Genomic DNA, 72,089 nt, shown 5'->3' with positions numbered 1-72,089 from the left:
GCTGAGGAAGCATGCTGCAACTAAGGAGCAAGCTGAGGAGCAGACGTGCCTTGGATACTATAATGATAGCCTGGTGTTTTATTCTACTGTTTACTAGTAATAAAAATAAGTGGTGTCTAAATAAGAGTATGTTGTACACTAAATTTTTTCCTTTTCAACTGAGCATGTATGCCTGCTGTTTCTACCATTAAGAACATGCCTTTAGCACTGTTACACAATTGAAACCCAGAGTTTTTAAGGTTTAAATCTGGTGGTCCCTAAGTCTGGGATGATCTTAGCAACATTTTGAAATATAAATACAATTAAAAATGAAAATCAGTGGAGGGCAATTTGTGTCTGAACTAAAATAATAATATAGAGCTGAAAAGGGAGTCTAGAGATAGGTAAACAGAGTCTCTACCGCTTTTAGGACCATGTTTGTGCAGAGCCATATTTTGTTCAGCGGTGCATGTCTTTAATTGGAGGGAGCTGCATTGCCTCAGGTTGGATTGGAGCTGTGAGGTATTTTGTGCCCCCAAATACCCCATTCATCCTGAGGAGAACTTGTATGTGTCAGTGTCCTTGATCCCTTCCCACTCATGCCAGCAGGTTCCTGTGCCTGGAGGCCAAGGCTTAACTCTGCCTGCCCTTGTGCAGAAAGCAGGAGGGATATGACTACTCTGACACTCCAATCCCTTTGAAAACCTGCACCAGGATCACAGCAATTCAGTATTTTGTTTATTTATCGCAGGATGATGACTTCTACTTCACACACTCTGTGTCTATAACGGTTGTAAATTATCAGTTTTGTCCTTTAAAAATAATATTTTACATCTGCTAAGTCACTACATGAGACAGCAAGCATAATATTGGATGTATATCTGAAATAAAAAATAAGTAAAGAACTACAGACATGTAAATTTGACATAAAGACAATTGCTATGGTCCAAGTATTGAAGAGTGAACGTATCACTGGACTTCATCTCATACTGCTGATGGTATTTGTTAAAAGTTGCTGCTGTTCATGGGGGAAGTTGAGATGATAGCTGCAGCTGATTCTCAAAACACAGATATCTTTGCTGGGTTCAGATATTGCTAAAGGTTAATGAGTTTTTATGTCACATGTGGCCAGAAATGACATGAAGTTTGCAAGCAGACAGTAATACAGTGTGACAAACCGCTCATGTTCTCCAGCTACCTCAGCACTCCTAAAGAACAGCAGACTACACAGAAGATTACTCTCAAAATTATAGAGTACATTAGTTTTGAGGATGGGAAAGTGAAGTTAAAAAAAAAAAAAAAAATCCATTCTCGAAACATAATGAATTTAAGAACAGGATTATTTCCTACTTCCATCTCTTATCAGTTGCTCTGTTCAGCACCCATTTTCAGATTTCCAGAGTGAGTTGATGTGCCTTTTACCACATAACATTTCGGAAACTGTTTATGCTACATAAGAAAGAAAACTGTATCTGCTTTGTATGGGCAAACGACAATTTTCAAATGGAAAATACCATTTAGTCAAGAGAGAAATATTTGCAACCTCGGAAACATTTGGATTTTTCTATTATTTTCAAATTCCAAAGACAAGAAGAGTTAGGTTTGACAAAGAAAATTACTGTGGTGCCCCTGATCTGTTGTCCCTACTTTGTCATAAGTGAGATTGAGATTTTTGTTTGCTGTAGCAGGTCATCTTTGAATTACAGCTCACATAGCATGAGATTCCTGTAGAGCATGAGGAACAGAAAAAAACAGAAAAAAAACAACCAACCAACCAACCAAAACAACAAAAACCCCAGAAAACATTAGCTTATGGATTGCCTTCTGGTGCTTTTTCAGCTTTGTAGCCTAAGGCACAGCAGAAGTCACTAGTTCTAATTGTGATGGTGAAGTCTCATTTTAAGATTACTCAGGCATTCATGGTCATGACACCACAGCTCCACGCTCACCAGACCAGCCATGCCATACTAGAGCTGCAGGGCTACCCACCTCTCCAAAAATCTTGGAGGGTAGGAGTAAATTTATCGGTCTGAGCTTGAGCAAGAGCCCAGGAAGGGGTTTTGGCATTTTCTCATGGATTGATGTAAAGCACCGGGTACAATGCCAGGAGAGTTTTAGATGCAGAAAAGCTGCAACAAGCTGCAGTGAAGGACCTGGACGGTGTCAGTTCTGGGGGTTGCGTGTTGGCTGCAGGAGGTAGGAGAACACCCGCAGCACGGGCTGCTCTCCGCTTCAGTGCCCACGAAGGCACGGCGTGGCGGCTGTGACGCCTTCATGGGCAGCGAAGGAAGCCTGCAGCCCAGTTCAGGAGTTTGGGTGTTTTGAGAGGCAGCGCTACAGAAAGGTTTTTATGTGCAGATATTTTGGGCAGATTGTCTTCAAATGGTCTCACAGGGTATTTGTGGCTTTTACTTAAACTCTCTAAGCACTGGCAGCTGCGTTGTCTGTATGTATTCAGTGACTGAAAAGACTGTATTGGCAACTGAACACTCTAATTGGTCCTCACAATCTGGATTTTTTTTCAGATATTAGCAAAAACACTACTCATGTCTACCTTCTATCATGCCAGCATTTTCTTACTTTTTGTGATTGTCTGTTTTCCTAAAACTCAAAACCAGATCGTATTATTAAAGAACTCTTTTGTATACAGTATGCAATTTAGGTCAAATTTGTTTCCTATTTGTATGTATTGAATCTCCCACTACTGCACGCTACAGGAATCACAGTTCTATGAAATTGATATGCAAAAAAGTATTTCAGCTGAGTAAATCTGAAAGAATAGTTTTATCTAGAATATTTAATACAGAAAGATGTTTAAGTGATCTTAGTTAAACTGCTGATAGACAAACATACAAGTGGGAAGAGCAAGTACAGTAAAGCAATTAAAAACCAGAATGCCACAGTGGTTCACCTTAGCTGCATTTTCCTAAGGGTGTTCCTGAAGTGAGGAGCATGTGAGGACAGCATGAGAAGATAACAATGGGGTTACAGCATTGATGGATAAGGAAAGAGTGACTGACATCATCTACCTGGATTTGTGCAAAGCATTTGACACCATCCCACATGACATCCTTGTCTCTAAATTGGGGAGACATGGATTTGATGGATGGTCCATTCTATGATAATAAGGAAGAGTGAGGGTGACGCTATGTTGTTCAATATCCACCATATTTTTGAGAGTAGGAACCATGTGAAGGTGGTTGGCACCTTTGTAGGTTCACACAGTCAGGAGCAGAGACTGACTAGAATGCTGCTTCCATGAGTCTCACAGGTAAGAGAGAAAGTGGCCACTCAGGTGGAAAAATATGTATTTTATGTTCTAATTTCTGAATTCTCAATTTGAAAGAGTCTGTGTCTCTCCAGGCTGCTTTAAACTCCAATATCTTGTCCTGAAAATCATTTTGGCTTGCCCTTGGCTTTGGGTCAGCTGCAGTTCACTCACACTCCAATAGCTAGTCTAGTACCACAGCAGTCAGCCTCTTTAAATGATTCTGCAGATCCATTTCCTTGCATTGCTCAAATAAATGCCTCAGTAGCACAATGAACAAATTGTCTTTTCATTGTTTCCTTTCTAACCTATATATAGGCTATTTACCTGGCTTTTTTTGTCACATGCGTCTACATCACTTCCCTGTAAAGCTTTTAACTGGAAAAGATTTAGTGGACTGTACTATTTGGAAAAAATTTGGATATGGAGTCCCATCCTGGAGAAATAGTCCAGATTTCAAAAAACATACTATTCTGAACTGGAAAATATACTTCAAAGCTGCTATTTTCTGAGAAAAAGTGTTACTTTTACAAAAAAAAAAAAAAAAAAAAAAAAAAGTATTACTCTGTGGGAATATAATTCACAGAAATATTTATAGCAAGCTCCAGTCCATGGACTTTCTTACTTATACCTTTAAAATGAAGAAGCTGTTTTTAAGTCAGCAGTGTGTATGAAACTGCCTGTCCAGTGATGAAAGTGTACACTGCCACCAATACTTTTTATTGTTAAAAATATTGTAATTAGTTCAATAATTTTGTGATTATGATAAAATATTTTTAAAAATCTGTATTCCTTCTTCTAAGAAAAGTAGGAGTTGATCACCTCTATAGTTAACAATGGTGCAATCATTTCTCCCTTTAACAAAACCATATATTCTGACAAGGAAATATTGTCTTCAGTTTTAGGAACGGTTTGTTGCTTTCAAAGTTTTCATATCAGTTAAGAGATTTCATTTTCAAAGATTCTCACTCTGGAGGACTGCCCCTTTGAGGATTTCCTCACAGAAAGAGGTGCCTGCTTTGAAGCTTTTAATTTTTATAAAAAACAGTCATATTTTTGGGGTGTCCTCTTTGAAGACATTTTTCTGTAACTCTTAAAAGGTTTCCATTTTTAATATCTTTCACCACTGTGGACAGCACCCATTTGAAAATATTTTTCCTCTATGATATTCTTTTTGATAATTTATACAGTCTTGTAGAGTTCCATAACATAATCCCTATTTAAAAAGCCAAGGAACATAAATGCTGTTCCTACAGAAGGTGCAAAAGGATTTAGAAGAAATTCTGTAGGATGAGATGTTATAAGAGCACAGTTTTGGAAAAATTTTACAAAAATAATTCCATTTTCTAACATCAAAGAGTAAAGTGGAAAGGTGAGCTCATCTGTCACTTACATGACCTTTTAAAAATTACTGAGACACTTTTTACTCCTTTTAAATTATTTGAGTTCAGAGTTCAAGTTCTGGTATTCCTGAAATCAATAGCAGAAGTCCCATTTCAGTCCAGCTGTGCAAAGGACATTCTTTAAAATTGCTGTGAGTTTTCTTTCTTTGTTTGAGAACATATTGCTTTAATTTACTATGTTGTTGGGGGTTTGGAGTCTCTTCCTCGCTGGTGTTGAGCTTTTTAAAAATGTATGTTTTCTCCATTTTTTTTTTTGTTACCTTTTTAGGAATCATAATTACTGTATCTGTAAAACTAGGCAACTTCAGACCTTGTACAAGACTGGGCTCACTGTGTATGTTACATAACGTCTCCTGTCCAATGTTGCTCTGTGAATTAGAGAGTGAGTCAAAATAAATCTAACTGGCCCCTTATGCTTACATCTAAACCTAGTTTTGGGATATTTTCTCAGGCTGTGGCTTAAACCTCTGGCCTGAGCTTGCTCCTGTCTGCAGGGTGCAGCGCAGGAAGGGGCTCTCAGACTGCAGATGAGCAGCTGGAGGCAGGAGTGTTGGGGTCTTGGGGCTCTCCTCTGATAAAAAAGACTGTGAATCTGTCTAGACGGCTTCAATGCAAAGTCAAACCAGATGAGTTTAGATCACCTGCAGCAGTGGATTTGCTCGATTTTGCACTGGGACAGAAGAAAAGTCCCCCTGCCAAAGCAGGCACATCGGATGAGGAGGCTGATCATTGCCACCTCAGCTGCCAGCCACCACCTACCTGCAGAGGCATTATGCCAGACCGGGCACTAATTTGCAGAAAGCAACAGTTGGCCAGGCAGTCACTGGGCAAAATGCTTGTGCTCAGTTAAGTTAGCCATACCCTTATATGAGAGTACCATTGGCCAAAATTCAGGCATCTTCAACTCAAAAATGAAAATCATCATGAAGTCCCTGCATTTATACTTTGTCAGATCCTCAAATGGAAAACTTTTGTTACCTGCGATACTGACTGGCAAAAGCTATTGTAGTAACGCGGGAGTCTCTGAGAATTAAAGCCAGTCTTTTCTGATTGTGGGTATTTTATGTAACTCACACATAATGGTTTTAAAAGTATTGTGCTTAGAGATTTTTTAAGGGTTTGTATGACTGTCCGGTAGGTAGGACAGCTATGTTGTCTGCAATGTAAAGATCTAGGCTGATAAAAGCACACATCATTAAGGGAACTGTCCGCATCAGTACTGGTCAGTCACACAACAATCAGGTGAAAACTGGGTTCTCACAACTGATTACTTTCTAGTATACTTGGAGAGCAATCATAGCTTTAGTGTTGGAATATTTCACCTGTGTCTTGTGGAGTGCCAGGCCAGCACTTAGATAACAGAAGGATCTATAAATTTTTTTTAGGTCAAGAAGCGGACAACTTCCCAACCTTTGTCTGAGAACCTCAACAGACATCTTTGCATTCAGAAAAAAAATGATTCGTTTCACTCCTTTTCCATGACAGAATACAGTACTCTCTTTCCAGAGCGGCAGCCCTGGCTGTACATGACCCACAACATGATATCCACTCCACTACCAATCAGCTGAGGCAAAAAACAAGAAAACCCTATAGTATGAAAGATGTTTGCCATCACCACTGGCATATAATCTTTGTAATAAAAAGTAAAACTGATCTCCAGCCCTGAAGAAAGTAAATGTACGTGTATTTAATCACAGTGGTAGAAAAAGGTGAATTTGCTCTAGAAAATAAATTTCCAGGTGGATATAGTACAAGCAAGAGAGGGAAAGTGGGCAGGCAAATAATAATCTAGTTGTCAAGAATGGACCTTTGGACCCATACAGATGCTGAAGTACAGTATGAGCTATGTCACATGTTTTGCTATTTGAGATGGTAGAGAGCGGAAACAGTCCCAGCCTGCCTGATAAGCTGTCTTTCTAGCAAGGATGCTAGAAATAAAATGCTGGAGAGCAGCCTGTGGGATTCAGACCAGCAAGACAAGTTCTGACCTGAACTTGAAAAGAGACATTTATTTAGGGCACTGTGCTTGTAAGAGCTACTCGATAGCTTCAAAACTTAGCTCAATAAAACAAAGTAAATCAACACAGACTGCTGAGAAGAAATGTTGATTAAGGATATTGTTTACAGGAGCACAAAAAGATGAATAGCTACTAATAAATGTTGGGACTTTGCTCAAAGGCATCTGGGGAATTTATGAAGTTGATAAGAACTGGCTTAAGATAGAATAATGTGGTTTAATATAACAAAGACTGGTAAACCGAATGATCAACCTTTCCCATAATATCCAGAGGATTTGTTGTACTAAGCAACACCATTCAATGACACTACTGTTAATAATATGAGGAAACTAGAGAGACAGGGATATTTAGTTTGGTGATAGGGACAAATGAGGAGTTGTTACTGTATAAGTGCACCTAATAGCAAAAAGTATATTAGTTGAGTTTTAGCACAGTCTGATTGAAACAACGTGATATAATCTCAAAAAGAACTTGTTGAAATTTTCTACCCAAAGCTCTTTAAGGAACTAAGCTGGTACAGGATTAACAAGTACGTTTTTTGATATATTAATAACATATTAATTATTAGTTATTAATACTGGATTATTAAAATATATTAAATAAAAGGCAAGAAAAAAATGATCTGTTTTTTACAGTGGAGGGAGGTCACTGGTAGTGTACCACAGGGACCTGCGCTGTTCAGCATATTCTTAAACGATCTGGAAAAAAGAGTGATTATCGAGGCAACCAAGTTTGCTGATGAAGCTGAATTATTCATGGTAATAAAAACAAAAGCTGACCATGAAGAATTGTGGAAAGCTCTCATGATACTGTGTGACTGAATGATAAAATGGCAAGTTAAATTCCATGCTGAAAAATTGAAGTAATATGCAAGGGAGAAAACAAACCAAGCTATACATGCAAAAACCTGGAATCGAAATGAATGATTTCCACACAGTAAAGAGTGCTTGAGTTGTGGGGGTTTCTGTGAAAACATCAACTCATGGCTTAGCAACATTCAAACATGCAAATGGGATTGGTATTATCAGAACAGAAAAAAACAAAACAAAACAAAACAAAACAAAAAAACCCCAAACCAAAACAAAACCCAAAACCAACAAAAACCCCAAACAAATAAACAACCAAAAAACCAAAAAACAAAAACCAAACCAGAAAGAAATCAGAAAGCATTTATTATGCACCTGTATAAAGCCCTTGGATTTGTAACTTCAATAATGAGGACCATTATGGTCTCCTAGAATAGGATTAGGAAACATGCAGAAAAAGGCAAAACAAATTATTGAAAATATGGAATGACTTCTAATAGAGGAGACATTAAATTTGCTAGGGCTCTTGCAACAGAACTGAAGGTGTATATGATGAAGGTATATGCATTCATGAACGGCATGGTTAGGTGAACATGGAAAATTATCCATCTATTTTTTTCTTTTAAGAGAAGAACTGATGAACATTGAAGGAAATTGTCAGGTGGTGGGCTTGAAACAAACAGTCTCTTTCACACAGTGATTTCTTAAATTTCATAACTTGTGGCCCTAGAATGCTGCAGATGTCAAAAAGTGCTCAGGCAAACTCTTGGACAAATTATTCTCTGAGAGCGTGGATGATATTTTTTTTCCCTAGCAACTCCAGGGACTAAGTTTGGGACAATGTACTGCAGAAAATATCTTTGTGTGCTTCCTAATTCCTACAATATTTCACTAAGCATACACCACTAACTACTCATACTGCTGCTGGATGACACAGACTGTTATTTATTAGCTATTCTTGAAGTAAAAAGGAAACAACCAATGAGAGTGAGATATCTAAATATAGCAATGATCAAAGGAAATTATTTTGGAAAACAAAATATTATTGCAGCAATAAGATTACTAAGATTTAAAAAGGACAGAACTTTTGTGCGGAGCCGCAGAGGAACGACACACCGAGATGGGTTCAATGTGGGTGATAGAGCATCAACTAACTTTATTGGTCCATGGTACATACATTTATACAGACAACGCTAATTATTATGCCTACTAGTCACTAGCTGATTGGCTTAAGCTCTAAAGGTCGTATTCACACAGTCCACCTACTTGCAGTTAGCTAACAGCACAAGCTTCTCATAACACTGTTTCTCATGCCACTATTTCTAATTCCTCTTAACTTGTTTTCGATACACAACAGTACCATAACACAAAGTTTCTCAGACCACCGTTACCATAACACAATGTTTCTCAGACCACCGTTACCATAACACTAGGTTTCTCAGACCACTAGTCCTAATTCCTCTTAACCTGTTTTCGACACACCACAGTACACAAGGCCGAAGCGTCCTTGACATTCTTCATGTATCAGCAGCTGCGAGCAGCTGCAGGCAAACCCTAGCGAGGCCCAGCATCAGCCCGGCCCAGCATCGGCCCCTAGAACAGGCTCTGATCGTACAATTGCTTGGTGGGCTCACGTCCTTTGTCTCTGAGCCATTCTCCAACACTTTTGTACAGGTAATAATATCTACACTTAATTTTTTGAATTTTAAGGTTAGAATAAAATGGATAAAGGATATAAGCCCTCATGTTTCATAATATAACAGCTGAATGTGGAGGGTCTTGCTAGAGGTGTTTTACCAAACGGTTGCCTATTACTGGACATTTCAGCCGCCTTCTGAAACATCAGATGCAGCACTTCAGCAGAAAGTTGACAGGTCCTGACAAGGGGGTGTTTTTGGCAACAATTTTTTTCTGAGCTTCTAAAACATGAGAAAGACAAAGCAAAGACATACTCTAGAAACAGTGAAAACAGATGACAAATTCATTGTTTATACTATGACAAAATCCAAAATATGGTAGACATTTTACAAGGCATCCAAAAGCATACTAAAAATAATCTAATAGTATAAAAAGGCAAATCTACATGAAGAGGAAAGTGGAATATCACACTGAACAAACAAATGAACAAGAGGATGTATGGCATTTTATTAGTAACACACTGACTGTTGGTATCTTTTTTCCCTTCTAAAATCAAATGCTCTAAGTCAAATCCTGATTAATTATTGCATTTATTGGTGGTCCAGGGGAGCAGAGTTTTTCTCTATAAAGTTACATCCATTATTTCACCAAGATTTGCAAACTCTGTTCCAGTGTCTTTTTGCTAAAAACACTCAGCACGCGCTCCTCAGTCTCCCTTATATAGAAGAACATCTAACTCAGAGGATAAACTGAATGAGTAGTAGCTCACTTAATCAGATGGATTCTGGTAGGTGTCATGAAAGGAGAAAACATGAATATTACAAAAGAGATAAGAAACACAGGTTCAAAGACGGCATTACTATAGAGGTAATCAAGACAGGCAGTGAGACAGATGGAAAGTGAGCTGGAAAGACAGATTTTCTACCAATTGCTAAGTAGAAGGATCAGTACTTCTACCAATACAAAAGTGAACAAGATGTATTTAGAAGTGTGGGGGGAAAGACAAAAAATCCCCAATACAGTGTGGCAACAAACAGGAGTTAAGGCAGTGGCAAATGAGAGAAACCAACTATAATCCCAACTTTCAATGGTGCAAAGCCTACTAAATGTGTCAGAACGTACAAAAATGATACATATATGGAGTAAATATATAAAAATGCACTGGATTTATAGGCATGGTTATAAGCAGTTCTAAACCTCTGAAGTCCTCAATGTTACTTCCAATCATAGTACTTCTTTAACACATGCAATCAGTAAAGAATGCTACAATCTGATACTTTTTTAAAAAACATGTTAAAAGCAAAAAAGAATAGCATTTGGCATGATGAACTTTATATACAATCTAAGCAAATTAAATGTTTAAGAGGGATTTTTTAAGAATGAGAATAATAAATCATTTAGTCTAGTGGTCAGTGATGGGTACTGAAGACAGTTGCTGAAAGCGAAAGTAGTTGCAGTCATCCAAACTGTAGTGTTGTTTAGGAGAAGCAATATAGTTATTTTCCACCTAGTAAATTGATTGCTGCAGAGAACCAGTGTGACTTTTCCAGAACAGACCAACAAAAAGTCACAGAGTAGAATGAGAAGTTGCATATACTCCTTAGTTACTGGGTTACTCATGGGGTCAGTTAGAGGAAAGACAAGGGTAGTAAAGCATAGTAAATTTTTTCTAGTTATGGAGATATGCATAGGTTTTTGGCTCTTACATTCTTTATCAGGCTTCATTGCAACGGTTTCAGTGACAGACTCCAAGTGACTAACCTGAAAAGACTGAAGTGCAATCAAGTAATGGGTTATCTCCTCAAAACTTTTCTTAAACCAGTACTGCCACATCAAAATATAGAAAGTACAGAAGATGTCTTGAATACATTTTAATATCCTTCTGGGCTTGGGATCTTTCAGGAACATTTGGATCACATTTTCAAATTTTCCTTCATAGATACAGAATCTCTAGTTTAACATTTAGTTCGAATGCAATCCAGGATTGTCCCATGAACAGCTCTTTCTCAAAGCTCTACCTTGTAACATTGTAAGATTCGTGATGAAACATGGAGACCTGTCAGAAAATAATGGGGGAAAATATCATATTTCCTAACAGCCATGTAGAGCAAATAATGCTCTCAATATGGTAGTTTACAGAGAATCATGGCTACGCCAATTCCTGTGAAGAAACAACCTAACTCACTGCAATAGCTAATTTGTACATTCATCTTAATTATTTTTAAAAATAGTATTAGTGGTCAGCTACACTGTCAACAGGTTCTTTATAAACGACTGTGTAACTGAAGGCACCGAACGATGAGGCAAGGGCTCCCTGTCAGGGCTGGGCCCTCTGAGGGGATAGAGTGCGTGGCGGCGCCCGGGCCCGGCGCGGCCTCTCCGAACGTACTCCATGACCAGCAGGGACAGGCTCCCGGCGCCGGGAAGCCCCACCGCGCAACAAGTGCGGCGGGGTGGCGCAGGCGGCCGGTGGACTGAGGAGCCCCCGGAGCGGGCCCGCCCCCAGCGGCCTCAGGCCCTCTCCCCGGGCAGGACCGTGAGCCGACTTCTCCCCCTCGCACGCATACACACACCCTCGGGAAGCGGCGTGGAACCCCCCCCGCTTCCACCACACGGCGAGTCTCGCCGGGTGTGAGGAACTCACAGCCGCGCCCCCGCGCCCTGCTCGCTCCCCGCCACGGGCGGGGCACGCCCGCGCCGCCTCACGGGCCGCCTCAGCCCCGGCACCTGAGGGCAGAAGCTTCAGCGGCGCCGACGGCGCATGCCCAGGCGGCTGGCGCATGCTCTGTAGCAGGGAGAGGAGAGGAGCGGAATCCGGCACTCGGCAACATTCGGCGGTTTTCGTGCAGGCCAGGCCGCCATTTTCTCACAGTCTTCTCATACGCGTTGTCTGCGCGGCTGTCTGTCCCGCTTGTCCGCGCTTTGTCCTGCACGGCGATGGACGGGTGAGTAATGACCAGGGCCGTGGGAGCGAAGACACTGCCGCGGTTCTGCTGCCGGTCGGTGGCGGGACCTGTCCCGCTGTCGGGGACTCGCTCCGCGCCGCGGCTGGCTGTCGACGGGCGGGCATCTCCGGGGGTGTGGGGAGCGGCCGCTGCCCCGGCGGCGCTGGGGACAGGCGGGCTTCCCGCCGCGGGACAGCTGAAGCCTGAGGCCCATTGCGGGGTGGGGGGGCAGAGGGGGCTCAGCCTCTCCCTAACGCGGGCCCCTCGGTGCGGTCTGCTGTTTAAACTGCCGAGGGCTGTGGGCCGCCCGCTGCTTGGTGTTGTGCCCGAGACGCCGGAGCTCGCTGTGAAGAGGGGCTGTGATCCGTCCCCTCCACAGCCTCTTGTCCTCGCCTTCTCCTCCGCCTTTGCCTTTTCTACCCCCCGCCTCCCACCCGTGGGGTGAGGAGGGGGCGCTCTGCCGGGCTCGGGTTTGTTTTGGAGCTGGCTGGAGGGGAGGAGCAATACCAGCTGGAGCCAGATGTCGAGCTCTTTTGTTTTCAGAAACTGCCTAATAAGCTCTCTGGCTTCCCCCTCTCCCCAGGTAGAAAGATGCCTTTGTGTATGCTGGAGACTGGCTGTAAAAGCCAAAGAAGGGCAGGTTTTAAAGGAGTCAACCATACGGGACGGCGAGGGCCCTCGGTCCTGGCCGGGAGCTGGGGTGGGCAGTCACTATACACAAGGCCTTCTTTCTGTTGGACCTGGAAAATGAGGCTGGTGGTTGTAGCCTCTGTCAGTTTAAATACAACATCTTCCAACTTCCAAATTTCCTATTAAGTTGCTTACTCTGCTTCAAACAGAGAAGCAGTCTCTTTGGTATGCTTTAAGCATATAACCTCTCCACTGTAAGAGTTTTAAAGGCTTTTTATGGTTAGTTTTGTTTATAACGTTGAGAGTTACAAACCCTGTCTGAGAAGTCTTGTCAATAATGAGTATTACGTTGTGGAATGCTTTCACATATTCATGTTTTGCCTTTTTTTTTTTTTTTTTTTTTTTTTGGTGTGGATTTACGTTTCTTTTAGGATTGTGTTGCACACTGAATCATGATGCCACAACCTCTAAGAAAAAGATGTGCCTTAACATACCTGTAGCAGAGTTTTGTATAGTTGTACCTGATTAAATGTTGTTAAATTTCATATAGGTGTACCTGCCAATGTGTTCTTTCAAGCTAATATCAAAAAGTGTGTTCATTGCTTTTTGCCCTAAGAAGATCTGTAGGGTAGGCTATATTGCTTAACTAGCTATCTAGTTTAATAGGGGTGTGGGAGAAAAGTTCAGTACTTGCTTTTAAATTTTTTTATTTTCACACTATGATCTCATGTCCAGAAGCCCAAGTTTCCTAAATAAATTTCCTGGCAGTGGTGCTTTGGAGTAATGTTTACTTGAAACTTTGGACTCTTTTGGAGAAGCCTATAAACTGGGGAAGCTCAGTGACTTTCTTAGGTTTCTTTTGTACTTCTCAGTCCTGCTGTGTTCTTTGAACATATTTTCCTGTTTGGGGATGTTGTTGGCTATTTTGATTCCTTATTATTTTGACATTGCAATACGTTGAAAAGTTGGTTTTATGAGGATAAATCGGTTGACTTGTGTTCTTGTTTTTTCTTTTTTTTACAGCATTGTCACTGATGTTGCAGTTGGTGTGAAGGTAGGATGTACACATAGCAAATAAGGGGGCAAATTGTTGATATAAAATTAACTACTTTGAGCAGTAATTGCAAGTTTTAAGATTTTAACTAGTCATTGTCAGCTGATATTTAGTCAGTAGTATATGCTTTATTAAGCAAAAATCCCTAGAGGGAAATTGGAGGCTCTACACAAAAGACTTTTTTAGGCACTGAACCATAAACAGTAGTTCTAGATTAATGTAGTTGTGTCAGCTTATTATTTTAAAACTTAATTTTGTAGATTTTTTTTCAAAACAACACTTTCTCATTGTTGCTTGATGACTGTAAAAGACATGTTTTCTTCTTCTGCCCTCCATCCCTCCTTTTTTTCAAAACAGTGCCACTGAAGTTAAAAAATAAGTGACTGTCTGTAATGGGACACAAAAGTATTGGAGGTAGAATTTGTTATGTAGACAGAAGTGGATGTTTGCTTTGCTTTTTATTTTTCAAGTTCAGTTATGAATTTATCAAATTTGTTATAACAAGGAAAGAACTTCCACATGGTTGTTAATTTACTATTTTTTTTCATTTTTGTATTCAAATCTGGTTCAGGAATTACATCAGTACTTTGTAGAAGCAGGCTGAGTAATAATGAGAATACTAAGCTATATGGGACAGAGGAACTTTGTTATGTTAATGCATGCAAGCAATTCTATTTCAGTGATAGAAGTGTAGAAGCTTTGTGGTGCATACAGTTAAGTCTCCACATTTGTCCAGGGACTTTGTAGATATACCATGTAATTTCCTTTTCACCTGAAGCTGATCTATGTTAACTGAATAGTAAGACAGGTTTTGTGTAGTAAAGCTCTTTGGCTCCGATTCAGTATTGGTCCAGCTGGATTGGGACTAGTTCTTATGTAATACAGCTAGTCTGTAGATACAGCAGCTATTTTGTCAGATGTACCTCTATTACGTTTCTGAGCAAACTTGATTCTAGGAGGAGCTGTAAGAAGTCAGTTTATAGATTCTGGAGCCATCTGGCTCCATGTGTTCATGCATTATTGGAGGCAAGCTTAAAATCACTCTCTGAATCAAGAGGAAAGCGTAGTTATTAAAGTATTTCTGAGGAAGCTAATCCCCATCAGAATTACTAACTGGCACGATTGTTTCTCTGTTGCCTGGGAGGACAAAGTGTTAACTGATTAAAACTTTAGAAATGTATTTAATAATTTTGAGGAATACCTAAGGAAGTTAAAGTCTTTCAGAAGTAACTGTCCCATGTGAATAGCTTTGGGGCAAAACAATTTATAAATAGCCCTCAATTGTGTCTAATGAAGAAGCAATTTCAGGTAGACCATGTAGTGCTGGAACCTTAAATCCTGACATTCTCGCTTCAGGAGAAGTAAATGGATTCAGTATCCCTTTTATTCTTAACTATGAGTGACTTAGAATCTTATGATAATTTGAGAGTTCAAGAAACATGTTTTAAGGTTGTAATGTGATTTTGGAACCATATTTTCAGGTACTAGCCAGACAATGAAATATAGACACTTTAGATGACATAACTGCTTCTTTCTGTTGATTGTAGAAGTTATATTATGAATATAAGAAAGAAGGCAAGACAGATGTATCAGAGGTAGTGATTAAAATAAACACAAAGCTACTGAAATTTCAAAAAGGTGTGCTCTTTGCCATGTAAAAATGGACTTCTTATCTGGATTTTAAAAGGAAGCAATCCATTTGTGCATGGAAGTAGTAGAAAGAAATAAAAAGGATGATGATTTTTGAAGAAAGCTGTTCAATATGGGAGGAGTAACCTGGATTGTATTCTGGAGCTTCTGTAATTATCTCAGGATACTAATAAGAATGGAAACTGAAATTTCTTGCTAATTGTGCAGTTTGGGGAGCAGTCTAATGCTAGCTTCAGTCATGTTTTGTGGAAGGCTATGTGAAACATTTGTGTATTATGCTCTCTGATGGCTTTTCATTGCTTTTGATGAACTGATGTTTTAAAGTTGAGGAGCGCTTTCCCTATATATGGTATATAAATAACTGGGAACATTCATCTGGCCTTTCCTTGGCTGTTATCTTTGGGGTGATTTGCGAATGAGTAGGGAGCAAGTTTTGAGTCCAGGGAGTTGCATCAGCAGTTTTAATGCTCTTTTGACACTGCTTTTTATTGTGATAGGATAGCCAATGGAAGTGGGCAGCGATTTACCTGTGTGCAATCAGTTTATCCAGGATATTTGTTTGACCTGATGCTTTCTTGAGATTTTGCACCTACTGTATATATGCTGATCTGTTATACAGCATGTTTGTGATATATTAAATTATACCTGGAGAAAGGGATTGTGACATTTGACCGTTCTGTTTGGAAAACTTGCCTTATTTTATCATCAGTCATGTCAATACAAATTTGAAAATTATATTAACTGTTGTCTGGCTGGTTTCTCTCTTAAACAGAAAAGTGAACTTATTAGTTATGTTTTTAAATCCATTCGTAAAATAGTAGGAATTAACTACTGTAGTCTGGGAATTGTCTTTGAATTAAAAAAGGGCTTTTGTGCTTTGGGGACTGCATGCGGGCAAGGCAAGTACAAAGTAAGAGGAATACTTGCTTATGACATTTTATTGATAGTTTTATATTCTGAGTTATCTGCTAATGAGGCTGCTAAATTTGAAGGTGTTACCATTCACTTGTGCTGTACGCTTTGATTTGATTGAAAACATTTTTCTTCATCAAACTTTCAAATGTTCAATTTTGATTTTGTGTTGAGTTTCCAGAAATTAACACCAAAAGCTGAGGAAAACATAAAACTCAAAATGGAGGTGGAAAAAATGACAAATACTATTTGAAAACTTGGTTTACATAGAGTATATGTGGGGATTTGCACAACTCAAAGTATAAAGTGGGAGCACGCTTCCCAGATAAAATCTGCCAGAGCAGTGGTGTGCTTTAACTTCTGAAAGCGTTAGAACATGTCAAAACCCAGTCACCTTGTAAGTACCTATGAAATAATTCTTATTTGATTTGGTATGCAATGCCTCATTTTGCTTACTTAGAATTCCTGGAGGCAGGGAAATATCACTGCACGAAGTTCAGCCCTTATGTTACAATTTACAAAATAATACAAAAAGAATGAGCTTTAGCACTGTCTCTGATGTTACTTTGTGAACTCCCGTTGTATATAAGCAGTTTGTGTAAAGTATTTTTGACTAGAACAGAGATGAGAATTCCAGTAATAGTAGTATATTACATAATTCACTGATTTTTTTGTTTAAATTTTCAGTTTCTTGAAGAAATTCTCTACATTCTAAACATGAGGTTTCTTCATACACAGTTTTAAAAAATGTCATATTATATAAAATGTTTGGTTTTTTGTTTTAAAAAGGTAAACAGTTGCTCTGGTTATTACATGAGTTCCGTAGTCACTAAAAATGAAAAGGCCTGCTAGTTAGCTTCTAGTCTCAAACTTACTGCTCACTGGCTGTGTGGGTTTGAGTATTGAAATCTAGTAACTGTAGTTTGAATTGCTGTCTTATGTTCTCTGTACAGTTATGCTTTAATCTGGTAAGTAAACTTACTCGAGACTTGGAGCGATAGGGCCTTTTTCAACTGTTGAATGTATGAAGTATATAATGTATCTTTCTCCGGAGTAATCAAAAAACTCTTCACAGGGGTATAAAAAGTGATGTAAAGAATATACATCACTGAAGTGCAGGGAATAATTTAGGTGAACTTTTGGTGCATATTGAAGATGCTAGTTCTCTCACTGTAGTTCAGTGTGTGCCGCTAGTCTAATGCATCAGCTTTCTCCTGAATATGCGTAGCTGTGCAGTAAATGGAGCCTGAACAATTGAGTGACTCATCTTTCGTATATGCATTGCACATTTCAGAATGGCTGAGGTGTACTTCTACGTGATGGGAGAAAAGAAGCAGTCTTTCCTTCATGGATGCAGTATTTGGTGCATAGCATTTGGGAATTTGTGACACTGTTGACATTGCTTTGGGCTACACTGGCCACAACCTGAGCTTCTGCTGACAGATGTGGACAGCCCCAGTTATACCTAGGAGGGAAAACTCATATATTCCTGTAAACATAGTTTTGTAATGTTTAAAGATGTGGGAATGGCCTTTTTGCTGTGAAGTCAGGGCATCAACCTTTACAGTATGGTTAAGAAAAGAGGGAATTCTTGGGGGATGTGTGCATAGTTGATGATGTTAGGGTTGGGTAGAAGATGAAAGAAGCACCGTCCTAGTACTTTCTAGTAGTTTTCCAAACAGTTATGTGTCACAAAGTCCCCCTTTTTTCTGGGTTCTCAAATTTAACATGGGGGAATATAATATTATGATGGAAGGGCAGTGTCTAAAACCAGAAGAGTTATGAACCCATGGAGAAAAGGATGAGAGCGCAAAGTAGTGGAGTCTATAAGTACTTTTGAAGCATTGTCCACTTTTTTTTTTTTAACTCAAGTTCTGCGGGGTAATCTCTTCTCTTACAAAAATACAGAACATTGACCCTTTTTTGCTACTAATATCTAAGTTTCTTTGTGGTGGAAAAAAATACTGTGCATATATCGTGACTTTGTATTTGAACTGTATACTGTATAATGCAAATGTGTAGAAAAAAGTTAGTTAAATGCAAGCAAGTTGTCAGAAGATAAGTTTAGTCTGACCTTAAGAAATGAGAAAACATATTTAAATAGCTTTTCCCTTTTGGTTTCTTCTTTCTTTGAAATCTCCTTTGCCTTGACTGTTGTCATTCTAGATACTTAAATAAAAGGGAGGGACTGGTAAGATGAGAAACTGTTTGACTCATACAGACAAATGCCATTTGATGATCTGTTTTATTGTATTTTAAAATATTAGAATGATAGTTTTGAGCTGTCTTTGTGTGTCTGATATAATTACTAGTAGATTGCTAGTAGATTAGACAAGGCCAGTAGATTACTAAGACCAGTGATACGAGAAGAATGGGTTGTTTGTTAATGGGAGGAATTTTTGATTTTGCATTACCTAGGATAATGTTGTAGAATCAACTTTTGTGTTCAGTGCTCAGTTGTAGCAACAGTAGAAAGCAAAAAATGTGTGAAACAGTCTATCAGCGAAGTAAGAATGAAGTATGGCCATGTTCAGAAGTTTAGAAATGGCATCTTGATTTGTCTTTTCAGCAGTGATATGGGGAACATGCCCTTGGTGACAAAAAATAACTTTGTACAGTGAAAGACATCTGCTCTCATTTTAACAGTAACTTCTGTAAATTGACCCTGTTTGAAATGACTTCCATATTTATTCCCAGAACAGTCTACTCCAATTCTTTTTCCTTTCTACCTTTGGGGTTTTTTTTTTGTTTGTTTGTTTGGGTTTTTTGCCTGTTTGTTTTTTTGTTTGTTTTTGGTTTTTTTCCCTGTAATGCTCATTCTGCTACCATAATATATATATGGAAAAATAAGGAGAGCTGAAAATGGAGGGAAAGGAGAAATGTTGAAAATTAGTTGTGCTCTTTAGCAAGTATGCATCAATGTAAGGAAGGCTTAGTTTACCCATTTGACACGTTTTGATGTCTGTCACTAATTGGAAATCACCTATTTTTCATTTGTAACAGAACACCTATATTTGCATCTTAATTGAGGAGGTTGTAGGAAGAAAAATGTGATCACCTGCACCATCTGAAATATATGAGCCAAAACAATCATGAACATACCTTTGCCATTTCTTAGAGCTTTGGGCCATGTTTTGACAAGCAAATCAAGCTGCATTACAGTTTTCTCTGTCACTGTAGTGCTTGTGCAACAAATGTTTGGGTAGCCACTTCACAAACCTCTCTTGGGAACTTAACCAGGATCAAGCTAAGCTGGCACAACAGTAAGTTACATCTTTTTAGTCAGATTTGTACCAAAGTGTGTGGTTGTGTAAATGCTTGTAGCAATACGTAATTGGGGAGGACAGAATAGGAAGGAGTTGCTGGGGCCAGGGAGAAGGTAGGATTGTTTCTTTTGGTGGTAGGTGGTTCAGATGAGATTCTGGTTTCACAGGCTGTTCATGGGACTGTGATGTTTGATTTATGGGTTTGGGTGTTTTTTATAGCTGGAAGTGCATACAGCTGATTTTAGCTTTTCATAAATCAGTTTTTCTGTGAATGTGTAACATGAATATTGAGTTACAGAAAAAATAGCACTAGCGCTTTTAGTTTATTATTGTGAAGTAGCAGAGAATCAAGTAGAAAATAACCTTTGTGGATCTTATTTTGACCAAAACTGTATGTCTAGGTGCCATGTTTCTCTAACCAGAAAGCTGAGAACACATCCAGGTGGTAACTCTAACAAGTTGTCCTCACCTATTTTAATTCACTACCAGTTATGTACAGCTGCTTCGGAGTAACACTTTCTTTCCTGGTAGAAGTGGAATAGAAAGTGTGAAATGCTGGAATAAATTATTTTGTTTGTGTACTTCCTCCTGGATGTTTGAAGCATTGCCCGATATTGGACTAAACTCTTGCCTGCAGTCTTTCATTACAACTGAAAGTTTGAAGGTTTCCGAATGAGGCTGGGTAGCATGGTTTAAGTGGAGATTTGATTCATTACTTTTCAGCTTTCTGGTTTAATAGTCCCTTTTGATCTTCAGATGCTTTGAGAAATTTGACTCTTTTTCCACATTGTATTTTGAGAACCTGGAGGCTTTTCAGAGGAACTGAGACTTGTCTCCTTTCAGTCTTAAAGGCTTTTCAAATTCCTTTGGTCTCTTTCCCTGAATTTCTACAAACTTTTGTGTGTTTTCATGAATTAAGTACATGGCATATACTATGTGTATCATTGCAAGAAAAAAAAATTAAAAGTTTAATTTTCTCCTAGATCCTTCCTTACTGAAAAAATGAGAGTGTAAAAATGGTGAAAATAGTTGTTAGGATATATAAACAATGTGCGGTTGGCTGAGGACAGCATGAAAAAGAATTGAAGTGGGGGATAAAAAGAATAGAGAGAATAAATATGGAAAGGTGGTCATATTGTAGCCAGTTAACTTCTTACTGAATTAAAAGCAGGTGATATTATCAGTGAGTTATTAAACACCCATGAAGTTTATGCCATTATTTGATAAAATGTCATGCTAGTATAGTTAAATAGTGTAGTCCTAAAAAAAAAAAAAAAAACCAAAACAAAACAAAAAAACAAACAAAAAACCCAAAAAAGGAAAAAAAACACAAAACCCCCCACAAAATAAAGCGTAACAAAAAAACTCAAAAAAACCCAAACAAGCAAACAAAAAAAAACCCAAAACAAAACAAGTAGGACTACTCCTTGTATGTAAGGTTCTGATGAAATGATAACAAGCTTATAGCTTAAACTCTGTGCTTTGTAAAGTACCTGTGAACCTGCATGGAATTTTTTTTTTTTGATTGTATATTTGGACTTGGCTTGTCATGTCTTGAATGAGTCTTCTGCGATCCTATATGTATGAGAGATGTAACAGTCTATTTATTAGGTAATTTGGATTATGTGTTTTGACAGTAGTGCATTTAGTCAGAGCATAAGGCAGATCAAGTATTTCTTCTTCGCTAAAGAGTACGTGAGGGTATATTTATACAATGCTTCATTAAAAAGGTATCCTGTTAAAAATGAAGCATTCATTAAATTCTAATACACCACATGTAAACTGAACAAAGTTTATAAATGTTGTGTTTGAGTGTCTGAGGTGTGTTGCCCTGTTGTTTCCAACATCCAGTCCCCAAAGTTAATTCAAACATTGAATATTTAAGCAGGGTGTTTATAAGTGTGTATCTGTTAGAGGGAAATGTTTAATGTATGTAATTCTCATATGCTTTTATTCCACTCTCATGTCATCAGGTTTCTGGCTTTCTCTTAAATTGTTCCCAGATGTTGATAGAAATTAAGTGTTTTACAATGATGTTAGATTTCTTTAAATCATGAGATCTATCTCCTGGCATGTCATACCCCTTGGGAAATTCATGCCTGTAGGCTGAGAATGACTAGTAAATGTGCAGTGCAGCTAAAGTTCTTTTTTCTTTCATCTGGAGGAGGAGGAGGGGAAGAGGAGGCGGGGGGCAGAAGCATCCTATTCTTGAGAGAGGTTTGTAATATCAGAATATTTGAATACCACAAATAAAAGAATTTGTCAGAAAATAGATTTTTCAGTATCTTTGATTCTATATTTTTTTTTACTGGGAATTTAAAAAATTATTTTAGGTGATGCTGTTGACTTCAGCAAAATGCAGTTTTGTCACTTGTTTACTGTTGCTAATAGTGTTGGTTTAGTGCCCTTGTAGTATTGTAGTGCATCTACACAATGCTTCTAATAAGCCTTCAGTAATACACTCAGTTTATGTTAGGTTCAGCCATAACTTCTGATCAGAGTCCCCATAGCCCTGTACTACTGGGAAAAGAGTTGCTAATGCTTCTCTTCCATAAACAGTTGTGAAAAAGTACTTTGATACTTAAAAGACTACACTTCTGGTAACTGTCAAGCCAAAGTTGTTACTCTTTGTTTGGTTTTGTTTGGTTTGTTTGGTTTTGGGGTCTTTTTGTGTTGCATTTTTTTTTTTTTTTTTTTTTTTTTTTTTTTTTTTTTTTTACCTTGGGTATAATAAAATGTGGCAAATGTTTGGCATATTTAAAGCCCTATTTGGAATGTGAGGAAATTAGTTGGCAAGGACTTCTCAACAGTGTATTTCTGATTAGCCTGGAAGGATAGTATGACTGTAATGACTTCCTGAAATTACATAGCTACTTAATATAACTTGTGATAGCATTAAGCTTTATAGTAGTCTGTTATGGGGGAGAAAAAAAAAAAAATCTGAAGTCCTGCTATGTAAATCCACTTTGTATAGTGAGGGATTTTGAGTTAACTATGACTGTTAAAGAATGGAACTAGGAGATCAAATTACTAAGCTAGGGGCTTTTTATTTCTCTTTGTACAATTGATTTTGTAAATGGTAGAAGACACAAAGTACATAAAATAACTGTACTGAGTTACAGAAATTAACTGAAATACTGAAGTGGTATTGTCAATTTACAATGTATAAAATAGTTTGTGTATATATAATCTTAAAGTTTCTTTTGAGTATGCATTCAAAGTCTGAGTTGGTTTCTTTTTCTGAAAGTGATACTACATGTCAGTTTTATGTAATTCCATTGGTTGAAGCCATACATTAATATGATGTTTTCACACCATGGATGGAAATGCTCTCATGTGTGCAAGGGTATGATAGTGTGGACTTCATTGAAAGGACAGTATTGATTCTGCAAAAAATTAAGGTTTGCTCACTGCAGAAATTAGTTTGGCAATTCCCTTGTTTATTTTGTGTAATAGTATTTTGGCAGATGTGGGTTTAATGAAGAAATATTCTAGATAACTTTGATCTGAATAGTTAGTGTTTTAGCTTTTACCGAGAATTAGTAGAGATTAATGTTCTTGGCACTGGTAGGAATAGAAGTATGGCAGTGAAAACTTGTGCTGTTGAGGACTAGCTGTTAGAAGATGACCTATTAATAGTATAATAGGAGTTTGTACTTACTATTTTGTCCTTTATCATCTCCTTCCCTTATGCTAAAATGGATATTTAATTAGTCTCTACCATGTTGCTATTATAGGAACTTGCCTTTGCAGTCTATGACAAAATAAAACAATTGTGGTGTTTTTTGTTAATTTGTTATTTTAACTTAGTTTTGGACATTCTGTGTTCTATGTGTTTGTGGTCTTCAGTCTTGCTATACAATCTCAAACTTGCATTTATTCTTTATAGCATAGCAGTTTGCGCAGATGAGGAAAAGAGTTAAGTGAACATTGATTTTGGATCTTTAATTTTTTGTTGAAACTGATTTGCAATGTTCTTCAAAGATCTGGGTTTAGTTTCCTTATCTCTGAAACACTTGACAGAACTTACCTAAATTAGTTTAGAGGGTTTTTTGCTTTGCATGATTTGACTAGCAGAACTGGTGTGCTTAGAAATAAGACTAGTGAATGTTCAAGATGCTTGGGAAATGGATTATGATTCTGAAATTCGTGTGTGGGATAGTGGAGTGATGAAGACCCTTCCCTTCGGAGCAAGATGCCAGTCCTTTTTGGCTTAGCATCCTCTAAAAAAAGATGTACATAAGAACAAAGCCAAGCACCCCAAACCAGAAATTGAATAAAGTCTTATATCTGATGAGTAAATGCAAGTAGAATAAGTATTTATGCCTGTGCTGTAATTCAGGAGGTGCTTGTGTAAGAATCTTAGTGCCAGTCTAAGAATACGCATTGGCTTACTTGAAATGCTTATATTAAATTGCTTTACTAGCCAACAGTCATCTTAAGATAACTCTTTTTGAAGTAAATGACAATTACTAGGCTGTTACTGCTTTTGATTTTGTAATTTAACTGCTCTGTGTCCAGGTATATTGTGTCTTTTGCTGCATAGCTGGTTTTAAAATTACATACTGAATGAAGTACAGAGGTGTCTAGGCTGCTTAAGAACCGATAAGGAAAAATAGCCATGTATATCTAATAAGATGATTGCTCATACAGTAAGAGATATCTTTGGCTTTTACCAAAAACTTTGCAAATATGTTTGGGATTAAGTTAGCAGAGGTTTGCTGTACATTTGTGATTTCATGATGAACTGGAAGAACGTTCCACATACAAACCTGTACATCTGTGAATCAGACTTGTGAACACTGAGACTAAAACAAATGTAGAATTCATGATACATGCCAGTATAGGGAATTCGTATTTCATTGTTCTTCTGAAGCAAAACTGTTAAAACTTTTTCAAGTGTTATGACAAAATCGACAAAATCTTGTGATTGACTGTGAATGTATTCATGAAATGCAAAATGATATGTTTCAAAATGAAGAGAAAACTTTTAACTGTTCATGAAACACAAATACAGTAACTGAATATCCCCTCTATTGAGTAATTTGTGCTCCTTTTGGATTTTTCTGCTGTGGATTAAGAAATTAACAGCTTTTTGAAAGCCTGATTTACTAGGAACCAGTTTATGTAATCACTGTTGCATTCTGATAGTCAGCAGTTGCTGATGTAAGTAACTTTTTGAATCTGAAGACAGCTCAAATCTGAGATATTTCAGAATTGTAAAGTTCCTGCAGGTTTTCAGAAGAGCATTCATTTGGTACTGGGGATGCTTCAGATGTTTACGTAGTAACTGCCGTACCATTGCAAATTAATGCCTGGCATATTAAGGACAAAAAAAAAAGCTTTTGAATTATCTTAATATGCCTAACTATTCAGTCTCTGCTGCTGCTTCTGCCTATTCAGTTGAGCTGTCCAGGCTACAGGCAAGGTCTTCCAAGCAAAGCTAGGCAGGTAGCTGTGAGCAGAAGTAACTGCAGTTATCACTGAGTGAGCTAATAGTGCTAGTAATCTTGAAGTCTGCAATATTCTACCCATGCAAATATTATGTTAGAAAAAATAGAACATGAAAGAGAAAGAAGGAATGTTTGTTTCAAATTATTATGAGTGTCTGGGTTAGTCTATTGTATTTACAGTAGAAAGAAATGTAGTTTGGCTAATGGAGAGTTTACATAACTCCTTTAACTGCTTTCACAGTTTTGTGCAGGTAAATTTTTCCTTAGTTATATCTGATCATAGATCTGTCCTTACATTGAGAAGAATAAGACACGGTCCTACCTAATCTCGCTATTAAGCATTACTCAATTTTAAGGAAATCTGTCGTTGATTTGATAGGCACAGATTTGTTGATTGCTATGTACCCTTAAGAACTTACAGTATTCAATAAACTGTGTAAAGATTCTTCAGAGCTGATGTTGAAAACTAAGTAAACTTTTTAATGGCTCTCTACGTTGCATACACATGCATAGTATTTTTAGGAGCTTCTGGATTTCAGGTGTGGATTAAACAAACTTTAACATACTGTTCTGTGTGTGGACACACATACAATGCACTGTGATAAAATGGTAAAGGTTTGATTTTATGCATCTTGCAATCATGTTGCCTAGAAGGGTGTTATCCTCAGGTTAATTTAGTATACAGTATTGGGGTGCCTTGTAAAACATTCACTAACTAGTCTAAAGATTCTACCGTAGTGTCCACAACAGAATTAAAAACATTTATTGTCTAAAGATAGGTAGTAACTGTTTTCTTTCTTCATTTTCATTTAAGCAATGACCTGGGTTAGTGTTAAGGGTGCCGGGGAAATACTTCTGCAGTGAACCAATAAGAAATTAATCTTCAAAGGATGTCAGGTTTATTCCCTTTAAAATTTTTTTAAAATGAAAGATCACCTGAATATTTTGGGGGCTTTTTGAGACATGAAGTCTTGAAGGATGGAGGGGGTTGAGGAACTTAAAGAAGAAGAAGAAAAAAAAAAAAGCATGAAAAGAAGCAAAAACCTCTTCAACTATATCAAATGCCCCTCTTGCAGATAATTTGAGAGGAAATGATTGTCTTGTATGTTTTCAGTGTAAACCCTCCTGATTTTTGCAGCCCACTTGAGTAATTTTCAAAAAGACCATTTAATTGATATTTGTCATGTTTTAAGAATTGCAATGAAGAGGTAATTCACTGCCCTAAATTGTATTTTGCAGGACAAATGGATGTCCTCAAAATGAAAATTGATCATTTCCTATGAAGACAAGTCTTTTTTTGTTTTGTTGTTGTGGTTTTGTTTTTTATTTTTTTTTTTTTTTTTTTTGTAAATAGGGGTGTTAGAATTGAGTTAAACTCCATATTACTATTTGTGTAGTTTTCCCTTGTAGTTTCAGAGAGATGGACTAATTTAATATAGAGGTATATTAAAATAATAAGTTAATTTAAATGTTATTGAAATAGGCTAAATATATTATAATAATTAATTTGAAATACTGGACAGAATTACAGTTCAGCAGTTCTCATTGTGTCTGGAAGTGGCTTTGTTTCAGTGGTGGGTGAAACAACTGTGCTTAAGCTGCTCTCATTTCAAAGATTGCCATGTAAATATACTGCTTTGCTTAGATTTCAAGTTGTTGCACTTATCTGAAAAGAGGAAGTCGGCCAAATCTGAATAGGTTTGGTTATGCTTGCTTAAGTTCTTCTAAAGGTTTTCCCTGTCAAACTGACATTTTTAATATCATCTTTAAAAATCACAAAATAGAGGAAAAAAAATCTCTTACTGTCTCTTTCTTTTTAGAGAGGATCTGACGAACTTCTTTCAGGCAGTGTACTCAATAGCCCGAACTCTAACATGAGCAGCATGGTAGTTACTGGTAAGTGATGCCCTTTCAAAGGAGAAATATATCATTTATACTTGGATTCATTTCCTGTTTACAAGGGGAGAACACTGAAACAAGAATCCGCTGTGCTATAGAGGGATAAACTGTTGGCATGCATTAGACTGTAGTGACCTTGTATATACTCACAAACCTTGGGTAACTGAGAAGAATAATCCCTTAAATCAAGAGGCAACTTTCAGATGTCTTTACACTAAATTGTTGGTGGGAGATGGGATGAAAAATTACACGTCTTGTACAGCTGCCTTCAAAGTAAGGAATCACAACTACAAAGCAAAGGTAAACAGCTTAACTCCTGTATGGCATCAGCTTTTTCGCACATAGACATCTGTAAGTCTGGGCATTACAGAGAAGAACACTGTGCCAGTTTCATACTATAGTATGGATTCAGGAAAACAGAATTTTGCTCTATTCCAGCTTAGACTGTTAAAGCAGGAAACTTCACTTTGCTACTTGAGTCTGAGATCACAGCGGCAGAGTATCAGAATGTCAGTGCAAAGTGAAGGTGGTTGTTCTTCAGTCAAATTTCTGGTGATGCTAGATGGAAAGGCTTTTCATGCATTGGCACATGCTAAAATACCTTCTATTGCAGTTAATGATTCTGTATGTTGAACGTGCATTGAGTTCCTTGGAGGGCTCACTTCAGAGGTCTTGATTTTTCTCTCTCCTTTCCCCACCCTTCCCTTACCCACCCCTATGCATGTTTGTTTTTTCTTTTCTTGCCCCAGAGATGTGGAGGAATTGGTTCATGGCATCAGAGTGTTTCTGGGCTTTCCAAATAGTTGCCTGATTCACTGTTTTAATGTGCCTGATCAATTTCTCTGTATTTATGTCCTGAGCAGTATAATCACTAATATTAGTAGCAGACTCTTTCCTTTTAATCCAGCAGTAAAAGACTGGGATTCAGAGTGCAGTTTCATGTTACATTTTGGGTGCTGTGGTGGCAGCTGTTGCCGAGTGGGTAGTTCTGTGCTTTCTCCTCCTACATCCTTAGTACAAGCAGAAGAAAAACCCCAACTCCAAGTGTTTCTGATTCATTCCTCTATGTTGGAATGCTCATATACTTGCAGAATGAGCTAATCCAGCATTAAACTGTACTGCCAAAAAGTGTAGTTTTCCCTTGGAGCAATTTACTAATCAGTCATATAGCTGCACGATTGGTAGATGCAGTGCAGTATGGGGTGGAGGAGTGGTGGCAGAAGGGAAGAGAACCATTTCCTTTGGAAGTTCTATAATCAAAGGTGAAGAGATGATACTTATTTGGAATAGATCAAAAATGCAGTGTAGTGCATTCATATACGTTTTAGAACCCTGGAACATTTGTTTATCTCCCCTGCTTTTCTTATTTCCTTCTGGTTCTAAAAGAGGTCCCTCTTGTTTTCATTTTTTGATGTCCTTTGCAGTCCTGGCTGTTACTGCTTCAGCAGTTTGCTTTACTTAAATGAGAAACTGGAATTAAAAGTGGTTTGAGTTGTGTGTATGAGAGTTTGGATTTGGGCAGTGGGAGGAGAAGCAACAACACTGTTACCAGGACAAAGTCCTGGAAAAACTTTTAGTTCAGGAAGGCTAAATGCAAGTTAATTTATCCAAAGGTGAAAAAGAAAAGGGGCAAAAAATCAAAATAAGAATTATAATTTTGACTTTTTTTTTTAGAATAAAAAATATAGGAGCTTGTCTGAGACATCTCAAACTTTAAATAGAAATTCTTTTATTCTCTAAAAATTCTTAAAATGGAAAACAGTGCTTTGATTCCATTATGTGGATTTGGGAGTCTGATGTATTTAGCAAATACAGATTCTCCTTCCCACCTTGTTTGTTTACCTGCTTAAGCTGATTTTGAGTTTGGGTTTTGTGGTGGGTTTCTTTGTTTGTCTGTTTCGGTGTTTTTTTTTTTGAAACCAAATAATAAGCATTTGTGAGAGACTTTTTCAAATTAATATATTTATATTTTGTACAAGTAAGACCTCTTGATATGTCTCTAGGCATCCAGAACCATAAAGGACTTCTCAGAAACAACAATCTTATTAACAAGCAAGAGTGGTCTGAGTAGTGGCTTGGTTCCTGTAGTGTCAGTTGCCTGTTGTAAACGTTTTCATATTAATTGCGTAATATATATTAAAGTTCAGTGGAAAAATAATCCCAAACAAACAAAAATGCTCAATCTGAAATCAGTATTAACAATTCAAGCCATTCTCTATAGAGGGCAGTGGAAAGGGAGCTAATTGGTTTGTGGTTTTTTGTTTGTTTTTAAGCAGTTTCTTGGGACTGTGTTCAAATTTCTATTCTGCCTGCCTGCCTTTGTTAACTAGCATAGAAGAAAACCCTGTAGAGTAGGCTAAATTCACAGTTGAGTATTATTTCTGAATACATCCTTCCATAGTTGTTTATTATGAGCCTTGAAGTACTTTTTCCAGACATGCACAGTTTTCAAGTTCAGATTTTAGACTCAGAAGTAATTAGATCTGAAATGTTAATTTTTCTGTACCCATCTCCTGAAGCCAGATGAGTTCAAGTATTCTTTATATCCAAGTTAAGGGCCTTCTTTTGCTTCAGTTCTGTTGTTACTTTTCTGTTTAGAAGAATTTAAAACTTTTGTGAACATTGGCTTTTTGATGTAGCCAAAGCATGGTGGTGATGAATCTTCCTCAGATTTTCTAGGGTTTAAGAGAATCTGTAGTCACTGATCAATTTCTGTTCTGTAACTCTTAAAACTAATACTTGTTCTTGCCCTTTCATTCTTGAAGTTTGGAAGTGTCATGATTTTATGAGACCTGGTCATTGTACGTAGAGTCCTATTCTGGTTTTGACCATGATATTTTCAACATCTGATCACATAGTATTTTTCCAAACAGATACCTAGATGAACAGAAGAAAGAGACAGTTTCTCTTTTGTAATCCTGAGCCTTACTGGTAAAAGTATACACAATCAGAAAAACTGTTGTCACTAGCAGTGCCCTAGCAGGCCTAAACTTAGAGCAAAAACTTTTGAATCACAGCCTTGTTTCTTTTTAGATCTCTGCTATTGAAATATAAACCTAAAACAAATAGCCTAAGTTGTCAAAAAAATTACCTTTTCCTGTAAGTGGCTGTTTTTGGTAGAACTGGGGGCTGTGTCTCTAGGGGTGAGACTGGAGATGAGGTTTTTAAAAATTATCATCCTACCCTTTTATGGTGATAACAGTTGCATTAGGTCTTTTTGATATTCATCTGCCATTCAGTTTGAATACTATAGTACTTTAATGCTTTTATGAATACTTTAATTCTTTTAGTCAGAGAAGGGCATGACATATGAATGCTTTCTCTGCCCTCCCTTCTTTTCATTGGAAGAAACTTGCAGAATTGTTGGACAGATGTTTGGTTTGCATTCTTATTGATTATTTGAACCACTGGTAATTTGATAAACAGTACAGAATTAAGGAAGGTGCTAGCATGTTGGACTGTTGTCCAAAGGACATTGCTCAAAATACAAGCCCTAATACTTGAGCATTTTCTAAACAGCTTTGTCATCAGAATCCATCTTCAAGACTGTATAGATGAAAGGAAATTGATGGTATATTAACATTCACTATGAATCAAGTTAATGTCTTAAGTACTTTGTGTGTCTTGTGTAAAAGAACAGCCTTAAAAGAAAGTTAGACTTGGATAATTGAGGATGACTTCCTTGTGAGTTTTTCTGCCACTTAATTCTGAACCCTTGTATCTTCTGTTTTGGACATAATTTAATTACTGTCCTGATTGTTGTGGAATTTCAGTTAAGTATTTATATTAGTACAAGATGATGGTTGTGGTTTGTTTTTTTTTTTTTTTGTTTGTTTTTTTTCCCCCCCCCCCGCCCCCCCCCAATTAGTTTATGAGCAGTACGGTGGAACATCACTCTGTAAACAGAGGGAAGAATCCTATCTACTAGATGAGAACTTGTTGCAAGGGAGGTCAGCTTGTAAGGTTCCAGGTCATCAGATATCTAAGCTTTTCTAAGTTCTGGTTTTGATGTCAGATGTTTAAATTTCTGAGGTTTTTAGCACCAGTTGACATAGATATGTTGAAGTTGTATTGTCAGAACCTCAGGTCTTCTACTACTGTTTGAACTACTATTAGTGTTTTCCTTCAGATTTTCTGAAAATACTGTCAAAGTCTATACTTACTTTCTGTTATAATCTTGCTTGGTTCTGATCTCTTTTGAGAGCATATCTCTCTCAAAGATCTGTGAATTATATTTTTGTATTGTTGCACAGCAGACAGTGACTAGAAAGGCAGTTTAGGTAAACTAAAACATGGTTTGGTAACAGGATTCTGAGAAACCAGAGCTGAAGCCAGGATGTTCTAAAAATATTTTTGACTCTGGATGTTTTTAAAGACATTTGTTATGCATATTGTAAATTACTGTACCTAAATAATTTCTTTCACCGTTCAGTGAATACATAGCTGCATTTGCTTATTCTGCTACTTTTAAATCTGAGAAAAAAAGTCCCTTCTCTTTAAGGATTAGAAAAGGCATTTCTTCTGCAATGGTTTAGTTTTATGCCAAACTTGCGAGGAGGCTTTTTTCTTTTCAGGTGGAGATCTGCTTAATAGCAGCTTTAGGAACAGTTATATGTATGAAGATGCTCATGCCATGAATTGTGTTGATGAAATCCACTGGAAATAGTTAAAATTTTTAAGGGGTGTAGATAAAAGGTGAAAGATATTGATGAAAGTTTTATGCAGATTGGCTTGTCAAAGACAAGGGACTAAAGTAGAGGAATTGACAGATTTTAAAAATTTTTTTACTACAGCTGACATCTATTTCATTGTTCACATTTGTGTTTTTAAGTTCAATCAGTAAAAATATTTGAGAAATAATTTTGCAACTGAGCTCACTAAACTCATGGAGCTTTAAATGATACTATTAATCTTGATCTTGTTTTTACTTCATTAGCAGGGAATGTTAGCAGTGACTTCAGTAGGTAATTCATTGTATTAACGGAATACTTAGCACTGAGGCATATAAGCTAATAATATTTCAAGTGCTGTGTTTAACTTGGGGAATAAACATAGATGTGCTGTTTTTGATGGCACATTAAGTAAAATTGGTTATTAGTTAACATTAATGATGCCTAAACATAGGTAATTTACTTCTGAAGTTTGCAAATTGATTACAATTAATAGTAATTGGAAAGATTTGAAGTACAGTACATGAGATTGGGAAGTATAATAATTTAATAATAGACTATAATTTACATTTTTCTACAGATATACATTGGCATATGCACGTGGATGGATGAACTAAATTTTAATACTATCAATGTGTGAACAATGTATCTTTCTGTAAATTAAGAAACTTTAAAAAAAAAAAAACAACCAAACAAAAAACAAACAAACAACACCCCCCCCCCCCCAAAAAAAAAACCCAAAACAAACCAAAAAAACCAAACCAAAAAACCCTCAAAAAAGTCAGTATGGGAGAAATAAAATGTGACCGTTATTAATTTACTTCATTTCTGTCTGCATCCTAATGCCATGGTAATTCATTTTTGTTCCACTTCAGTTGTATTTCGCTCTAGCTGTAGTATTTTTACATATTTCAAGGGCCAAATAAGTGCATTTAGTTTTATACTGTGCAACATTAAACAGCCACTATACCCTGTTGTAAGTGTGCTAGCATAATTGCTTAGAAAATTTATTCAGTGGGTTTTGAAACAGAGGTGCAGCCTATGTGCAGATGTGCCAGTTAAAAGCTGTGTAGTTAATTTTTAAATTGCTTGACCACATTTATATAAACTCAAATTCTTGATAGGCAGTATTCTTTGTACTATAAGATAGTTTTATTATTGACTGGTCAAGATTGCCATTTGCATATGGTCTGGGTCCATGGTAAAAACCTACCTATTATTACTGGTTAATGCTTTAGTACAAGTGGGAAGACTTCCACAGTGTAGTAGTGGCCTAGCAAGTCAAGGATAATGGGGTATAAAATACTCTGAAGTAAAGTCTTGCAGAACACACTCACCCCACGAAGCCCTAAAACAGCAGCAAAAAACCCCCACCACTCAAACAAGCATTATTAACAATGAACGAGTAACCTTTAATTTTAAGCTTGATGAATGCAGACTTCAGAGAACCTCACCGTCTTCGTGTTTTTTATCTTGTTTTTCAGTGTAGTATCTCTTTGTTCTTTCTGTCAGACACTTTTAAATTCCAGATTTTATCTTTAGCTTTTACTTTTGAAGATGCCTGTACTAAAACAAAGCTCCTGTTTTTCTTGGTTTGGGAACCTATTGGCATTTGTGGAAAAGTGTCACTAGATCAGAACAAAGGTCTCCTTCCTACCTTCTATCTGTGATATATATTTAAGGAAGGAACCTCAGAAATGAAACCACAGCTGTCTGTTGTGCCCTCTCAGTTTGTGGCTGTCTACAGTTTTCTTAGCTGGTTGTTTTATGGAGATGGTTGTGTTCAGTAGCTACTGCAATATCTAATCTTTCTGGTCATAATCCACAATTGTAAACTAGGTATTTTGATAATTCCATTGCCTTTTTCTTGAGCAGATATTTCCTGTGTGGATATGTCCTATGTTCTTCCTGATAATATTACATTTCATATATTTAGCTAATGTGAAACAAGAAGTACTTTCTACATTAGCAGCAACAATGAATAACACTGTTAGTAATCTTCTTGTCTTTAATATATAAACTGATTGTATTGGAGGATGAAATAAATGTTTCAAGAAAGCCTAGGTATTTAATTTATTTTTTCTTAGTTGCCTGTTGGTGTGTACTGAAAGGTGTGGAACAGAGATTGACTCCTACAGAAAGGATGCTTATTTATCAATTATTTCACTACTGCAGATACATAGGGTTTTATAATCAGTGTCTTCTGATGAGTTTTTAACATTATTTTCCCCTTCTTTAAAGGAAATAGTAGGTGAAATCAACTTTTTATTGTATGCAAAATCTTTGCCCATAGCCACAGTTACATTTCTATATTAGGAGATTGTGGGAATATGAAAGTAGGGTATTGTAAATGAAAATTATACATCTAAAATAAAGGCTTCATACGTTTTCAAGGTAAATTATGTATTTTTGGCCTCAGAACACTCTAGGTCATATTTATCTATTTCTCAAATTAAAAAAAAAGTGTGTAGAGAAACACTAGGATGAAATCTTATTAAAATATGCTTTCAAAAATAGTTAAAAGTAAGTTATTCACTGTTTGCTAGGAGTTATGCTGAACTTTAAGATCAGTTTTTTGTGCAAAAGATACTTGGAAGCATTGAATCTTCATAGCTTGAACGATTGAATGCCACAGGCTTACAGTATGTCTTGTGTACATTGCGCTTCACTCTGTTGCTTCTATATATAGGTTTCTATTTCTGTGTTTAATAATAAATATGAATTTCTAACTAAAAATAACAGGGTCCCAAGTTGTTTAGATAATGGCCATTTATAGGCTTTATCAACTCTTAAGCATTACATTTCAACAACTTGATTTATGCTAGGTTGAAGGAAATATGTGTAACAGGGATGTGCCTTATGTATCAGTTATGTTTAGACTGTAGCATCCTATTTAGATGGGAGAATAATGCTTTGAATGCCATTTGGAGAGATGCGATTTTGTTTAGAAATATACAACTGATGTGATATAGAAACTGAATTTTTTTGGTAGTCTGAATTGAATATAACGAATATTCAGAGTTAGATTTCTGGTGTAGGTTTTTTTTTTGTGTTTTTTTTTTTTTTTTTTTTATTTTTTATTAACTATGTTTAAGGCTATAACTTGACTAGTAAATGAACTAATACTAACACCATGTTTTAGTCATGGTGATTCACAAAGAACTCCCCTCCCCATCCCAATGTAGATATGGTAGCAATATGCCTTTCAGTCCATATTTATATTTGTTAAAGTGTTAGCAGCAGGAGTTTTGAATTGGGTCCAGCTTTTCAAGTCTGGTGGAAGCTAAACTACTTGATGAGATAGCTACTTGCTAATAAGCTTCCAGTTTAATAGCAGTTCCTCAGCAGTAGTTATTAGTTGGCTTGTTAGGTTCCTACCTCCACCATCCCCTTGCTCCCCCCACCTCTTTCCCCCATTCCCCCCTCCATTTTCTGCAATTTTGTTTTTCTCCTGCTGTATAGGGAAGGATCTTTTGGGTTGCTTGTTCACTGCCATAGACTCCATTTCTAATGTAAGACAATGTTACTTGTTTAGTACCTTGCTTTTCTTGATTTACCTTTTAACCTTTACGGGCGCTGAATATGCCAATACAATTTGTTAGAGAATGAAGTTGTTTTTACAGTAGGTGAATTCACCTTTCAGTGGCTCTGAACAAGGTGTGTTCTCATGTTTTAAACGTCATGTTTTTCTGTTTCCGAGTGCAGGTTAATGATGTGTCTGCAGCTGAGAAGTACCATTTAAAATGGCAAATAAGGGACTAAAGTTAGGGAGAAAGGCTTCATATAGTGCCAAAACCTCTTAATAATTGTTTTAAAATCTAAATTTAATTTATTGTACAAATGTTTTGAAAAATTCTCTTGTGTATGTCTGTGCATATTTAGTGAATGACACACACACTTTATTACCGACATTATTGAAATAGTAAATTGGCATTAGTCTATGCTAACTAGATAAGTAGAAACAGTGCATGTTCTCTTGGCTTTCAAGAAAAGCAGTAATAACTGATGTTGTGTTAATTTATTCCGTCGTCTTAAAATCCAGTGTTAAATGTTTCGGGGTAAATTGTTTTACTTTAAGAAGGTGAACTGGTAACATTCACAAAAAATGAAGTCCAGCTTTCATTGTACAAGGTATGCTTCTGCCAGTAAGTAATAAACTGCATCTGTCATGGTTGTTTGCCCTAATGCTGGAAACTTTGTTTGGGCGTTTACATAGCATTGAGAATGTTTGTCACCAGACCCCTGATCCTGTCCCTCGTGCCCCCCATTTTGCTTATTGCTATACATTTAGTGCATGTTTCTGTATCTGTTTGTATATAATATTTTAATATATTTATATATCTACTTTTTAATGTAAACATTTTAGCACAGGCACTTGCCTTTATAGTTGTTCTTTACATTAAGTGAAAAGAGTTTAAATAGTTTGGTAGATGTTTAGTTTAAGATAGTTTAAACGAAGTTGGTGAGAGGCTTGTATACATGAGTTAAGTTAAAGCTGTTAACTGATCTTTAGGGAAATACATACATTACAACAAAACACTTCTTTTAAATTTGTTCTTTAAACTCACAGCAGCAAAAATTGAAAAACTGTTCAATGCAATATTAGATAGCAGTGCTGACAGATGGAAAAAACAATTTATTCAGGTAATACAATAATTATTAAAGGAACATTTCTTTGCAAATACATATATATATGTATATATATGAGTGATTATATACTAGCTGGTGGTACTTTTACGAGTAACGGTAGGATTACCTAAAGCCTAATCCAAATACAAGCTTTGTTACAAGAAAAAAAATTATTCTTGGACGTTATGCTGTGGAAAAGTTAATATGTCAAAATTATATGTTGAAAACCACACAAAAGACAAAACAGTTCTGTAAGTACTGATCTGAGCATTCATAATGTATACTTTTCTGGTGATGTGGTAAAAACAGGTTTCTCATCTGTTTCAGACAATCTTTTAGTTTAAAAACTTTATTTTCACTTTCTTGTTTCTCATTGTTAATGTTTCATATTTAATTTTTGAAATTTGTAATGAATTAAAATTATTTAGAAAGCCTAAGTGTGAAAGGCTTACGGAAATCTGTTTCAAAATGACTGTAATACTTCTTGCAAGTTTGTTTGTAATGTGTTGTTTGGAATACATTAAGCCTGTCACACTACAATGTTTCCTTCTAGTTTTGTGTAAATATTTAAATTGAGAAGTAGGGAAGACTGTTGTGTAATAAGCTTCAGGTGAAAAATAAGTACACTTTCATAAACTTCAGCTGTCTGTCACTTTGAAGATAAAGTGCTGTATTGTGCAATTTGAACAGGTGAAATCTGGCTACCTGGAAGCCCAATCTCACCATGTTTTCCAGCATGATAGAGGTTAGAGCCTTGTGTGGACTATGGATGGACTTCAGGTCCTAGTTCCGTGTGTATTTTAAAAATTGTACTCTTCTGTGTTCCATCAAAATTTGTCCTTCTGTGCAGCAGACCAAACTAAAATACATATAGTTGTATGGATTTGACCCCTTCTAGCATGGTCAGTTGGAGATACTGCTAGCTGAATTTTGACCAGTTATGATGTGTTTAGGTTTTTGTTGTTTTGTCTGCTATAGTAAATTGGAGAAGACTTAGAAAGTGTTCTGCAGTGCAAGAACTTTTTACAAAGCTCAGTTCTGGAATACTTTTTTTTTTTCGGGGGTGGGGAGAGGAGTTAAAGGATGACCTACCTCTAAGGCATACTACTCTTAACTAAAAGAATATCCTGAATTTTAAATTTAGTGAAATCTAAAGATGGATAGCTGAAGTGAAAGGTAGAAACATTCACTTCAGAATGAAGAGGTTTAGCTGTTAGAAGATAGGAATGATGGGAACCTTTTTCCATCAGTTCCTTTAATGGAAATATGGAAAATGACCTTATTCTTGAAGAAGTAAAAAGTATGTTCATAGGTTTGGTCAGAGGACCCAAGTTTGCCAGTTTTCCTGGTAGCATTGAGAAGGTAGTTAAATGTCATACCTGGTTGGATTTTTCAAATCCAGATCTAGAGTGCAGAGTGTGACCTGTAAAAATAAGAGTCCATTTCGTTCTGTGTTTTAAATCTTGAGTAAGTTGGCTTGGGTTAGGCAAACTGAGTTAAGAACTTGAATTCTTGATTATGATTCAGGTACACCCTTAGCAAAACTATTCTGTGCTCAAGTCAGTCATAAATGAATGCAATGTTTTTATACAGGGAATGAGATTAGGTGTAAATGACTTTCCTGGCACAAATTCAGAACTGTATTCTGTAGTTACTGCTGAGAGGTAATTGAGGACTTCTTTATTCTCTTTCCTCCGGAAATCACAGCCATCAACTTGCTTACAAAGATGAGGCTTTTGGAGGATTTAACGTATGTAAATACTTCATATAACTTCCCCCCTGTTCTTACCCCTTATTGTTTCTACTCTTTCAGTGAGTAAATAAAAGTAGTCTTGTTCATAATTTTTTTTTTTTTTAAACTCCTCTTTGGTGTAAGTCCTCACCCCATGAATTTGAACCCTAACAATTAAAAGTATTTTTCTTCTAGTCACAATTTCTGTGGTTTTTGGAAATACAGGTAGCTATTGAACTGCTCTTCTAACATGAAATCAGAGGCTGAATAGCCCACACACTTGACTTGCATGTTTTATAGCCAGAAGTAGAAAAAAGGAAGTCTTAACACTTGCTTCTCTCCTATCTAGATGCCTTCTGTTTTCCAGCATTAATTCACTGATATCCATATATCTTATGATAGTGTTTTCTTTAGCTCTTGAGTCTTTCTTATGTTTATTCCATTGACGTATTTGTAGGCTGAGGTTGTATTACCTTTTAACTGAAGTAAATACATTTTTTCTGGCCTTTCCAAAGAAAGACTTCTATCCAACTGGCTAGCTTTTTATTGCATATGTTCAAGAAAGAGGAATTCGAGCTGAAATTTTGCTGCAATTCTGTACAAGAATTCTGTAAAATATTCCAAATAGTATCTTTCTGGTGCTTTGTTCAATGATGTTAACACTTCCTGTTTCTGCTAGGAAAATCTTGTCTGTCTCTTGGTTTTGGTTTTTGGTTTTCTCTTTCCTCCTATACATGTTGTCTGCATCATGTTTATTACTTGGTTTTTCCTTTTCTGTGGGTGAGCTCATAGTTCATAATGGATATTCTTGTACTTGGTCCTTAAATTCTGAGGTTGTGAATTTCATCAGACTTTGATGTCAGTCCTCTGGGTCATCCTCTTTCTCCAGTGTGATCCTTCTCAGCATTAATAATGCTTCTTGTCTTGCTTTGATCCTTTTCTACTTCTTGTGTCTGGTTCCTTAATGTAAACAATCCTTAAAACTTTCTTTTAGGAGCTCTGCTAGTAACTATTCACCACCATTTTTCTTCTTTCAAAAAAATTCTGGGTAACGTTAACTTTTTTTTACATACTTATGCATTCTTTTTACATTCTTATGCAAGCCTGAGTCATAATTAATATTCTTACATGGTATTATGAGATACTTCACTGAAAGTGAGACGAGAAGGATTTGCTGTGGTTTTTCTCTTGTTTGGAAATGAGTTATCACAAAGGGCTATTGGGTTAGTCTTGAACAGTCCGATTTTCATGAAGCTATGTAACATTTGATTCTTCAGAATTTATTTAGATCAAACTAAGAAATGGCTTACTTAAAAAATTATCTCATATTTATAATTAAAAGCATTTTTTAAAAAAGCACTAATAATACCAGTAAGCTTTTCAAATAGAGTCTGAATATGTCTTTCAGCCAATGGTAATGACAACAAGAAATTCAAAGGTGACGATAAAATGGATGGGGCTCCTTCTCGTGTTCTTCATATCAGGAAATTGCCCGGGGAAGTGACAGAAACAGAAGTTATTGCTTTAGGTTTACCTTTTGGTAAGGTAACCAACATCCTGATGCTGAAAGGGAAGAATCAGGTAATTTGTTACTTTCCATTTTTCAGTATGTTTACTGTCTAATTTCAAAATATGCTGTTAAAATGCTATTGAAATAAATCACATAACAGTAAGTATTTTTTTTTTTAAACAAGCAGCATTTTTATATGAAGGTATACTCTCTTTTAGTAAATTTTTGCGGGAGAACAGGAAATGGTTGGCAGCTACATAAAGCAAAAAGTTACCTGTCAGTTAAATATTTAGTCCTGCATCTTCACGTATGAATTTTTGGAGATGAAGTAGTTTAGCAAATAAAGCTGGTATATAGAGAGTGACATTTTCTGAAGACTGACTTTTGTTAGAATGTGTTAGCAAACCCTTTTAAGTGTTTCATTTATATGCTGCTAATATGAAGTTTATCTACTCTGTAAATACTGAATATTAACTGTTTAATTACAGGCGTTTTTGGAACTTGCTACAGAAGAAGCAGCTATCACTATGGTTAATTACTACTCTGCTGTGACACCTCATCTTCGTAACCAGCCTATCTATATCCAGTATTCCAATCATAAAGAACTAAAGACTGATAATACACTTAACCAGGTATATTTACTGTTAGGCTGTATTACAAATGCAGACAGTAGAAAATGCGGCATAGCCTGTGTTCTTGTCTCATGTGGCATATGTTTAAATCATTTGGTTTTGTCCCCATTCTAACACTACTGTAGCCTTACCTCTGATCATTCCATTTTGTGACATTGAAGGGGATTTGCTTTCTGTGTGATCTTTCCATTATGATGAATTTTCTTAATGTTTTCTTAAAGTAAAAAGATTCCTAAGTGTCTTTTAACTTAAAATTTTTTTCATCAGTTTTCATCTTAGTTTAGAGACTGTAGGATGAAAAAATTAGCTTTCTAATTCTGACATCTGAGATTTTAATGCCAATTTGAATTTCCCTAGTGATAATGACTAATGCCAGTGCTTACGTTTCAGTGCTTTGAATGATTGCTCTGGTAGCATTCATAACCTCGCCTGACATGATCTGCTGTTCCTGGAGAACAACACCTTAATAATCACTGTAGAGACAAATATGCTTAACAATAAAAAAAAGTTTTGCTCTCCCTCTGAAGAACCTATTTCACCATAAATATAGATACCGATATCTGTTTTTAGTAGAACAGGAAAATTAGCAAAAGTAATATGGTGACCATTTAGTACAAATTATAGGTAGAGAAAGGAGATATCAGTTTACCCCAAGTCAGATGATTATTTTAAGGTTAATTTCTTAAGGTTTGTTTTTTGATATTAAGAGTGTAAGTACCAAGTTACAGTTTTGTTACTTGTATTTCCTGTCTTAGGTAAGGTATGTAAATATTAAAATTATAGCTGTTAACCTTTAGAAACAATCAGAGTGATCTGTTGAAAGACAGCTTGGTTCAGATCAAATACAATGTTGATTTTCCTCTTGTTCTTTCTAAACATTCCAGTTCCTTAGAATCTTTTGATAGTTTTTCTGCTAAAGGTACTTTCTGATTTTTGAGATTCCGTCCCCACCTCTAACCACCACCCAAAATGTCAGTTATAAAGAAAAATAAATGCCTTAATTTACTTTTGAAAAAAGAAAATAGAGGATGAATTCTGTCTGAATGTATGGTGGATGGACATACTGCTTAAGAACCTTTCTCTTACGCTGTCCTCTGGCTTCTGTGGTGATACTGGTTTTGTACTTCACATGTCTATCTTTTCAACATATAGGATGTGCTGACTTTTCAGCAGCTTTTATGCCACCATAGGCATTCATACCCAATTTTGACATGGTCACAGTCTTTCAGGTGTCTATTTCTTTAATTTAGAACTAAATGATATAAATGGGTATTTAGTAGTAAGTATTCTGTAACTAGCATCTCATGAGGCATTCCATAAAACATGGGATGGTTGGGTGTTCCTTCTGTACAGAAAAATAAAGATGGTGCAGATATTGCTTGTAGTCTGCCCTTTTGTTTTTCTTTGAAACTCAAAACTTAATTTTTTAATCTGTACATGAAATTTTTCTCATCCAGTCAAATTAATTTTGAAATTTGTCTTTTTCTGGATGTTCAAGCAGGAGAATGTAAAGAAGTTGGGTTGTTAGTACATGTAACTGGAAAGATAGGATAAAAAAACTGGAGAAAGTTGCGAGTATCTTAGTTATAAAAAAGATAGCAAAAAATGTACTTAATCAAGGGGTTCTTTAAACAGCCAGCCCTTTAGAAATAATGAAAGTAGGAAAAGTTCCGCTAAGCTGTCCTATTCTGAATTTCTCAGTAATAGTAGCTTCCAAGATTATTTTTAGTTATGTACTCAGAATGAGTTGGCTCTGAATAAACAAATTCAAAAGGGACTATTTAAGTTTTCATCTCAGCTTTATAATTCTATGAAAATCCTTTTCTTGTGAGACACCAAAACACTGTGAGAGGAGCATTTAAACTCAGATTTAAAACAAACATCTCTTACCTTGTTTCATACTGTATCTAGACTCAGAAGAATTGAGAATAGAATGGCCTCTGTAACTGAAGTTCTCTTTAATCGTCAGCCTGACAAAATGCATGGTTTTAGTTTTTCTGCACAGACATTGCAACATTTATAAATAAGTGTTTTATTTTCTGAATGGTATAGCTGATCTTTTAAAATTTGCAAAAATAAGAAAAAAGCTTTACATACTATTCATATGTCTTCAAAAGTAGCTATTTATATGTGATCCTAAATGTTATTTTGAATTTGCTTGACAAAATGCTCACTGTCGTCATAATTTTATGGATTTTATCCTTGTTTGCCAGTATTAAGTCCTGTATTCCTTCATGTATTCACATTAACTGTAGTGGAATGGAATGTGATACATAAGCGTAGATGGATAGTACTAACAAAGGTCATATGTTAAAACCAACTTTACAAGTTTTGCCTCTGAGTAATACAGTCTAAACTTTTCCGTAAAGAAAAGGAAAAATATAAGGAGTGAATTTTGTTATGTGCTGCTTCTGTGCTTACAGAAGGAATAGGAAGTAATTATGGAACTGAGCCAAATAACTGGCCAGCTTGGAAGTTGTGTATTTCATATATTAGGGGAAAAATATTGTGGTGTTATCCAAAGATGTTTTTACATAGTTACAGTAATTAATGTTAAATGTAAAGGTAAATTTTGTTTCCCCAACTAGTGTTCACCAGGTCTTTTTTTTTTTCCCCCCCATGTTCCTTACTCATTGATTCGTTTCAGTATGAGGAGTATCATGTAAGTTGTGAGACATGAAATTGTGTAATAGCTCTAATACCTTTAAAATACGCAGTATGCATCAATATGATGGTTGTTACTTTTACCTGGCATGCTCACTTGTCTCTCTGTTTTGTATCGTTTGCTTCATGAGGCTACTGTAATTAAAGTATTAAATGGAACCCCTTTTTTCTGCACTTTTTCTTGCTCAGAAAAAGACATCTAATCTTTCTGATACTGTCTGTTCTGGCAGTGGAATTAGTTACATAGATGTGTGTTCTTGTGATTTCATCCTGTGGTTACCTTTGAATTTCTAAAACCCTGTTTGTGTTTAAAAACCAAAAAAATCCCCACACATGGAGAGGATTTTGCTTTTCTTTTTATGAAAGAGGGTGGATAACAGACACCAGTTTGTTTACCCCTCTCTGTGTATACTACATTCTGACACTTGTCAATCTTGTCTATTATTTCATTGTGTTAAAACTAAGAAGTGTAAAAGTGTTAGTTTAGCATTATCCTTTTCTATCAGAGTCTTTTGCATAATTCAGATGGCAGTGAAATGTTAACTGTAATACAGTCTCTTGAAAAATAGGGTAAATACTTCTGGTTTCTGTAGGCTTTTTTGTTTGTTTTGTTGTTGGGCTTTTTTGTTTGCTTTTCATTCAAGGAAAAGAAAAAGTCTGTAAAGAGTTTTGAAACCTACAAAATCCTCAATTTCTTTATCCTTACTAGTAGAACAATAAGCTTGCTACTAGGAAGATTGGTATTGGTGCCTTTGAAGCCCTTCCTTACTGTGACATAAGGTTTAATTAATGTGTTTGTTTTTATTGTCTCCGCTCACGGAGTTGGGCTACATTGCACTTAACGTTGTGTTATGTCTGTAGTTCTGAGTTTTAAATAAGTGGACTATTTTATGTTTCTAAAGTTAACTATATTAATATTGCTAATTAATTTTTAGCTATCATCTTGAAATACTAAAGCTGTGTCTTCTATCTTATTTTTTTTTTTTTTTTTTTTAAGCGGGCCCAAGCTGTTCTTCAGGCAGTGACGGCTGTGCAGGCAACAAATGCTCCCATTAGCGGGACCACTGTTAGTGAGAGTGCAGTGACTCCAGCTCAGAGTCCAGTACTTAGAATAATTATTGACAATATGTACTATCCGGTAACCCTGGATGTTCTTCATCAGGTAAGTCAAATTTCATGTTAACTTGAGCTATGATTGGGAGGAGCTTGTGTGTAAATCTTTACAATGTTTTTGGCAGATATTCTCTAAATTTGGTGCTGTATTGAAGATAATCACATTCACAAAGAATAATCAGTTTCAAGCTTTACTGCAGTATGGCGATCCAGTAAATGCACAGCAAGCAAAACTAGTAAGTGCAGTTCTTTTTTTAAGGCTTTAGACCTTCCTGTACTCTCATTTGTAAAATGTTTATATAACAGAGTACTAGTACTGACCATAGTAATGTGTCATAGTCCTCCACCATTTGTGTGAATTGCTTGAGATAAAAAAACCCTAGGAGTTATTATATAATATGTTGTTAAACTGCATAAATCAGTGTTTAAAGAGACTATGTTTAAGAATACTATGTCTAAAGAATTGTATATATCTATTATTATGAACAAATATTTTAATAAGGCTGCACAGAGATGAAATAATATGCAAGTCTGCAAAGTGAAAATGTCAACCAGAAGTAAAAATGTAGGATGTAATGTTGATGTATAATTAATTCACCGTAAGCAGCAAATTTGGTAAGGCCATTGGATTATTGTTGGTAGAAACTTTCTAAGCATCAAAACAAAGATGTGATTTGTGGATTGGACATAGGTTTATGAAAGTATTTAATTATACTATCCTAAAAAAAAATTTCTAGACTTCATAATAACCATAAATGCCCAGAAGATAGAGTGCAATCTTGTTTATGGGACCAGACTATGAAGAAGCTTTGTAGCAGTGACAGATAAGAGCAGTATCTTACTTTTTGTTTTATTGGAAAATGTCCTATCCTGGGTAGGTGAAACAAGAACAGGTAACTGGTTTTATTCATTATAGCAGGAGAGAGCCTATGGATTAATGATGACAAAGATTAACACCGTGTCATCTAGACCAGATGTTTTTAATGAATTGAATGGGGTATGTCCACATCTGTGGCAATAGGGAAGTTGAACAAAAGGGGAAGGCTAAATTTTTTAGTTATTTTTTTCAAGAGGATTTTTCAAATGGAATGAATTTATATTTTCAAACCTTCACACGCAGTCTGGGTTTCTTGAAAGCTGATTAAAATTGATGTTCTGGTTAAGTGTTGTTTGGCAGCATAGAAAGTGCTTATTGCCCATAGATGATGGAATAGCTGAGAACTTCAGGAAAAAGTGAAAAGCTCACACCTCAGACTAAGTTGGCAATGAATATCTCTTAGTAGAGGAAGGAAAAAATAGGCTTAGTTTTCTGTTGTAAAGAATGATGACTATATTGAAATAAAGACCTTCATTAAATAGTGGAGGATGGTCATTTTTATCCTCATCACCAATTTAAATGCTGGGTGTTGATTAAAAAAAATCATGGGTAGTCGAGACAGGGAGTCACAAAAAAGAGACATGTTTTCAAAAAGCAGAGTGTAAGTTTTCATACTATTGAGAAAAAAATTAAGTTAACCAGAGAAAAGAAGGTTTGCAACTTGATTTATGATGATCTACTTTAAGATAATCCTGAAAAGCAGTCTGGAAATATTTGTACATTTGGAGTACCGTTTCAATTAAGGATATTATTTTCAGAGATGAATAGTACCAAATATTAGATCACATCTCAAGAGTAAAAGGAGATGCAAATATGTCACTGTAATATGTAAAAATTTGCTTGGATGTGACACACCTTTCAGGTCTTAAGTAGACTTAAATTAGTAATACAGAAACTAGATCTTTAATCTACAGCTGCTGCAGAAATTGACTGTAATCATTTAGATTCATATTTGAAGTATTTGATAAACAGTTGGATGCTAATGTTTTTGTTTCAGAATGTTGTCATTCAGTCTTGATTTGTGTTTGGAAAGTTATTTTTCAGTAATAGATGTTAATGCTGCTTTCAAAGTGCATTTTTGAAGCAAAATATGACATCAAGTGTTAAATCTTTTGACTTTGTTTTTTGAGTCTTATGTATATTATCAGAAGATTTAACGGAAAGATGACATCTATGAAATGGACTGTAGTGATTTGAAAATTATCAGTGTAATTCTAGGAATATATTACAAAATAGTGACAAAATAACAAAAGGATGAGGTATGTAAAAGTATGAAAGGAACCTAAGACACTCTTGCTGTTGTTGACTTCTGACAAACTGACACTAGCTTCTGGGACACTGGTCATAATTTTAAAAAAGAAAAAAAGCATGTATTTGTTTCTCCAGTTGCATGTTTTGATGAGGGTAGCTGTTCACTAGTGGTAGCTCATGTGTGCATGACTAAACTTAATTGAATAACAGTGACTCCTGCATGTACAGTTATTGTCAGATCTAGGAGCCTATCTTAGTGACAAACTGAAATAGTTTTAGGTTTATAGGTTCATATTTTAACGAATCTGTACATAACTAGAGAAAATGCAAAGAGTAATAACAACTGCAAGTATTGAAGAATGCGAAATTTGAAGGAAGGTCTGATTTCCCCACTACCCTCCCAAGCTAAATAGCGTAAGTACTGTTCTTATCATTGAGCTACCATGGTAAAACATGAAATACCACCAAAACAAAAGCACCTGAAGGAAAGAAAGAGTCAGATGATAGGAAGAAACCCTCTAGTTCAAATACATCTGGAAATAGAGTAGAAGCAAGAGGATGTGATGACTACGCTGAAGTTGCATGGAGTTCAAAATTAAAAGCATGGTAAAAGAATAAAGAAGTTTTCAATATGTTTTCTATCAGTTGTTAACTATAGAAGATAATGGGAAAATGTAGTTTTCCACTGGCACTCTTCACAGGAAATCAGAATGTGGCCTTAATAGATATTGAAGACTCATTAAGGAAGTTAAAGAGCGATTTGAAAAACTGAAGTGATGTAAGTACCAAGGAGAGATTCTGTTGATTTGAAGGTTCTGAGAAAATAGTGACACTGACAAGAATGTACAATACGAAGCCTCTAGCCCTATGGGACCACTTCTGCTATTCGAATGAGCAAGTAGTGAAAAATTGCATTCCTGTTCCACTTGCTCTGTGAGAAACTCATTTCCTGTAAAAGTAGATTATGGCTACCCTGATTCATGTTTCATCACCACCCTCAGACTGGATCATTATAATTTGTTATAGCAGCAAATATTGTTACAGTAAAGGTGAAGACAACAAACTTCAGGTTCTGTGCAGTGCAGCAGTCTAGCCATGGGTTGGAGAAAGTACTGAGAATGCAACAGTAGAGCACATTGAACTGTCCTTCTAATGAGACAGAAGGTGCTGTCCTGGAGGTGGCTGTATGCATAAGGAGATATTCTGCACATCAAAAATAGCTCATTCTCACAGTAAATGATCAGTACCCTCATCATAAGCCACAAACTTAATATTTGAATACTAGTTATCTGGTCTACCATAGAAAGATTAGAGTGCCAGTGTTTCTGTCTGAACAGCTGGCTAATCTCAAGTGTTGCCTTTGTGTAAATATACCAAAAGTACTCCTGCCAAATCTTGGATATTGACAGTTACTTGTGCCTCATCTACGGAGCATTAACTGAGACTCATACCTAGTGCATGACAGTCATCTTGACCCAACATGGGTTAAAAATATTACAAGTCTAATTGAGAATTTCTGTTAATAATTGGCCAGTTGGTCCTTACTTAGCCTGTAGGTGATTCAGAGTACCTCTGCAGAGATTCTGTTGAGGTTTGTATCTACATTCAAGATATCTTCTTTCCACTTGTTTTGAGTGATGGCTTCAGGGTGATGCTGCACTAGTAGAAATCTGCAGAAGATTGCTGCTGGCTACATTGCCCTAAAATCTGTAATAGCAACTTGAGGTACTTGTTGCCAGAATGGAAAACAGGGAGATCTCCAGATACGGTATTTAGCTTCAGGGCAATTACCCATGACTATTGCATTAAGGATTTTCAGGCATCTGGAATCCTAAAGACCATAGTTTGTGCTTGGAAATGATAAGTAGTGTTCAGGTAAACAGAAGAATGCTGGGTTGTGTATTGTCCATTGTATTGGAAAGCCCAGGAAGTGCAGCAACAGTGTTTGTGTCCTGGATTTTCTGATTTTGTAGAAAAGAATAAGATACGCAACTGCTCCTTCAGTCAAGGAACTGCACATAAAAAAAAGTAAATATCTTCATTTTGGTGAATGGAATGTGTTTTACATACACTTTTTAGCCGTAGAAACTTCTTGTATCCAAGACACTTGTCTCAAAAGAGATCAGTTTCATTCAAGTGCATGGCTGTGGAATGCACTTTGGACACATCTTTCCTGAGAGGTACTTACCGTATGACCGTCAGTTACTTTGAGGTGCTTATTTGAGCTGGAGTATGTTTTGTAAGGATTACTTCTTTTTTTAATACCTTAAACTGTTATGCCCTTCTAAAGATCTTGTTTCTAGTTTCTCCTGCTTTGTGTGCTTTGGGGAGAGAGAGTAGAGACTAAATTTCTTTCTCTTTTTTTTTTTTTTTCTTTTTTTCCTCCTTACGAGAAGGCAGTGGTTTTGTTGTGTTGTGCCTCTCTGCCACTTTTTCTCTCCACTAATTGGATTTTTCTTTATTGGACCTCGATAAATGCTTTCAAGCTGTCCTCATCCTGCAGGAGATCTATTTCCTGCCTTGGATCATCATCTTAGGTACCTACAGTGTTTGACAAAGAGCAGGGCAGATACACTATTTGTTGTGGCTTGAAGCCAGGTATCTCCAGAAGTATCTGCTAACTAAATCTCTGGGCTGACAAATGAGAATATCAAAGGGTCAAATAATTTTCTGTATCCCAAAACATTTTCTTGTCTGTCTTCTAGGTACTGTATGTGAATTAGCTGAATAATATTGTAAGTGGCATATCTCTTCCTGAGTTTTAGAGGGCTACCTTGACCATCTCCTGTAAGGGGGTTTCCACAGATTCATGGTCTGTACAGGCCTCAGGAGAAGCTCATCAAAGCATAATTCTTGTGAATATAGCATTTTTCAAGGGACTCCTTTTTCACAAGGCTTTTCAGGCATCTTGAACTCTGAAAGTAAAAAGAAGAGCAGTGAATTCTATCCATTACATCAGAAAGCCCTTCATTCAGGTGAGGAAAGCCTGAGAGAAGAAATGATTGTGGGAATGTTGTTATTCTCCTTTGGAACCTGCCGATAGGTCTGACTTGTCTCTGCATGAAGCTGCATCAGAGAGCTGCATCAGTCATTCATGGTATTTCAACATTCTGTAACTTTGTGGAGTACTTTTGCCATCTGAGATCAAGTTGCTGCTGTTACCACTTCCCTCAATGTCCACAATCACATTGGGAAGTGAGAGATCCTGGTGGCATAAGTCCATGTTGACTACCTAGAAATTCTTACTGTCCTTGTGCAGAAAAGCTTGTGTGTTGTTGATTACATCAGCAGCAGGAGAAAGTACTGTTTCTTGAACTTTTTTTTTAATTTTTTTTTTTCCATTGGAATAGTCTCTTGTCTCACCTCTTAATCTGTGGGATCTTTTCTCAGTCAGCAGTTTTCACCTCTTCATCCTCCTGACTGCTATGAGCAAAAGGAGAGGGTGGTTTGACATTATTTTTAAGAAATGGGAGAGTATTTTGTTTTGTGGTGCAGACTTCCATTTCATTGAGATTCTCTGTGTGGTCATTTTTACTGATTGTGACGGTCATAGCTCTCTGTTCCAGATCCTTAGGACTTCCCAGGCTATTTCTATTTTCTGTGGTGTTAGTCCTTTCCTTCTTATTCTTGCCTTCAGTGAAAGATGCTGCCTTGAGACACAAACAGATTTTGTATTCTTCGTGAATATAACCCCAGTTGTTAAGACCCTTTCGAAATATTTTACATGTTTCTACTGTAGTAGTTGTCTAGGAATACAAGTTTCTTTCCATCCAACTTCACTATTTTGGAGCTTTCCCTAGTACTGGGGATTGTAATTTTCTTTATTTCTAGTTTAGTCCCTTTCTTAACTGCCACAGCTGATGTAGAACCATGCAGCATACTGTGTGATTAAGAGTCCTCTTTGTTTCATGCGGGGGCTTTTTTGGTTTGAGGTATTTTTTTTAGTGATGGCTTTCCCCTCCCCCCCCCCCCCCCCCCACCCCCAAACCAATTTAAGTGGCTGTAGAGAAACCTGTACGGATAATATTGTGTTTGCACTGTGGTGTTGAGGTCATGCACAGTTCACTGGAGATGAGGTCATTATGTCAGTTCAGGCATGTGCACCGCCTCCTGCGGTTATGTGTCAGTCTGAACCAAGAAAGGGATTTTTGTTTGTGCTTTTACCACTGTTATCTATCGGTCTTCTGCATGTTCTTACTAGCTGTCTTGTTTGTGTGCTCCTAAATACCACAGTGTGTTTTTTCAGGCATCTGTATGCTGATGAGCTCTTGACAGAAGGTGAGCCACTTATCAGAACCATTTTGCCCCTTGGGAAAGTCCAAGAGGAGGAGGGTACGTCAGTAACAAGGGGAAGGGAGGGAAGGCAGGGGCCTGGAAACAATTCAGTGTCATTACACTTTTAATATTACGTAATGACCTAAGTTTTGCTACATCTGTTGTTGAGACTTAAGTAATGGGCTTACTGTCACAGGCAAGGTAAAGAATGATACTCACATTTTGTAGAAGGGACCCATGATACTTGATCTCATTGGTTTGGCATATGTGTGGTGTAGTATTGTCACATGTGTATGCATGTACACATGAATGCTCAAAGCAAGAGAAGTTTCTTAGCATTAGCTAGAGTTTGAGAGGATGTCTGTGTGTACATTCACTAATAGTGTGGCTACTGTCTTCTCATTTTTTTCATGATGTTTGTTTGAGAGGAACAGGGTTTGATGGATTGTTGCACGTTCTTTTATCGCTGTATAAGGAGGAGCTCAGGACACACACATTCACAGTTGTGACTTTACATGTGAAAAGTTAACCTTAAAAAAATCCTAGTTGGTAATCTTTCTTGCATTGTTGTTAAAGGTGCGTGATTATGCTGGTAGAGGTGGGTGGGGTGAGGCTTTTTCTGGTTTTGATCTGTAGCAAGGAGCTTTTCCCAGAGTGTGACTGCAGTGCTCATTAAGAGTGCATCTTCTTCCTTTCCGGTTCAGGATGTTCTTTCAGACTGCGTCTCAACTACAAGGGATTTCTCTTGTGCAGTTTTCTTTTGTATGTACTTCTGGTCACTTTGAATTTGTCAGAAAGAGGAGTTTTTGTGTTTCAGTGTTTTTAGTTACTAGTGCGGCTCCCTTAAAACATTGACTACTATGGAAACTACAGACACAGGTGTATTTTGGTTCGCTACTTTTTCAGACTAAAAGATTTTCATTAACTTAACAGCCTTCTGCCAGCCATAAATCAGTGTGTCTACAGATTCCTTAGAGGTACAATATGAATCTTGATTGTGTTTAGAGACTTAAAGCTTTGTGTCATGGTTCCGTGACTTGAACACAGCTAAAGGATACTGCTTTTTCGTCTCATTCATACCCGGTTTTCTTCATTATGGGAGTGGGTATTTCCTTGATGGCAGTGACATTGTCTTTGACAGCAAGTAAGCTCTGTCTGTGTAAACTGGACCTACCTTTAATCCATATCTTAGTGAGTTTTAGAAGGTAAGAAGTCTTCTAAAAGTGATGACTGATTCCTAGTGTATACTTTTTAACATGCAAGTGTTCAAGTGAGATTCTTTTCCCAAATACCAGCACTAGGAGTCTTGGATTTTGCTTTGCCACTCTGTATAAAAGAGCTAGCAAATTCTGTATTTGGTAATGGTGATGCCCACCACCACCTCAACAGTAAAGAATTAATCCTCAGCCTGAATTCTGTGAATCAGGACAGTAGGTTTTGCTTTGTCAATATTGTAGAAAACATTGTTTAAGCTGAATTTCAAGCATAGGAATTTCTCTTTAATTGCTGAATATGTCTAGACAATGCCTAGATGGTCAGGTTTCTATACTTCTTTTAAAAATTATTTTTCCATTACACTGAAGTTCTAATAATACTGACTGACTTATTCTTGTACATTGACTGGTAATGGTGGTAATTCTTTCAAGTGATGTCATGAGCCCTGGAGATGTCAGCTGTGATAATACATTTTGTAAGAAGGGACTAGCCCAAACCTAACAGAGGGTTGTCTGCAGGATGTTCAGTTTCCAGGTGCATCACTGTATGAAAATAGCTATGTTTCTTCCATACCCAGCAGGCACACACACTAGGTTTGTGCAGTGCTTGGCTCAAAATAGTAAGTCTTGCCAGAACTTGAGTTTGTTGGAAAGTGTATTGCAGATGTAACCGATCAAGCCGTGCAAGAGCTAGCTCAGGTCCAGAAGCGGTATATTTCACTGCAGCATTAATCAAGAGAAACAAAAGGTCTGTGTTTTGTATTTGAAAGTGTGATTTGTTTGTTTTTTCCACCATGTGTATGTATAAGGTAGCTTTATATTTAACATAATGACTTGATTGAATGGATTAACTTTTATGATAAGCTGTGTCTTCACTTCCTAGTATTTCTTAATAGTATAAACCAACTTAGTTACAAAAGTTTCCATTTTCTTTTAATCTCTCATATTTAGCTGTTAGTGCTTCAAGTTAAAGGAAGCTATGCCAAAAATGTAAATGGAATAAAATCCAAGTATATCAATTTACCCGGTATATAATGAAGATGGACAAAACATATATAATTAGGCCTTTTTAGAGAGTGTTTTCATGGAGTTCTAAGTGGTGTCATGTTAAGAGTTCATGTGAATTTCACTGTTAATAAGCATCCTTTCAGAAGTACCAATTAATTGTGAAAATGGGAATTTTTTTTTTTTTTTTTAAAAAAGTGCTAGTAACATTTGGTTAGCAGATAAAGTTGCTTTACTTTCAATTTTGGCACTAATTACCTTTAAGGGGAAAAGGAAAACATGCAGGAACAATGTAAATAGTCTGCTTTACCAGACAGATAGCTGTCTAATATGGTATTTAAGTCTAGGCTTTTTTTTTTTTTAACTTCCTCAAGTCAGCTTTCTGTGTAGAAGAGTACTTGTGTAATTTTGTTTTTTTTTTTTCTCTTTGAGAAGTTTATTTGGCATTATGCCTGAATTAAATCTGTACTATGGAATAAAGGTGAATTAACTATATTCAACAGACTAACTTTTAAATTTGATTGTATTAAAATGTCTCTTGCCACTTTGGTGCATAAAGTTTCTAGGTAAGAGAAGTAAACATCAAGCTTCCTGGAATCATGTTAAGAGCGGCTAATGCATTTTAATCTTAATTGGTTTTAAGATAGACAGTAAGAAGGATAAATATCTGTACACTGGTGTTTTTTTTTTTTAAAAAAAAAACAACTTTGCAACCAACATGTATTATGCATTTTTTCAATAAATTAACTCCCTTTTCCAGGCCTTAGATGGTCAAAATATTTATAATGCTTGCTGTACTCTACGGATTGATTTTTCCAAATTGGTGAATTTGAATGTCAAGTACAACAACGATAAAAGCAGGGACTACACTCGTCCTGATCTTCCATCTGGTGATGGACAGCCAGCACTGGACCCAGCTATTGCTGCAGCATTTGCAAAGGAGACCTCTCTTCTAGGTATGATTCTGGCATTATTCTTTTGTATTGCAAAGTCACTTTTGATGAAAATGTTTATTAATCCTTCTAACAATTACAGATCTTAAATTACAAGAATCCAAAAGCCCATTCAAGGTTGAGTCTACATTGTGATCTGAATTGTGTTAACAATTATATTGTCTTTAGAAGTCCTGCATAAATGAATGAGAGAGGGCATGACAAAATGAGAGATGCACAAAGTATGAGGAAAAGTCAAGTTAGTCCCATTGTTATTCCCAAATCTGTCCACACCTTTCATATGTTCCTGTCAGCTACTGCTGCTCACCTTTCCCATCCTCCCACCCAAGTTTTCAAGAGAGACTTAACATGATTTGCATGTTTCATTCATGGTAATGCTTATTTGTAATACCAGATTATGAAAATAACATTTTGTTGGCTTCCTTCAATGAGGAAAGATTATGCTCTTTGCTCAAAACAAAACAAAACAAAACAAACAAACAAAACAAACAAAACAACAAAAAACAAACAAAACAAAACAAAAAAAAACAAAAACAAAAAAACCCAAACAAACAAAAAAACCAAACAAACAAAAAAAATGGTGCTAGTCTGATTTCTGTAAATAAAAGGAAAAAAGATCTGTAGTTGCACTTCTAGTGCTGTGGGTACATAAGTTCTGTTGTTCTGTCAGCATTTGAGTTCATCCAAAGAAGTAGGTAAAATGCTCTGAGAAAGATACAGGTAAATATATCTTCTGATTATTAGAAAAGTATTTAATGCATGCTTTGGGAGAAATTTGTAAGTTGGTGGGCTTTGTTAATTTATCACAATTCATTACATAAATTTCACTTCTGTCAAGTTGCTGTTCTTTGAGAACACCTTTTACTCTTCAGAATTTAATAGTAGGCATAATATCATTATTTATAAAACCTGATTTATTATGTTGTGATCACTGTTCTTCCCACTTAGTCTCTTTTCTTTGTTCTTTTTTTTTTTTTTTTTTCATCATTTCCCATTTTCTTCAAAAGAAAACAACAACATAGATTTCATGCCTTGTTTTTTGTATGGAATGGGACAACTTGGAGTAAACTTGAGTTAATGCAGTAAAAAGGGGCCTCTGCTCTCTGTGTGTTACAGAAGTTAGAAAGCACTTGGTGAAAAATGTGAGCCCAGGAAAAGGGTGGATATTGTAGTTAAGTCTACTGAATGTTGCGCTATATCTGCCTACTTCCAAAATCAGATTACTTGAAGGATACATTTCATATCTAGTTGTAAATTTCACATATATCCACCTCCCACAAATTTTGGAGTGCTTGACTTCAGATCCTCCAGTATGACTTGCAGAATGGTGTATCACTTGTAGCTACAGCAAAAGATGTGGGAAAGTGAAAAATACCATAAGAATCTAAACTCTCTGAAGAACCTTTAGCTAAAGTTTATTTTATTTTTTAACTCTTTTAACTTCCCACTGTTCAAAAATTTCATGGCTTGATAGGGAATATGGATGACTGTTTGTGAAGAAGTTTGACACCGTAGAGATGAATGCTGTAGAAACACCCTTAAGACTGTTAAGAACTCTTTTGTCAGCACATAATGACCTAGTACTTGGACATGGTGCTGCAGTATGAGTAGTAAGGAGACAAAAGCAAAGTAAAGCAGCTGCTTATTAATATGAGACCCATCATATTAGGTGTTGTAAGACAGAGATTTAGGAGAGGAAAGAGATAAAGATTCATGCTTTATAAAACAGTGCCAAATGCAGCATTACTTACGTAACTCTTTTTGATATTTTCCTGAATCCTGAGAAGTTGCTTTCCAGTCTCAGGCTTACTAATGTATTTTTTTTTTTTAATATAATGCTTATAGTATGCATCAAATTAACAGGTTTAATTTGCTTGGAATAGTGGAATCACACTCTGAGGGTGCTTGAATCATTACATCACTCTGCGTATGTTTAATAATTGGGGTCACTATACTTGTTAGAGTTATCCAAGTGACCAGCTTTAGCAGACTTTATGTTCTAGTGTTTTAGGCTTGAAAGTCACTTAGATGCTTTTGTCATTTTTGTCTACAAAACTATGTAAGTTTTCTAACCTTTTGATTTTCATCAGTCTCATTATTTTGTGTATATTAAATTTTTTTTTCTAGTAAAATTAGGAAGATGGCAGTCATATTAGTTAATTAAATATTTTAATTCTCACTCTTTGGATGGACCTCTTTAAATGCACTGTTTTTCCAAGGAGCAGGAAAATAAAAGGTACACAGCATGAGTAACTCTCATTGCAGCTGTGAAATATTTTCAAAGCACCAGTGAAGTCAGTCATGTTTATTTTGATGAGCAGTGGAGATTATATATCCTGGTTGGGTTTTTATCTGTAAAAGCATTCATTGTTTTGAAAGAGGCTTAAGGGAGCTTGGTGTATTTTCTAACTGCTCATGACTAGTTGGGTGAGCTTGGTATATTGTAACTCTGCATCATCTGTCAAGTGGGGATGATGATACAGTGATTTTTTTTGTTGTTGTTGTTTGGGTTTGGTTTGGTTTTTTTTTTTTTTTCTTTTTTTTTTTTTCCTAGTTGTCTTTGTTTCTTTTTAAAGAATTTGAGCTCTACAGATGAAAAACTTTACCGAAAGGGTCCGTAGTGCTGTTGGTGCTTTAGCCGTTTGGATAGTTGTCAAAATGGGCATAGTGCTTGTCTGAATAGGGAAGAGCAGGGTTCTCATTCTGGACTGCTTACTGTGCAGAAAGGCACAAAATATAAATGGCATAAATAAGAAAGGACAATGCATGCAATTTATAGCTGCATTTTTATTCAGATACTCAAAAGGAGAAGGGTAACAACACTTAAAAGTTCAGAGTTATAAGATGGAGGTTGGCAAACTGTGATGTGTGAAATAGAGCAGAATGATAACAGCAACCTTCCTCCTGTTTATTTCTTTTATTTGCTTTAGAATTCTTATTTCTGTAATGTCAATAAAGATACCTTCAGAATGTAATCGGTCAGTGTCTGCCATGCCCTATTCACAGATGTTTCCCAAATGGTATGTTTCTCCTTGAAAGAGCGAAGCTTCATTTTGAGCTTAATATGATGCTCTTTGGGTCTTTCTGTGTGCTCAGAAAGAATACCTTAAAAGTTGAACCTATGTCATTCTTGTTAAAATTCTTACTGTAGCTGTTCTCTTATATGTATATAATGAGATCACTAAGAGAAAATGTGGTAAGGACTCAGTTCTGACTTTTGCTTGTGTTATGCTGTTATATGCTGGGTAGTTGTACAACTTGGGTGCCTCCTTATTGGCTTTTAAACAGTATACTGTAATTTGTATGTCAGAAATGAGGTTAAGGTTTAAGGTAATTTTGTGAGTTGAGTTTCAGTGGCAAGATGTGAGTCTTGTTAGTGTTTAAATCTGCATTAGTAATAAACCACTACATATCTCAATTTCATTCTAGGTGAAATTAACCCTCCTCTTCAGTAAATGTAACTTTATGATGTAGTGTAGTAACAGTTGCGACTTCATCAGTTATGCAGAGATTTTAAAAGAATGTGCTATCTCCCCCAGAGCCATTCAGGCTAAGTATAAGCAGCAGACCAGTAACAAGTAAAAGGTGATGATTACTTCATGTAAAGCCACAGAAAAGGTTCATAAAAGGACTAGGGACTAAATCCAGTTCTCACAGTTATGCATACCTGCATTAAGATAACTGCTCCTGCTGCCTATGGTTTTCACACATAAGTTCATCATATATTTTTAGTATAGCTTTAATTTGCCTCTTTTAAAATGGCATTACTAATTTGCATTTCAGAAGTCATGCAAAAAGATACACTGGGGGGAATAAATAATCTGGCATGCTGTGTTTAAACTTCATTGAGGAAAAAGACATCAAAAGGCTAGGAAAAAGGTGTATAATGTTTGTATGCTTTCATTATTATCCGGAAAAAGCAAAACCATGTTTTCTGTAATCATTGGAAGCTAAAATAAAGCTAGTGACAACCAGTTGATCATGTAGATAAAGTCCTTACATTTCTAAATATTTTCAGGTAAGTCCTCAAATCTTAAACAGTGTGTTGCATGATAACTAATAATACAAGTTGTTATTATTTTTATTTATTAAAAATTTTTAACTTACTTAAACCAGAACGGCAAATGAGAGTGCACTGGAGACCTACAGAACAAAGAACTGTGTTTTCTGTGGGCTTGTGATTTGTGTGACCTTTCCAAGAAATGAGGTCTATGTGTGCTGTGTAATCAGTTAAAAACATACCAGTCAAATAGATGATCCCAACCCACATGCATCATTACTTATTTGTCTACTACATCCTCAGCTGTGATGAAATAAGGTGTCAGAAGTCTCTGAGACTGTAAATTGGACATCTTTTCAATGAGTCTTGTTATCTTTTGAAAGAAGGAGAAAATCACTAATGGACAGAATGGGCTGGTCTCAAATATCAGAAGCAGATGGTTGATTTAAAAAAAAAAAAAATTTTTTTTCACTTCACATAGTAAAAGATATCCTCATTCTCTCCCCTCCCCACCTCAAAAAAGTTAAAGGAAATTTTACAGGAAAAAAAGCTTTGCATAAGCAGCAACTGTATTATACTGAACCGCAACAAACAAAAGATCTTAAATAAAAACTACTTACAGTTGCAAATCCTCATATGTAATAGTACTTTAAGTCCAATTTAGGTATTTGTTTAATATTACAGCTGGAAATACGTTGTTTTGGTTAGGGCTCCCACAGCTTTATCCCTTGCTGTCATTGCTGGCTTTCTTTATTAGTACTTCCAATGCCCCATCTTAAGATTCTTATTAATCTATTTCAAAGGATAATAATTGAATTTATTTTTGCATGAATGTTGTTGAATTAAACTTTGTTTTTAACTTCTTCAGTGGGACCAAAGAATGTCCTATAGAGAGTCTGATGTTATGAAGAATTTTGCCTTTTAAAAGTATGAATTACTCAGCTATGCTCTGCCAAACTACAGAAAGAGCCGTAAGAACTTACCTAGTCATCTTTGAGCTTCCTTTATTCCTAAATATACTGGACTGGCTTAAAGCTTCTGAGGTTAGGGAGAAATGCCTAGATACACTAGAAGATTTGAAATGCTCTAGTATCTTGGCATTTTCTAATATCTAAATGATTGCTAGTGACATAGTATAAAAACAGTTGTTTACTTCAGGTGGACATCTGTCACACCTTACTGTCATTCTTCACATTTCTGTCTATATGACCTCTACAGTAGCTGAGTGTAAATAAATGTGACATTCAGCATATGCATTGCAAAGCCCTCAAAAACACATTTTGATAACCATTCTTTAGAACAGAACTGGATGTTTTAAAGTTGTTTGAGGAGTTGAGTTTGATATTCACAGGTTTCCCTGTGTATTATAGTCTGATTCTGGGAATAACATTTTTCTTCCACAGAGCTACTTTCTTTAACTGCTTCCTTTACTAATTGTTTTTTCTTGAAAGTCTGGAGGCAGTGCATTCCAAACTCCCAGGTAGCTAGTGCTTGGCTTACATGATGAAGCATATTATATGTCACTTTATTGCCTGTTTAATGTAACTAGCTGCTGTGCCTATAGACCATCTAACACAGTCTCAAATCTATTAGACAAGATAGATTTTTTTTTTTTTCTTCTTTTTATGTAATACAGTCAGTCCCGCAAATACCACATATAATGCAATAAAAGGTTGTATTTGCTGCCTTTTGATTCAAGTAGATTTTCCCTTTATCTTGTGGCATGAGAGATGACTGGAATTGTTGTTACTCAGAACTTTCTACTCCTCTGGTTTGACCTCTCAATACTTACATTTTTAATCTTTTCAACTTTATTGGAAAGCATTCTATATCTTTAATTTTCCTTTCTTGGAGCACTTACTGTTTTTTCTTCCGTATGTGCTTTGACAGGAAATGACCAGAAAATATTTTTCAGTGCTTGATCAGTAATACTGTTAAGCACTTTCACAAAGTAATGATTAATGCCCTGTTCCCTTTGAGAGGTCATTTGTCCAGTCCAACAAAATTTCTCTCTTTTTTTTCAGTTGTTTTTCACAAAGTCATCTTGGAATGAAGATAGAAGTCTTTTCTAGGAAATTAATAAGTCTTGGGTACATAGTGTAACGGTTATGTTTAAACTGTCTGCCTGGCATACTGGAAGATTGGTTGTGTTGTGTTAGTTTAGCATGGTCATATTAACATTAGAAATTTTGCCAAAATACTGAAATCTGTGAACCCAGTTGCAGTAGAGGATAAGATACTGAAGTTCTGTTTCTTTCTTTTTTACAAGTTTTGCTACATTAGTGTCCTTTTACTGAACTCTGTGAATGTACAAATAAAATTTTGATCAAGTATGATAAACTGTTCCTGTATAAACTACGTATAGTGTATATGTATCACATGAACCTTTCACAGATCCTGGGAATACCACAGTCGCCTAGTAACTCCGTGACTTGACCAGGCAAAACCAGCAGGTCTCTACAGGATCTGAGTTTTCTTGGAGGAAGAAAAATAAAAGCACAAGTGAAGGTTTAGCCAACGGTAACATGCTGCTTCAGGGAATTTGATGACAGAAGCCACAGAGCATAATTGGTGGTGCTACCTTGAATCTTGAATTGAGAAAGTTGCCTCCTCACTTCATTTAAGCTAAGACTCTTAGAGATAGATAGGCCTTTTCACATGACCAACTCAGTGTTGTGTATTTAGTCTGAAGCATCAAGTTGAAGTAAGGAGAGCCTCTCAAAGGGTAATGGAAAATCAGGATGTAATGATGCACAGAGCACAATTAGTGTTTATTCTTACTGATTTGATCACTATTTACTTTAGGCCATTTTGATAAACCAGACACATAAGCATTTTGGAGTACAGTGGAAACGATTTTGGTGCAAAAGAATGTTTAATTGAAAAGAAAGAACTTTTTACTCCTCATCACTTTGAAGACTTGATCTGAATCAAAAAGGAATTCACATTTCTCTTCCTTATGTTAATTTAACAACCTATTTCACAACCCTTTGGATGACTTGAACAGTGGAAAGGTCTGCTTTGTAGAGTGTTGTATGCAACACTTGTACTGATATAGGTACTTTTTTTTAAATGACTTGTGTGTGTTTCGTAAAATATGCTTTATTTTAAAATTAGGGCTTCCTGTTGCAGCTGTTCCAGGAGCTCTGAGTCCTTTGGCTATTCCAAATGCTGCTGCTGCAGCTGCAGCTGCTGCTGCTGGTCGTGTAGGAATGCCTGGAGTTTCAGCTGGTGGCAATACAGTCCTCCTGGTTAGCAATTTAAATGAAGAGGTCAGTGAAACAGTTTTACTTACTTTTTTTTTTTTCCTTTGGTCCTACTTCATTTGTCAGTATTTTATAATTTCTTTGCATGTGGCCTCTTACATTTGGATTTTACGCTCAAAAGTATTTTTGCTTTTTTTTTTTTAATTATCCCCCCAAGTTAATTTTAAAGCCATTATTCTTGTTTTCTGAGGTAGCTAGCAACTTAAAATACCCTATGATAGACAGCTACCTATTTTTTTTCTAAGAAAAATGTAGTAACTACTGCATGTTTGACATTTGAATTGAAAGCTTTATTTTTACAAAATAGCAACTATGCTTTCTTTTGCAGTTATAATCATGTAAACCAGTGTTCAGTTTTGTTTTTTCTAATTGTTTGCTGTTTCATTTCATGCTTGTATCTCACATTTTAAGGTCTTAATTTATGTGAACTACTCTAACACATTTTTCTTTAAAGGTTCTCCCAAAGATCTTGACGAGGCAGTCTTCCAGTCTCTCTTAGTAATTTTTTTCTTTGCAGTTACTCATTTGTCTTTAAAAAAATAATAATAAAAAAATGGTGGCAACGCATTTTCACCTTAACTGTATCTTTCTTGCTAACTCTGAAATCTAAGGGGATTTATTTAGTTTTGCATTTTTACTGTCCTTTACATTTATTTTGATGGCTGTGAAAGCTGGTATGAAATGTGGGAAGTTTGTATCAGTCTAGCTGTTCCATTTTTAACTGGCCTCTGTCACTGTAAATCATTAAGTTTTTTTTATCATCTGGTACTATTTCGTCATCCACAGTCTTGCATGTTAAAATGTTTTAGATCAGAGTGCCATTTTGAAAGATATTTTGCCTGCATTTCATAACCAGCCATGCTTACGCAGTTAAAGTTCAAAGTTTAAAATTTCTATTGCATGCTTTTTTTAATTTATTTTCATGTTGGGATGAAATGCTGTAGTTTATTCTTGATATGAATGTACTTTACCCATATTTGTCTTGGGTGAGACTACATTTTACTCAGTTTTTCTTGTACAGTACATAAACCAACCATTTTCTGACCAAATTCCTGCATTACCTATGTACTGACCTATATTTTATTTTTTTTTTGTTCCCCACTTCCTTATTTTTTTTCTTCTGCATTGCTGTATTCCCTTCCCCATTTCATCCTTTTCCCTTTGTGTTCAACTTCCCTTTCCTTGTCTTTACCCAAATTCCCGTGCCCTTCCCTGTCTTACCCTTCTCCTCGTCTTTGTCTACGTTCCCTGTCTTCATTCCCTACGTTCATGCTTCTGTGCTTGAACAAAATGTTCCTCGGACCAACTTGCCCCAATTAACCGCCTTGAAACCATGATCCATGACCACCTCACCATTCTGCGGGAACCACCCTTCGTTATGGATGATCTGTTCATCTCCGCTCTTCCTCGACTCTTCTCTCTTCTTGTCTTACGCTGCTTGCTCTTCTCTCCTTCTAAAGATGGTTACGCCCCAAAGTCTGTTTACCCTCTTCGGTATGTTATTGTTAGCACTATACTTTTATTATTGATTTGATTTTGGTTTGATTTTTGGTTTTTGTTTTGGTTTTTTTTTTTTTTTGTTTCACCTTAATTCTTATTTGTAGCTAGCACTTTGGCTTAAAGTTGAATAGTAAATCTTTTGCTATTTTTCTTTTGCTGTTTAAAACTCTCCATAGGCACAGATTTTCTTTTAATGCATGCTAATATATTTTGCATGGTCTTTAATTTAATATCATTCACATAGCTTTGAGGGTTTATCAGAAATTATTCTTTTCAAAATTCACTATTCAAAATCTTTATCTCCTTTATTCATTTGAGAGTGTGGTGAGTTTGAGTGAGTGATCTTGTTGCTGTCTGAATGTTCCATTGATATGTCAAAATATATTACTTAGGTGACTGGCTTTAAAATGAACTTTTTCTTTTGGGTTACCTTTGACTTTGAAAAGGTGTTTATGGTGATGTGCAACGTGTGAAGATTTTATACAATAAGAAAGACAGTGCTCTTATACAGATGGCTGATGGAAACCAGTCACAGCTGGGTAAGAGTAGTTTTCTGTTTATATTCCTATTAGTCTAGGTACTTGAAATTATGCTGTGTAAAATCAGGTGAACTAAGCATGGTTACATTTATCAGTTTGTCTTGTATACTGGTTACCCACAAGATCTAAAATCTTACTGCGTGCATTTGTATTCCAGAAGGTCTGCACAATATCCTAAATTAATTCAGTAGCTGATTCACATGTGATGGTCTATATAAAATTATTGCTGATGCACATTCTTCAGACCTAGTTCTTGATCCTAGCCTTTTAGCATATTGACCCTTTGATTTGCTTGGGTGTTTTTCTTGTTTGCTTGTGTGATGTACCACAAGCTGTTGAAAAGTAGCACTGAATTGAGTAAACTTCTTTGTCTTCTTCAGCCATGAGCCATCTTAATGGACAAAAAATGTATGGAAAGATTATTCGAGTTACCCTTTCTAAACATCAGACAGTACAACTACCTCGAGAGGGACTTGATGACCAAGGGCTGACTAAAGATTTTGGTAATTCACCTCTGCATCGCTTCAAGAAACCTGGTTCAAAAAACTTTCAAAATATATTCCCTCCTTCTGCAACACTTCATCTATCCAATATTCCGTAAGTGTTGTCTCTCAGTAAGGTAGTAGTATTAATATGGATCACAACACACTGAATTGTCTAATAATTCCTTGCTTATGCTTATTTTCTTTCTGTCTGTAGACCATCAGTAGCAGAAGAGGATCTACGCACATTGTTTGCGAACACTGGAGGCACTGTGAAAGCATTTAAATTTTTTCAGTAAGTAACTTTCTGTACATAACTCTAACAGAAGACTGCCTAAGTGCATTTTTGCAGCATGTCTTAAGGAAAAGTGCATAGAGGATAGAAAACATTAGGAGAAACCCCTGTAGTATTCGAGTTCCTAATGCCATAATTTTGTTTCAGAAGAGATCACAAGATGGCACTTCTTCAGATGTCAACAGTAGAAGAAGCTATTCAGGCTTTGATTGATCTTCACAATTACAATCTGGGAGAAAATCACCATCTGAGAGTTTCTTTCTCTAAGTCAACTATTTAAAAAGGCAGATTGAAAATGAGGGTGTATTGCATTGTTTGGTGTTGTCACCTATTGACTGTTCAGGAAAGTGGGGACCAGAGTTTGTCTTCAGTTGTTTGTTTTTATTTTTTTTTTTTTTTCATGCTGTTATCATTCCTTGATTGTTTCAAAAAATAAAAATTAATAATAATAAAAACAAGCAGTGATACTAACTGCTGTTGTTCAACTGTTGTTTAGATAAACCATCATTTTGTTTAAAAGATTTCGAGTTAGTACCACAGTTTTTCAACTTAGTTGACATACGTGCCTTAAAAAGGAAAACTAGTACTGCTGGAATTGCATAACTAGTGAAAAGCGAATTTGGTTGTCTGGGGCACATTGTTACATGGTAATTTAAGTATGTTTAGGCAGGGGTGTGTAAAAAGGTTAAGCTTTTGTTTCTCCTGCTTGATAGATTTCTTTATCTGCTGGCTTGTCACTTATTTTTCTTTTTAATTGGAGAAGATGCATTATGCTGAAAGAGTAAAATGACGTTTTTTGATTTCTGCAACTTTTTGCTTTGTGCTCTTTTTTTAAAAAGGCCTTTTGTATTTCATGGTTCTGGTCTAGATTCAGTTATGAATGTAGGCATTAGTTAAAATTAACAAGGTACAGAATATTAATTTCTTAAAGGACAAAAAGTGACTTCTGTGACTTTGAGCCCTATGTGAAAAGCATTGTGGAATCTTAACCTTTTTGTACACACTCTTGTGGGATGTATCATATAAATGTCAGCACTAAGTAATGTCTTGTTTGTGGCTGAATATTTTTTGTAGATGTTTTTGAAGTTGACATGACTTATGTGCATTTCAATATATATTGCCATCTTTAGTTTGTAATTAAGATATGGAATATGGTCATGGATTTCTGAGCATGTACAGACTGGTCAAGCTAGTTCAGGAAGTGGTGCATGTATTTTTCAATGATGAAGAAAGTTTGCTGCAAATGCTTGCAGGAAATTTTGTGGCAGTTCTCTAAAACTGACAACCAGGTGGGACCAAAGTTTATGTGCCTTTAGTCTTAATTTACCTTGCATTGTAATATTCAGTTTTAATAAATCTCTTCGAAATATTTTGTATTTAGAAATTGATCTGACTTTACTATAAACATGGCTCAGAATCTTCAGAACCAGTTAATTTGGAAACAGTTCTCTGTCAGTCTGAACTGTTACCTTGATTCTGTTTAAATGACCAATACTTTTTGAAATTGATGTACTTAGTTTCAAGATTCATAGATTCTGTTATCTATGTAGAAAAAAAAAAAAAGGTCATGTATATTTTCTATTAGTTGAGTTTTTACATCTTTAGAATTGTAAAATTCAGTATAGTTTGAAAGTGGCACAATTAAAAATTAATTTTCTAACAAAGTTGGGAGGTTTGATGGTTGTTTAATTTCATTTTGTGTGTACTCTGCTTACCTCTGTAGCATGCTCAATAAACACTTCTGTAGCTCTGTATTCACCTTTTCTGTCTTTCTCTGCTGCTTTCTCTCTCTCTTCTTCTTTGTTTTTCCACTTCTACTGTGCTTCTAAATTCATGTTTATTCTCTGCCAGGGTGGGAAAAGCATAATATTAAAAAATACAATTTATGGCTTTTTACCATGAATCTGATGCTGTGAAAAATACCAGCTCTTTATTTTCAGAAAGATAGTGACCCCTTTGCAGGCATATATGCATATTAAACATTTCCCACCCTGTTATAACTTACTGCTTTAAAGACATAACTTTTATTGTAGTTCGTTAGCTCTCTCTTTCTATCTTTTTAGTTTTTAAGCAGATTTATGCACTAATAGATCTCTCAGGTTTGCCATGCTCTCTTGCTGCAGTTTCATCTTTCATTTTTTTTTGTGTCTGCTAAAGATTTTCTACTAATCATATAGTATACTCATGGGTTAAAGTAACAAAAGTTTTTAACATTAGGTTAGTGGACCATACATATCCCAGAGCAGGATATTTCACCTTTGCAGAGACCTGAGCTCAAATGAATGTAAAAACAGTTGGGGCATTTCTTCATATTACTTTGAACTGATTTTTCTGTTTTTTTTTTTTCCCTCTATGAGAAATAGGATTAAAACTTTTACACAGGTCCCTTTTAAGGGTAACTGTATGATCCTCAAGCATTACATTGGTAAAAGCTGTCAGTGTTCAATTCGAAGCATTTTTCTGTCACTTCTCTGCTACAACTACTGTAGATTTATTGATGTCAGATTACTTTGTGACCTGATGTCTGTTCTTCGGGTTGGCTTTCAAATCAATAAATAGCTATCAGCTTTTTAAAGGTCATGGTATAACGTAGGGGGTTTGCATTAGTCTTCACTACATTAAATAAAATGCATTAGGTTCTTATCTGCTTTATCAGAAATACACATAAGATATAACTTAAGTTGTACTTCAAGTAGCACAGTGATCACCCAGTCTGAAATGCTAGCAGAAACAAATTCATCCATACATGAAACTTGTGAATCAGCATCATTTTACACCTCAGACCCCCAAACACATTGATGTGACCATCTCCCAACTGAACGCTAGTTAAGGGTCTGACTGAGCTGATCTCTTAAATTTTTCATCTATATAGTATGGTGTCCTGTATTTTTAAGAGTAAAAATGTGTCAGGTTTCTTTTTCAGTATCAGAATATGCTTGCATGTTTTAAATAGAAATGTGAATTGAAATTCACTATTCCGTGGGTTCAGCTTGTGCCGAACTATTTCCACTCTAAAACATCTGTATCAGATAGCATACAGTGATTGCTGTATGTATAATTTTGAAATAATTTTAAACATCTACAGTGCTTGAGAGTTTACAAATACAGGGTTTTTGTAAAACTGTAACTTAACTCATCTCTTGCCAGGCTTATTTCCTTAAAAAGAAGTTTCTACACTTCTCATTTTGGAAAGTTCTGTGGCAAAAACCTCAAGGGAAAGAATATATATTGAATTTGATTTGTAATAAGTTCAGTAACTTTTATTATGAGGTTATATTTTGTATCAGCCAAAATCAAAAGTATTGATAGTCATAATTGTAATGTGGTGGTTTGGTTTTTTTTACTAAGTCAGTGGAGAAAATCACTGTTCAGTTATTGATACTTAGCCTTTAAGGTGGTATCTCTTCAGAAAATACAGGTTTAATGTCCTAACTGCTAGAACTTTCAAAAACTTGTTTTTCTTGAGATGGTACTGCATTTTGTATAGCAATTTGTACATTTTTGTTATTATAAAATGTAAATAAGTTTGTTGTATTTTTAGCTCTTCGAATGTGAAAATTCAAAGCATTTTTATTAAAATTTTACTAAAAATAAGGTTTATGAATAACTTCTTACACTCCGTGGAATGTGAGTTTTCAGATTATGTTAGTAGAACTTTACTATAGACCATGACCAAAGTCCATTTCAGATTTTTAAAATAATTCTAGTATTTTGACAGAAGGCAGTTGCTGATATTTCCCCCCCCCCCCCCCCTTCATTTGTGAATTGTTAGATTTTTCTCTAATGGAGCATTGATATTGGTTGGAGAAGTCTAAAAATGATTCTTTGATCAGGTAATGTCTGCTGGCAAATATAATGCATAAATGAAGTAAAACAAAGCCCGATAGCATTCTGACTAAAAAATTGTAGCAAAACTTAAGTGAATGCACTTGGAAGCGTTTCTATATGTTGTGATTTAACATGTTACTAAAATACACCTTTGCCCTGCAGGAATAACAGCTCATATGACTATTTGTAGGTTACTGGTTTTAATGTTTTACATTAATTTTCAGTTTTATAAGCCATCTTACAAAAAATCCCTTTGGTTAATTGTAAGTATCCTTCTGTTTATTATAATATGCTACAGAATGAGAGCACCAATCAGACCTTTATCTGCAGTATTTAAGGCACTGCAATTTCATATCCTAGTTTAGATAATTTTTCTGTGCTTAGAAAATAAGTAGCTGTTGAAACACTAGAAAAGATAAGAATTGTGTCTTTCTCTGCAAACAGGTATGTACGTCCACTAGTCCTTCTCAAGAAATGGTTTTCCCAGTATTCAATGTTTTACAGTGAGCAAGGCTTCTTAAAAGGTTTGACTGTGTTAAGTAGGATGAGGCTGAAGTCTGTATCTGTTAGACCTTATTCCATTCAAGAGACTGAAGACAACCTAAAGGTCAGAGTTTTGCTGAGGTAAACAAATTTTATTTTAAATAATTTGGCAAAATGTCCCATATCCTGTAATCCTGGTCTTTGTAGAAAGGGCTGTGTAAGTTGCGAATGTGGTCTGGATCATATTTGAAGATAGGTTTTCCCAGGTCTTGGTTGTGCAACATCTGCAGTATTTCTTACCTTCTGGATTTCCTAGGGAACAGCTTCAGACTGCTAGTGTGGTTCTCATCCACGCAGAGGATGAGGAGACAGACTAATTTGTTCTGAAACAGTGGTATTTGTCATGCTATTTTTTTACTTTATGGGCCTTGGCAAAGTTAATCAGTGGACTGCAGTAATCTAACTGCAGAGAACAATAATCTATTATAAATTTTTCTGTTAGTCCACAATTATCTTGATAGAACCAGTGGCAAGGTTCCTGCTGTGCTGAGGAATTATATACCACCTTAATGGAGTTTTAGAGAATTAACTTATTTTTTGTTCTTTTAATATAAGAATTTATTTAGAATTACCTAATCTGAGTCTCTTGAGCTTTGAAAATACCTACAGTGCATTGGCATGCACGCACGCGTGCTTGGTTTCTTCAGGATGGTTAACAAAATGAGATTGGTGAGTTCCTGCTTCACCTAAAAAATAATGTCACTTTTACTGCATGATATACCTTTGCTGTGATTTTCTGAGTTTACTGAACTTTCCCCTGATGACCAAACTGAATTTGGAAGAAGAATATGTTGCTTTGTTTTTCCCCGTCAAAGTTTACAGCATGTAATGTTTAAAATCTATTCTTTCACGATTAGTTCTGCATGCAGGCAGCAAAGAAAAAGCAAAGAACTTTCTTTCCTCAGGAAAATGTGAATTAAATGCGTATTGGCTTAAATGTCTCCAAAAAAAAAAATAATTAGCTCAAAATAGCACTCCTATTATTGAAGAGCTCTGCATGTTTTATGAGTTTTAGCCCAGTTTCAGAAGGAAATGAGACATGCATAATTGCCCTGTCGGCATGTGAATGTCCTGTTCCCTAGATAACCTCTGTCTCCCTCCTGCACCCTTTGGCTGGTTTCCTGTCAGACAGAGGGGATGGAGGTCTCCCGTACAAAGGTGTTACTATTTCTATGCTCATGATTAGTTGTCTTGCTAGGTCAAAGTCCATCCTTTCTGTGCTGTGGGAAAGGGAAGGGTAAAATTTTTTTTATACTGGGTGGAGTACACGAGAAACTGGATGGAAGGGATGTTTTGCAGCAGGGACGATATTGGACAGAGGAGCACTGAGGGAGTTTCAGTAGGTTTAAGTTGTTTTCATGCATAAATACCCCTTAAAAATCATTGCTAAAGGGAGAGTTGAATTATTTTGGGGGGTTATTTTACAAACAAGTCTGGGCAGCATCAGTATAGCTTGTGAGATAAATGTACTATATTTTCACTTCGGCTCAACAAGTACAGAGGTGTTGGAGCTTAGCAATTGCATGCAGACTGCTGTGGAAGCTGGTTTTCCCAGGATGACTATGGATCATCCCTGGAAGACAGCAAGACTGAAAGCCTGAAGCCTCTAGCCCTAAGATAGGTGACGTGTCAGGGTAGTTTAGTATGATTGATGCTGATGGCTTGCCAAAGAACTAGATAAAGTGAGCTAGTGGGATCTAGTAAAAGATTTGTTAGAGGAGTCATCAAAAGTGACACATTGGAACTGGCATTTTTTGAAGAAAAAAACGTCTACTGTAAAATTTCTGACCATCTGTATTCCTTGGAATGGTGCTCCAGTATCCTTTGGGCTGACCCTATCCCCTTTAGTTCCTTAATGCCCTGGGCTTATCTCTCACGGCATCAGCACCCTTTGAGGATTTCAGTTGTGCAGCTGAAATCATGCTGGACTAGTCTGATCTTTCCTGAAGCAAGAGAGTTTCTTGGCAGCTGCACCTGACAAGCACCAGTGATCTGCTCTATGTGGTGGGACACCAGCCTTGCTGCTGCTTTAAAGCATTGACAGTCCTCAGCTAGTAAATAGCCGCAGTGCTGTGCCAACAAAATACTCTCTTCAGTGTGCTGTGCTTTTTTTGCTGAACATTAACCTTCAGGTATTGACTTTAAGGTAATTTGGGTACATTTGTTGTGAACAAGGGTTGTGTTTCAAAGTGTGGGGGATTTTTCTTTCTTTTTCCCCTCTCTTGTTAGACACAGACAGATTTTCCTGTTGATGTTTATAGATAATAGACCAGAGGCCACCTTCATTTCCCAGTTCTCAGGCAAATTACGGTAAACCTTAACCATTTTGGTCAGAGGTGTGTCTAACGTGTTCTTCAAATGCTGAAGGCAGAAGTTGCACAACTTCTCTAGTCAACCTGCATCACTGCTTTGCTATGCTGTTAGACCTTCAGGAAAAAAAAAAAAGTTCTTGACCTAAATTTCTTGCTGCAATTTAGGTCTACTTCAGTTTTTAGAAAGTGGTTATTTTCAAATTCCTTTGTTACATGTCACTAAACTCCCATCATCTTTGGAGCATACATACTTTAGAATATATGGCTAATAATAAGTAACCTTTTCTCATAGGTGGCTCTTCACTCTTGATAGTTCTTAAAAACGAAGGTGTTTGTGGTGCCATCTTGTTATGCAGAGGTGGGTGTACTTTGAATGGACTGCTCCTTTGATTACAAAAGGAGAATGAGAGTGGCAGCACCAAACACTTCCGCATTGCCGTGGATGATCTCTAAATAGCTTTTTTCCTCCAGGTGGTGTATCTTGTTTGAGTAAGTCTGCAGCACATTTTGGTCCACCAAAGGATGTGTTCTCAGCTGTGGCAGTGGAAGAATTACCAAATCACTAGAAAATGGCTGGAGTTACTCAGTAAAATTGAAGTGTATAGAATACAAATATTCTTACTAACAGATCAATATTGACAGTTATTTGCAGTTTTCTTATGGATACCTGGAAAAGGTTAAAGTAACTCCCTTTTCAAAGCGAACATGTTAAAGTATTAAAACTTTTTTCACAGGAATGTAGTCTGTTGGTTTGTATAGGCTATGATCTGTAAGCTTCACATAGCTCTTCTGAATAGGTTGTCCTAAGGAAATAGATTCCATATTTCATTTCTGTTTCCAGCTTTTGCAAGTTTTGAGCCAGTTGAAAACTTGTGTTTTTGCTGATTTGAAAGAATACACCCCTTAACCCCTTCCAAGTCCACAGCAGCTTCCTAATTTTCCAAAGAAGGTAATTCTGTAAAACAGCTTTTTTCAAGGGGGATTTGAAACATCATGCACAACGTATTCCTCCATAGCTAAACAAAGTTACAGATTTTCTTCCTATGTTGGGACTAGTTATCCAGCTGCCTTGTACGCTTAGAACTGCTTGGTAAGCTTCCAGACAGATTTACTCGAAAGTAAATATATTGGTTTTGGTGCACTTGCACAGTATTATGAAGCCTAAAGTTTCCTCTGTGAGGCGTCACACTTGAAGAAAACCTTGATTATCTACTGCAGCTACTAGATTTCTAGGGATCCAAGACTTGCAGATTCATTGGCTTCTAGGACTTCTCCAGCAATTTTGAGATCCTTTAATGACCATAGCAAGTTGCATTCATGACTTCATAACTTTCAGGGTATGTGCTGTAGAGTGAAATTAGGGCTGTATGCATTTCAGGCTCTTAGATTAAGATACTGAGTAGACCTAGAAAAATGTGGGAGCCCTTCAGTCTATTTTGAGACAGTTTCCTCATTGCAAATCCTTGGATCTTGCTAGTCAAATTAATTTCAGCTTCACTTAATATTTAGTACCTGGTAGAATCCTGAGTAACCAATATCCTTGTACTAAGACAGAAGGTCTTCAAGTGCTTTACGTTTTTTGAAATGTTTTAGGAACTTAAAAAATGTTACCCTCTGAATCATTTTTATAATTGAAAAAAACAAATCCTGTTATACTTGTCAGTCACCTATTTAGTAATTTTTTCAGTACATCTGTCAGTAAATGTTACTTACATTTATGTTAGTAGAACTCAATAATAGTCATGTAGAACTCAATGATCTTGCAGTAGGTTTAGCGCTTGGAACAATAAACATTAATTTTCTGTGCTGGAAGAACGGGGTCTAGACTTATGCCATTTAGGAGGTGGTATCTAGGCAACTGGTACTGAATGCTGAGTT

The 72,089-nt window shown here is 36.2% G+C and overlaps 1 protein-coding gene across 6 annotated transcripts; it reads left to right on the top strand.

Annotated features, from left to right (window-relative positions):
* The first annotated feature begins 11,875 nt into the window (after positions 1-11,875).
* Positions 11,876-65,282, top strand: PTBP2 (polypyrimidine tract binding protein 2). 6 transcript variants are annotated; one of them, XM_033000572.2, is made up of 14 exons: positions 11,876-12,057; positions 13,711-13,741; positions 26,843-26,918; positions 39,361-39,533; positions 39,951-40,094; positions 43,756-43,920; positions 43,997-44,107; positions 53,254-53,449; positions 60,564-60,718; positions 62,173-62,206; positions 62,659-62,751; positions 63,132-63,348; positions 63,451-63,528; positions 63,676-65,282. In XM_033000572.2, the coding sequence occupies exons 1-14, from the start codon at positions 12,050-12,052 to the stop codon at positions 63,806-63,808; spliced, it is 1,614 nt and encodes a 537-aa protein (XP_032856463.1). In that variant the 5' UTR covers positions 11,876-12,049; the 3' UTR covers positions 63,809-65,282. The 6 variants fall into 6 exon arrangements, with proteins under 6 accessions (XP_032856463.1, XP_032856466.1, XP_032856465.1 ...); XM_033000575.2 differs by having other exon boundaries at positions 11,951-12,057; positions 60,579-60,718; positions 63,679-65,282; XM_033000574.2 differs by having other exon boundaries at positions 11,951-12,057; positions 60,579-60,718.
* Positions 65,283-72,089: the final 6,807 nt, after the last annotated feature.

Source organism: Tyto alba, unplaced genomic scaffold (assembly GCF_018691265.1).
Source record: "Tyto alba isolate M040663 unplaced genomic scaffold, T.alba_DEE_v4.0 Super-Scaffold_1000006, whole genome shotgun sequence".
NCBI classification, from domain to species: Eukaryota; Metazoa; Chordata; class Aves; order Strigiformes; family Tytonidae; genus Tyto; species Tyto alba.
Note: the sequence above shows the minus strand (reverse complement) of the source record. Positions and strands in the feature narration are given on the sequence as shown.

Excerpts from the sequence above, each read along its gene's own strand:
- PTBP2 (XM_033000572.2), top strand. Across the intron at positions 39,534-39,950 it reads TGCTGAAAGGGAAGAATCAG|GCGTTTTTGGAACTTGCTAC; the intron begins GTAATTTGTTAC and ends GTTTAATTACAG. Across the intron at positions 44,108-53,253 it reads ATGCACAGCAAGCAAAACTA|GCCTTAGATGGTCAAAATAT; the intron begins GTAAGTGCAGTT and ends TCCCTTTTCCAG.